We start from the raw sequence: 72,089 nt of genomic DNA, 5'->3' as shown, positions 1-72,089 counted from the left end.
ACTTATAGTGCCTTATTTTCTTTGTTCCTCCACACAGTCAGGGAGGCTCTGAGAGAAACTACGGCCCCTGTATACTGCTCCTCAGGGTGAGGCCAGAAAAGCTGTGGAGCTGCGGGAGGCAACTGTGAGCATTCAAGTCCGTGACTTATGAGAGCTTCTCCCGGGCTATCTCTGTGTTCTGGGCCCACTCAGCTAAAATCCAAACCAGGAGTGGTTAGAATCCACTTCCACAACCAACGTGCAAGTAGAAAGAAAGAGCAGTTCTACAGACTTGACTCTCTGTTTTTTATTTTTATTGTCAGGCATAGACAAACAACAGGAAAAACTTTGGGTGAAGATGAATAGTTACTCTGTTGTTCTCAGATAATTTCTTTGAAAGACTGTATATTTTAAATATTTTGATATAAATTCTTTATTTTGTTGATCTGTATGCTTAAGATTTGAAATTTTAGTAAAATTGTAAAAATTGAGTTCTAAAATGATGACATTCTGTCATCCAAAGGATCTGCATGATGAGTTGACAAGAAGTATGAGAAATAAATGGAGCATGTCACCTCAAACCCAGAAGGGACTCATTGCTTACTGAATACTGGAGTGGATGGAATCCACCCTAAAATTAGCAGCAGTAATGACAGGAGGAGGAAAAGGAAGAAGAAAACATGGTGGTTAACAAATGGAATTGGAGAGGTAGGGATTTAAGGTACTTAGTGGCAGATTGAGTAAGAGCAGAGCAACAGAACAAGGATGTGGCAGGTGGTGCAAGATGCTCTGATTTCAGAAAAAGAGTCTTTGAGAACACACTATGAAGTGCTTCTTATCTAGGGCTGTGGGCTAGAATGGCCAGAGAGAAGTAGGCAATGAGTAAAACAAGGTTGAAGCAGGACTTAAGGCCACAGACGAAGAGCCTGGGAGCTCGGAGCCCATGTGTGGAGGTAATTCTAGGAAGCAAAGGGAGATGTGAAGTGTTTGTTAGAAGTTCCTAGAATTGATATCAACTAAAATTAAATCTCACAATATTTAAATACGTTTATTTTCCATTTTCCACTAGAAAACCCAGACAATGTTGAGGCAATAAAAAGAGCTGGACAGTTTCATGTTTACCCCAATCCATCCAATCTGTAGCTAAACCCTGGTTCAAGTCAGAAGCCTCTAAAGATTTTATTTCTATACAAATGTGCTTGCATTCTTTTCCTCTACATTCATTAGAAAAAAATTTCTCTTGAAAATTACCAACTTTATCTCTGCTGTGTCTTGACAAGACAATAACCAAGAACCAGGAAAAGATCCAGGAAAAGTTGAACAGTAAAAGTGCACAAACCAGATGGGCTGGGTAGGGATCAGATGGTTGGGCATTCTGGTACAGAGGCATGCCTTACAGGTAGAATGCTACCTACTGGCCTTTGTTTAGATGGGTCTTACATGGACATTCAAGAAATTAGGGCCACAAAGCAGTAAATCAATATGTCTGGCAAGGAAACTTTACTTCATTAGTAAGGACTATTTCAGCATTTTAAAAGGAATTTCTTTCAGTCTTGAGCATTGGAGTTGTTCTTTTAAAATATTAAATGATTTGATAATAAAATGCACAAAGGCAAGGAGGTAAATCTAAGAAATCTTATGGGCAGTAAAAGGAGTGGGTAGAACTTAAGATGCCTTTGGAAGTACTGTCATATATGTATTATAGAGACAAAATGAAAATGGAATATGAGAATGATTAGGGAAGCCCCAAGTGACAACCTGCTTTGCATATTTCAGACGTGCCAATATTTATATTTTATAAATATTTATTTATATATTTATTAATATCTATTACATATATATTTAATAATTTAATCTATGTATTCAATACATATTTTATATATTTATATGTTATAGAGAGATTATAGATAACATATATTTCTATCAACCTATCTCTATCTATCTTTCAACACACACACATATACACACATTTTATTGATTTCTCTTGAGAACCCTGACCAGTACAGTGAGGAAGATGCTGTGGCAGCTTTGGTAAACCATAACTTACAGAAAGAAGGCATAAAAACAAGTTCTACATCTAAGTCTCTTTCCTTTTCAGAATAATGCAATGTGAGTTTTCAAACCTGAACATTTTTTAAAATAACTGTTTGGTAATGGCAGAATCCAGTAAGCAAATGAGTCCTTTCAGAAAGGGGAGGGAGGTGTTCTTATGGTGGATTAATAATAGGGTGTGGTATACAGTGGTTTCTGAACTTCTCAAGAATTTCAAAGAATTTCAGACATTTGAGGATCGTTACTGCATAACAACTGCAAAAGAAAGAGGGAGTTTCCTAAGTTGTAACTTATTCAAGACATTAATTAAAAAGCCCATTCGGCCCCACCTCCCCTCTGTGTGTGTATGCGTGTATGTGTTTCTAATTAAGGCCAACCCATGTAAACATTTTCCTAATTAAAATAAATGGATATTAGAGAGCCTATTTCCTGTTATCAGTTACTAATAGATACTATTTATGTTTCTTTTCCTAACTCTATGATATAATTATAGATGTCTATTACTGTTGACCCTGAAAAACCTACAATTTTTGTGTTGGCCGAGGGAAGACAAACATGTGTGCCTTGGTACTTGAGCACAGACAGTTCAGTGCAGCATATTCAGAAGGCACACATGCCAATTTTTCATTCTGCTAATAGCAGATGCCATGAATAAGAAGAACAAAATAAAATGAAAAAACAAATGACAGTCTAAATTAGTGCCTTAGTCCAACGAAGAAGAAGAATTTTATTTGGGGAGCTCAAATATTACTAATTTGTATCTATTGATACCAAGGTTTTATTTCAGTCTATGGTTCACTTGGTTACCATTAGCTAAGTAATTAATATAATAAATTTTTATTGAGCACTAGAAATTCTTCTAGGGACTGGAAATTAATCTGTGAACCAAATAGGGCTTCCTCTTAAAGGGCAGTATTTACCCATAAAGACAAAATGGCTGATATGAAGGAAATCATATACTATGAAACAAAAATTACAATGTTTCTAGGATTGCAAAAATAATGAAAAGAGTATCTGAGGTTATTTCAAACGTCGTTATAAGTTATTCATTATAATAGTAATTTATATAATTAGGCAGAAAAACTTGAGAACCTTCCTTTAAATTTAAGATAAACTTCCCTATAAAGTTTCTTCTGACTGTCCTCTTTCTTTTGTGCTCCCATGACACCCTGAGCTCCTGCTCACTATAGGGTACTGGGGCACAGTCGTCCAGGGACTAGCAAAGTGGCCACTGGAGCTGGGCTGCCTGGATCCAAGTCCCAGCTCTGCCACTTACCATCTGGGCAAAGTATGCAACTTCTCACCCGTAAAGTGAAGAATAAAATGGTACCTACCTCAGGATCATTGTGAGGAAGTAAATGACAGTGTAAGTAAAGTGCTTAGACCTGTTTGACAGAGTAAGCAAAACGCATGTTGAGTACTATGCGTAGGGCACACACTGTATTCATGACACTTATTTTTGTAGTTTTGTCTTCTCCTTCATTGGTTTCTGTGCCCTCTGAGAGTGTGGGCTGTGTCCTGTTTATCCCACATTCTTCTACCTTCCTTCAGTATCTAGAAGAATACCTACTATGAAGTGGAGTACATTAAACTTTTTGTAAGCATTTCTGAGTTGTTTTTTTTTTTTTAATAATGGTATGGGAAAACATATTTTTAGATGAACAGTCACTCTAAGACTACTTCATTCTGCATCCATGATTTTTTTTTTTTTTTTGAGATGGAATCTAGCTCTGTTGCCCAGGCTGCAGTGCAATGGCGCAACTTCGGCTCACAGTAACCTCCGCCTCCCGGGTTCGAGCAATTCTCCTGTCTCAGCCTCCTGAGTAGCTGGGATTACAGGCATGCACCATCACACCAGGCTAATTTTTCTATTTTTAGTAGAGACGGGGTTTCTCCATGTTGGTCAGGCTGGTCTTGAACTCCCGATCTCAGGTGATCCACCTACCTCGGCCTCCCAAAGTGCTAGGATTACAGGCATGAGCCATCGTGCCCGGCCTCTGTACCCATGATTTTAATTCAAGGACACAGAGTGATGGAATAAAAAATCTATCTTGACTTTAATTTGATTTATGTCAATTTGATTTATGTACATAAAAATGATGCCAATCAATTACTGTTCACTCAGTGGTTCTCACTGGTGATCTACAGAGGAGTAGAATCAGCATCATATAAAAATTTGTGAGAAATGTAAATTCTTGTACCCAACCCAGACCTACTGTATCAGAAATCTGAAGACAGATGGTAGCAGTCTGAATTTTAACATATCCTTCAAGCGACTCTGAAGCCTGCTAAAGTTTGAGAACCATGGCATTAAATAAAAGAAAGAATAAGGGCTTGGTTCTAATAATGAAACAAAAGTGGATAGACAAGAAAATTGGGGTTAACCTCACAGAGAGCTACATAAAACTGCAAAGTGTACAAAGTAGTGGACTTTCTCTCCGTTCTGTTCACAGTTTCTGTAAAAAACTTCCCTCTTCTGTCATGGTTTACATATTTTAAAATACGTTTTCAGTAGAGTAAATGGAAAATACTACAATAGAAGTGAAAATTATGTGTATTATATTTGCCCCATATCTTTATACATTTTATGAAGGTATGATTGACAAATAAAAATTGTATATATTCAGTGTGTACAACGTGATATTTTGATATATGTACACATTGTAAAATGATTACCACAATCAAGACAATTAACATACCCATCACCTCATACATTTATCATTTTCTGTTGTCTGTAGTGAGAACACTTGAGATCTACTCTTTTAGTACATTTCAAGATACAATATATTATTTTTAGCCACAGTCACCATGTTGGGCATTAGATCTCCTTATTCATCTTACAACTGAAGGTTTGTGTCCTTTGACCAATATCTCCTCTTTTCTCCCATCCCTGAAGCCCCTTAATACCACCATTCTACTCTCCGTAAGTTTGACTTTTCAAAGATTCTAATATAGATGACGTAATCATGTAGTATTTATTTCCTGTGTCTGACTTAACTCACGTAGCACACTGCCCTTACGGTCTGTCCATGTTGTTTCAAACGGCAGCATTTCCTTTTTTTAAAGGTGGGATAATATTCATTTGTAGATGTATACCACATTTTCTTTATTCATTCATCCATCAAAGGACAATCACATTGTTCCCATATTTTGGCTACTGTGAACAATGCTGCAATGAATATGGGGGTGCAGATATGTCTTCAAGGCAGTGATTTTATTTCCTTTGGGTATGTACCCAAAAGTTGCATTGATGGATCATATTACAGTTCTATTTTTATTTTTTATGATGGGCAAACATTGGAACATTTTTTAAATTAACTTTTTTTTTTTTTTTTTTTTTTTTGAGACGGAGTCTCGCTCTATCGCCCAGGCTGGAGTGCAGTGGCCGGATCTCAGCTCACTGCAAGCTCCGCCTCCCGGGTTTACGCCATTCTCCTGCCTCAGCCTCCCGAGTAGATGGGACTACAGGCACCCACCACCTCACCCGGCTAGTTTTTTGTATTTTTTAGTAGAGACGGGGTTTCACCGTGTTAGCCAGGATGGTCTCGATCTCCTGACCTCGTGATCCGCCCGTCTCGGCCTCCCAAAGTGCTGGGATTACAGGCTTGAGCCACCGCGCCCGGCCGTAAATTAACTTTTTATTTATAACTGACACATAATTATACATTTTTATAAGGTACAGTATATGTTTCAATGCACACATACATTGTATAATGGTAAAATCAGGATACTAGTTTCCATCACTTTTCATTTATCATTTCTTTGTGATGATATTCAAAATACTCTCTTATAGGTATCTGTAAATATACACTACATTGTTATTTGCCATAGCCACCCTACTGTGTAATTGAGCACCAAAACTTATTCTTCCTGTCTAACTGTAACTTTGTACCCATCAACCAATCACCCTTAATTTCCCTGCCCTCCCCCATCTGCAGCCCCTGGTAACCACTATCCTACTCTCTACCTCCATGAAATCAACTTTTTAAGGTTTCACGTATGAGTGAGATCATGCTGTGTTTGTCTTTCTGTGCCTGGATTATTCCACTTAAAATAATGTCCTTCAGATTCTTCTGTTTTTGCAAATGACAGGATGTTATTCTGTTTTATGCTTGAAGAGTATTCCATTGTGATATATAACACATTTTGTTTATCCATTCATTTGTAGTTGGGCATTTACGTTGATTCCACATCTTAGCTATTGTGAATAATACTGCAATAAACATGGAAGTATAGATATATTTTTAATATACTGATTTCATTTCCTTTGGATATATATCCAGTAATTCAATTGCTGGACTATATAGTAGTTTTATTTTAATTTTTTTGAGGAACTTCAAGACTCTTTTCCATAATGGCTGTACTAATTTATATTCTTATTCACAGTGCATCAGAGTTCCTCTTTTTCCACATTTGTCCCAGCATTTGTTATTTCTTATCTTTGTCATCATAGCTATTCTGATTGGAATGAGGTGGTATTTCATTGTGGTTTTGATTTGCATTTCTCTAATGATGAGTGATGTTGAGCATTTTTTCATATATCTGTTGGTGATATGTAATTGCCATTTCTTCTATTTCTTTTGAAAAATGTTACATTGTCTTTTGCCCATTTTTAACTGGATTAATTCACATATATGAGTAATAATTATAATTTTCAAGTATAAGTAAACTCAATGTTGTAGTTCAGGGACAAAGCTTAACAGTATGGGTAAAATAAAACACAGACATAAACAAATATATTAAACTATATCCTCTTTACAATGAGCATATTTTAAAACACGAGGAAAGTTTGAAAGTTAATGGAGAAAAAAAGACATAACCGCGCATTATAGTAGCTATATATCAAGAAAGCTGAGGTAGCTATAATAATATTTGACAAAAAAATTAAGGCAAAAACCATTACTAGAGTTAGAAGGTCATACTTTCATGATTTTTAAGAGGAAAACATAGTTAAACATTTTAGGTGTCTAAAAATGTAGGCTCAAAATATACAAAGCATAAAAAGGAAGTGAAGGAATATAAGGAGAAACAAAAGCATTATCTTAGGGGCTAATTTTAACATATTTCTCACTGTGGTAGAATAAGGAGATTCAAAATTAATAATGCCACAGAATATTTGAATAAAGCAAGTTTAATATAAAGAAATATGTAAAACATTGTACCTGACAACTGAAGAATGATATTTTTTAATGTACATAAGAAATATTTATTTGGAAGAACTGATCATATGTTGAACTTAAAGCAAAGCTCAATAAATTTCAAAGATGTAAAAAGGTATATAAATGGACAATTATAAAAGGTACCTTTAGAATAACAGCACAGACCTTTGTAAATATCAGATGAAAGTAAAAAGGGGATAAACATCAGTCAAATCAGTAACTATAGATTAAATCATCTACTTTAAAAATATTTTAAAATTGCAATCCCAATTAAAGCCCACATCATGCTAACTTCCAAATACCCTTTATACAAAACAAATTGAAAATCACATGCTAAACAATATTTATAATAATTTATTTCTTAGAGAAATATGCAATCAATAGCATTTTTAGAAAAACAGTATTGTTAGAATACTATTTCAACTAAATATTACCCATTATATTCCTACAAAAGTAATTTCCATTTGCATCTTGTAGATAATGATCACAAGCAATATAATTTCTTATAGTCAACCAGGTGTCATGGGTAGATAGAGGACATGCTTATTTTTCAGGTTTCCATCATTGTCAAAAGTTTGTCAAAAGTTTGTTCCGTGAGAATGTATGAATAATTCTCATCTTTCAAGGTCATTTTTTCAGCTTCCAAGATGACTCAAGTCAGAAACTGATACTTAGCTAGACAGGAATGGCGTAAAAGTGGCTGGAGATGGGCCGGGCACGGTGGCTCACGCCTGTAATCCCAGCACTTTGGGAGGCCGAGGCGGTCGGATCACGAGGTCAGAAGATCGAGACCAACCTAGCTAACACAGTGAAATCCCGTCTCTACTAAAAATAAAAATAAAAATTTAGCCGGGCATGGTCGCAGGTGTCTGTAGTCCCAGCTACTGGGAGGCTAAGGCAGGAGAATGGTGTAAACCTGGGAGGCGGAGCTTGCAGTGAGCCCAGATAGCGCCACTGCACTCCAGCCTGGGCAAGGGGGCAAGACTCTGTCTCAAAACAAAAAGTGACTGGAGATAATGCAGCCAACTACTTCAGCCTTCAAGCCTTGTCTGCTCTTTATCATCTGCATCTTGATGCTGGTGTTCTCCCACTTTTTGAGTTCTTTGCCTAATCTGTTACTTTTTTTGATGCATCTGCTATTCTGTCCTTTGTATTTCACATGGACTTGTTCACAATTTGTCCTATAGCTTCTAGTCATACCTTTCCCAATATTTACGCATCTTAACTGAGTCTTATTTATCTGATACAAACTCTGGAGATGCTTAAAATAAGGAAAGGGTATACAGCAAATGAAACTGAGGTTCACTATATTGGAAAATGAGCAAAAAAGCAGTCAATTTAAATTTTACATAGACCTGTTCTACGTTTTATCTGGATAGCTCTTTTTCCTCTCCACTCATTAACATTTTGCATTGTCTCAATCAGTCTGCATTCCCATCTGTTTGTAGATATTTTGTGGCTTGATATGTTTGGGGTACATAGTGAACCAGAATATTAATTCTTTATCTTCCCAGGCATTTGCTCTATAAATAATACCTATTGATACTGAGTTTCACTAGAAACCAATATATCTACATTATTTTCATGGCACAAAGAATTGGGAGTACCTAGATCCATGAGGGTACATTTCTAGCTTTAATGGATGGTGTTGTGTATATCACAAGTTATTTTGTGGCTTTTTTTCACTTCTCTCTGGAGTAGGACATGACATGGTTGATCATATTCTTCTCTGAGAAACATTATCTTCAGTTGGCTTTTAAGAGACCTTCAGTGACTGCTGCTTCTCAGTCTCTTTATGGAAATTTCTCTCCTAGTCCTCTAAATACAACAGTGCGTAGGACTCAGACGTTTGCCCTGCTCTGCACTCTCTGCAGAATAATCTCATTCAGGCTATGGCTGTGAATATCACATATGAGCGCCTTCATGGGTGTTTGATTTATATACTTAATACCAACCAATTTATTATATTTTAATTAACATAGCCAAACTAGAACTTTTGATCACACTGTCAAAACTATTCTTGCCATAGCACCTCTATTTCAGTTAACAGCATTGATATTTATTTTATTTATATTTTTATAAACATGTATTTAGTTACACACAGACCAATCCTGTCTTTCTTTCACCTACAATCTATCAGCACGTCCCACAATCCTTACTTTCAAATATCTACCAAGCTCAAGCAAGTCTCATCACCTCCACTGCTACCACCCAGGTGACAGCCACCTTCAAGCCTCTCCTGCCACTACTAGGACAGTCTCCTATCTGGTGTCCCTGTTTCCACTTTTACACACCATAATCTATTCTCTGCCTAACAGCAAGAGTAATATTTTGTCTTATATAATTAGATGGTATTAAGCGATATGTAAAATCCTTACATGGCTTTTCATCACTTACTAACTCTCTATCCTCTTACTTTATTTTTCTCATAACCCTTATCACTATTTGCAATGGTCTTATTTTGTTGCTACTGTTTTATTACTCTGTTACTCTCAATGACTTAAATAAAAGTTTCATGAAGAAGAACTTTCCTATGCAGGCTGCCTGTTCCTGGAGCACCTAGAAGAGTGGCACTTACTTTGCACTTGTTACATAAATGAATAAATAAGATCACTTAATAATCTTTCACATCAAGGTGCTTCTAATTGGGAGAAAATACTATGTCCACAGGCTTACCTTTTTCATCTATAATTACAGAGTCCTCTACTTTTTCAGCACATGTGTTGTTATGGTAATGGAAATGAGCTGAGAGGGGATTATAAAGGTCATTGAAAAGTGGAGAAGGGCTTATCATTCCTAAATGTTTGTTCCTTAAAGCTGGACTCAGGATAGCACATTGCCTGTGATCCGCAGTGTTAGGTTGCATCCTGAGGCCAGATTTACTTGACTCTGTAAGAATGTCCTGTATTCTCTCTCTATGCTCCTTGTATACTCAGGCCAGAGGTAATTCCTTGTCTACGGTGTGATTCCAGGATGAAGGCGGCCAAATTCTCATCCTGGTATCAACTTTGTTGTTTATTTTTTTTCCTTCTTTCTCTCCCTTCTTTTTTCCTTACTGTTTTGTACTCACAGACTCCAACCACAGTATGTTTGTAAGCATGCCTTTTCAAACTTCACATCGGGGGAAATATAGAATCTTTGAAGAAACACTGTAAATGTTAGTAACAATAGTATAATTTTGGAAAAATCTTTTTTTGGTTACTCAGGTAAAAAAAATTTGAAAGATTCAAGCTGGCTGTTTTATTTTACATTATTTGATTCAAACAGAAGCATCAGTTCATAAAATTAGCTTGAGAATATGCTAAAATTATTATTGACAAGAGGTGAAAATTTGTACTTGTGGGTTGTATTAGCAAAAAAGAAAAAAATGCAGTGGAAAAATCTATAATTCAATAGTCAATTTACATGCCAAATCTCCAATTTAATCACTAGAAGTTTTTATAATGTCTTATGTATACATCAATCCCTAATTTAGTGTATTTACTTAATGATGATGTGTTTGTGACTAATTTGAAAGGAATTTACATGACTACATTTTTCCCTACCATCTATTACTTTTCATCCCGGAAAAAATACTCTTGCCCATTTTTTTTTTCTTTTACATTGATTTCTTCACAGCTTCCGATTTTCTTCTCAGGTGGTTTAAAATGCAAACGGAACAGGTCACTAAAACTTCATGCTTTGCAAAATTCATACACTGGAAAAATATCTCAAAAAAGTTTCTTATAAATATCTCCTCAGTGTTGATTTTATCTTTTCCTAATTTCTTTTCAGAGAGTAGTAATTCCTCACTTGTTAAAAGTCTTCTTTCTCTGTAGAGCCATGATACATTATATAATATTTGGTTCCATCCCACAAATATCAAAGAAAGGGGCAGCCATCAATGATTTAAAAACATAATTTTTAAATAAGATTTTTGATGTTAACAAAACCCTAAGATAATTAGGAATAAATGTAACAAAGATTGTCAAAAGTTTTATAAAATACAATATTTTTTGAAAGCTGTAAACAGACCCAAATAAAGTATCATTTTTTTTTACCATATTAATCTACACTTTTATTCCAATTTTACAGAGTTTTTCATGGAAAACTGACATACTGATCTTAAATACTATAGGACACATAAAGGAAGTGGAACAAAAATCATTTAAAGAAAAAGCAGGGTCCAGCTCTAATACATACCAAGATTTATTATAAACTTTAATCATATGTTCACACAAAATACTGTATAAAAGACAAGCCACTAATTAAGTACACATTTGCAAATGTGAAAAACTGACAGTTACTATTTAAAATAGGTATACTGAAAAAGAAAAAAGCATTTTCAAACTTCAATAAGAAAAGAATAACAACTAATAGAAATAAATGAAGCCTATTAAATGGAAATTTACTGAAGAAAAATCAACTTAATAAACAGAAGATGCTCAACTATGTTTGTAATTAAAATATTATTTAAAGAGTGAGATTCTCAACAGCTGTCATATTGGCAAAAATAAATAGCTTTACAATTCTTAACATAAAAGAGATGTGGAGCAATGTCACAATACTGCTAGTGAAATTATTAATCAGTGCAAACATTTTTGATAGAAATTTGAAAATATCTAGCACTGTACATATGTACATATCTGCTTAAAACAGAAATTTCACTGATACATAGCTCCATCCCACAGGTATCAAGGAAAGGAGCAGCCACAAATAATTTAAAAATATATTTTTAAAATATGACTTTTGATGTTAACAAACTCATAAGATAAAGAGGAATAAGTCTAACCAGGGTTTTCAAGGTAATTGTATCACCTGATAAATTATTATATATATGCATAGGGTTTCATATGCAAGATTGTTCACTGTAGCATTACTTGCAATGATAAAAAATGTAAAAACAACACTAGTATTTATTAGTAGAACAGATACATATTATGCTGCAATCGACCGAAATAATCCTATAGAACATTTAAAATGATGACCTAGATCTACATATATACATGTATAGATAAAAAATTTATATGAATAAAAAATAATAAGTTGAAGGAAAAAGTATGATGTAATTTACATAAAATTTACAAAATTGTACAACAATATATGTTAATCATGAAAACAAATACACATAATGAAAGGACGAAGAACTGCACAGGAATGATTGTCAAGAAATTTAATTAAAATGATGTTTTTTTTTCGAGGTGTAGAATCACAGAGTGAAATAGAGAAATTCAACTAGATCCATAATGTTTTATTTGTTAAGAAAAAGATCTGAGGCCGGGCGCGGTGGCTCAAGCCTGTAATCCCAGCACTTTGGGAGGCCGAGACGGGCGGATCACGAGGTCAGGAGATCGAGACCATCCTGGCTAACACGGTGAAACCCCGTCTCTACTAAAAAAAAATACAAAAAACTAGCCGGGCGTGGTGGCGGGCGCCTGTAGTCCCAGTTACTCGGGAGGCTGAGGCAGGAGAATGGCGGAAACCCGGGAGGCGGAGCTTGCAGTGAGCTGAGATCCGGCCACTGCACTCCAGCCTGGGCGACAGAGCGAGACTCCGTCTCAAAAAAAAAAAAAAAAAAAAAAAAAAAAGAAAAAGATCTGAAGCAAAGCAAAGCGTTAAAATCTGACAAAGCTACAGGGTGTTCTTTACATTATTGTCTATATTTTTCTGCATGTTTAAATTATTTAATGATATAAAAAAGACAATCCAATGGACATTTAGTTCTCTTCCATTGAATTAGCAAATGATCTATTTTCTGTGAACCTAAAGATATTACTAGTCCCAGACAAGTCTTTGACCTACAGTTACCACCACATAATGTACTGAATATCCAGTTCATGCTCCATATTTCAAAGATATATTTGGAGATAATATTCTGAGTTAATACTTTCACAATTCTGGGTGATCATCTGCTGTCCTCTTTCAGATTAAAATATTGCTACCAATTATAAACGAATATATGCTTTGACATGCTTTTCTATAAATTGGCATGAGTTCTACTGAACCAGTTCTTTCTAAGTGAAGGTAGATATTCTAGGGAAAAAAACCTAGTTTAATTTTCCTAAATTAATTGCCACTTAAGATAACTGAACTGGGGACTGCAGCCCCTTTAAAAACAAGCATTTTTTTTTTTGGTATAAATTTGAGGTACAAATGCAATTTTGTTAAATGCGTAGATTGTAAAAAGTAAAAATAAAAACAAGCTAAACTATGTTTTTTTCCTGTCCATGACAGGAGATTCTCTGCATTATCCAGGCTTTGGAAGGGCTCTGAAAAGAGTTACGAAAATTCTTGGATCTGCTGCAGTGAGATTTATGAGACTCTGCAGCAGGCTTGAAACTCAGACTAGGTGAGAACTACAGAGGGGCTAAAGCAATTGTGTTTGTCTAAGTGTGCTGCTCCACTTCACCATCACACCACATCCTTTTTTTAATGAAAACTCACAGCATGTGTGTTCATATATAAATCTACCACTGAAACAGAAGTTGCTTAAAATAATACTCATACTTCAAGTGATGTACTCTGGTATTTTCTATTCAAGTACGGTATACATCAGCTCAAAATTGCCTATCACAATCTTTTATATTGACTTCACAGTTGCTGATGATTCACACACTAGAAAGTTGTTCATGAATTAGTTCTATGACTTGCGTGTTCAAAAGTCCTGTATTGCATTAATACATCAGGCTTATTTAGAAACCTGATAACATTCTACTCCTAGAGAGAACTTCTTTGTATGGAAAATTCTTGTCAATGGAAAGCACTAATTTTAAATCAATAATGAAGCATTACAAGGTAAGAGAACATTAAAGCAGAATGTTATTTGTTACATATTTTCCCTCTTATTTCCACCCACCCCTATAACGCAAGAAAACATGAGTGTATTGTGTAGAGAGGAATAAAAAATGACTAAGACATATTGACATGGAATGGTATTTTACTTATTATAAGTGAAGTGGCAGGAAACTAAACCCAGAATTTACGAAAATAACTTTAAAGAGAAGATGGGGCAATAATAAAATTTTTGGTTGACATAGCGTTTCACTCTAAACTTTTAAAGAACCATAGGTATCTGCAGGTAATTCCATGACAAATCCTTAGGGTAGGTCAATCTCAATGTATACTTTCTCAATTCTTTATGATTATGTTCTCTCAGAGTGATTCAATTTCTCAATTTCCCATAGCTAAGATATAGAGAAATAATAATAACTGTTTAATAAATAAAATAGTTCACCAAATAATTAGAGACCTGTCCTCAGGGATAGATACCTGGGGTTACACCTGATTCATGGTTTGCTGAATTTACCTCTCAGAATGCCTCTAGTAGGTTCTTCAACAACTCACCATTTCTCTCTCCAATTCCCTTGATTAATATATGTATAAAGGTAACTTAAACCTTATCAGCAGGAACATTATGAAACACAGGTGCAAAGTCTTAAAGACTAGATATTCTGAAGCTGACATTGATCTGAGACTACTGGGTCAAGGAGGCAAGCAAAACCCTAGCTCAGTCATATTCATGTCTTTATTGCATATTCTTATTACATATATTATGGTGTTTTGTATTTTCATTAGAAATTAGAGCTTAATGTTATGGAGATTCTTTGGCTCTGTTATATATAGGTTTTATAACATCTGTTATGCAATAATACCCAGCAATAATGCTTCTGAATGAGCTATCTGGATTTCAGTAAACTTTTCATTTTTAGCTTTAAAATTTTTTTAATTTTGTAATTTTTTTCAGATACAAAATTATCATTAAATTATAGTGATGGTTCAAAACTTTCATATACTATTATCTTTATAACCTTTGTAAAGAGAGGCTAATTTTTTTTCTGTGTCAAAATTCAATATAAGGAAGAATTATCTTGCTGGTCTGTAGTACATTGAAGCAATTAGGGGCTAGTAAATTTGATTGCCCATTAAAATCACCTGGGAAACTTTAAAAACTATTGATGGCTGGGACCTACTCCCAGATTAATAAATTGGTTTAGGGTATGGCTTGGGCATAGGAGGGTTTAAAAGCTACACAGGTGATTACAATATGCAGTGAAGTTTGCGAACAATTGCTCTAAAGTCTTGGTACCTAGTGAGAGGTCTGAGGTATAGCAGCATCAGCTTCACCTGGAAGCTTCTTAAAAGGCAAACACTTAGAATGTACCCCATCCCTGCTGAACCAGATTCACATTTTCAGGGGCTCTGATATAACCCATCCAGAGTTCTCCATCTATAAAAATAAGGGACCACAATTGTCTCAGCTTTTTTAGCTCTAAAATTCATATTCCACAACCTAAACAGTATACTGAGAGGCAGTTTTAATCTTATCTAGAATTCTTTATGTGTAAAACCAAGAGACCAAAACCATGCCATCTTCTCCATCTCCACAATTTCGATTCCAAAAGCCTAAGCAAATATAATGCTGAGGAAATTTGTAAAATTGTGTCATAATTCCATCTTCATACCGTTGTATGTACTTTCTCTTGCCTAGAATTCCTTTCTCCTTTCTCTGTCTTCATCAGTTCCCTAGCTTGAATGAAGGTTGTGATTAGGATCAAATTGCTCAGGATACAAACGATTATAGGAGATGAGGAGATGGATCAATTAATAAAGCCATGAGGTGAGGAGTGGTTTGTGGAACAAAAGTTCCTAATTAAGACTTTTGAGATAATTTCCAAATAGAACTAACCTGTTACCCAGCTTGCTTTTTATTCAATTAAGTATACTTTGGAACATCATTCAAGCCAGCAAATACATTTCCAATAACATTAATTTCTGATGGTTGTATTAATAGATGCACCAATATTTACATAATCAATTACCTATCTTTAGAAGATTATTTTCATTCTTTTGGCGACTATAATTATTTAAGACCTAGGTAAAATTCCACTTCCTTTTTGAAGCACACCCTGAAAAATAATGTACCATTTATCTAAAATAATGTACCATTTATCTAAAAATCTATTGTTAATATAATCACTACCACAAAGTTTATCTCATTGATTCTTTCTGTAAATACATGTATATTATTTGTTTCTCCAATTAAACTATGTGTTGTATGTAAAGAATCATATCATGTTCCTTTTCTATTCTCATCTAGTATTTAGTTTTGTAAGTGAATTACATATTGTTAAAATATATATTGGAAACAAAAATAAAATGTCACTAATTTCACAAGAGTACTTATTCACAGCTAGCATACCACTGGATTTTCTTCCTAATGTAACTTCACCATTATGCAGCTTCTTACATATCTAGGTGAATCACTAGACTCCTACTCTTTTCTTATTGCTGTATTTAAGCCTTCCAGGCTGATGACAAAACTGCTTTAAATAGCACAGAAACCCTACAGAAAATAAAACCTTGCTCATTAATTTTCAGTATGTCAATATTAGACTTATATTCTTTAGCTTCATGTCTGTCATATTCACCATTACATCTCTACTTTAGTGTTTCACACATAGCCGGCATATAAATGAATTATAAACTATGTCAACAAACTATGCAGGAACAAAAAAAAAGTTTTAAAATATACTACTGAGCTCAAGATGACATCTGGAAATATAATTTTTCATGTATGGCTCCTATATATACTTTTCTTGATATCTGTATATTTTTAACCACATATATAATACATAGTTGTTGTAGAAAATACAGATTCAATAAGATGAAACAAGATGTAATATTTGAAATTGCACAACCCAAACACAACTACTGTGACCACTAGCTGCACACCTGTCCAGAGCATATGCTGTTAAATGTACATGTACTTTTTTACACAGATGATCACACTCTCTGCTACATAGCCTGGCTTTTATTCATGTAAGTATACATCAAAACATCACCCCGGCAAGCAAATAAATTTATAATATTAATTTCTGGTGGTTGCATTAATAGATGTATGAAAATAGGTATAATCAATTACTTGTCTTTGTAAAGTATTTCCACTTTTTGGTTATTATAAACAATTATATGATGAATAATTTTTATCATAAATGAAGTTGCCCAAACATTTCCTTAGAGTAAAAGTCAAGAAGTAGGCTTGTTAATTGCAAGTTATGTGCATTTTTAAGGCCTGAGATTAAAAAAAAAATTACCAAACGAACATTCAGGAGTTTGTACTAATGTACCCTTTCACCAGGAGTCAGGAGTTGTCTAAATCATCTCATCGGCAGAGCAGCTACCTATATTTTTGGTTATAACATTTATTAAAAAGTTACATAGAATGGAATGTGATATAAAAAATAATTGATGCAGCTGGAAAATACTCACATTTGTTTTGAGAGCAAATTTCAGTTTGAAGAGATTGGAACTCATAATATGGTATCTCATGTTTGAATATGGATGTAAGGACACCATCAAGTTCTTCAATGCCATTCTGTTTTCAAGTGAAAAACAATTTTCACTAGGTTAATTATTTACGTAGAAACTCATTTGCGTGCAATTTAATGAAAATTTATTAACTGGGGTAAACAATGGCTAATCTTTAGTAATACTGATAACTTTTTAGAAAGAATAAATCAAAGCATAAGGGCCTTGCCTAAAAACCAATTATTCAGATAACAGAAAAATGGATTCAAGAAATAAAAGTCTCCGCTTTTGGATAAGAAACTATAACTTTGCTCAAATACAAATTTTAAAAGAGAATTGCAGTAGGTCAAGGATAACCATGAAATTTGTTTCAATAATAAATTTTGGTAAAATATATTTTGCAGTTTAATAAATGAAATAATAAAATGAGTCTTTTTCTTTAACTTAAGGATCAAAAGTCAGATGGTCTTAAATTACATTATTGCTGTGTCTAAGTGAGGGAAAATATTTATCTTGGCCTTTCTTTTCCCCTGCAGATACAGAGTAACTATATTCTACTCTATTTCCCTAAGCTAAGCATTTTGGGAGGAGCCATCCAATATTCAAGTGTTCTACTGCCCATGATATAACCTGTTACAAAGACCAGTATTCTTTTCAAGTTGTGTTTTGTCGTGCTATGACTGGGACCAAATTGCTCAAGACACAGATGTTTATAGCTAAGGAGGTGGGCTAATCAACAAAGTCATGGGATGAGGAGGCAACTGTGGAACAAAAGTTTCTAATTAAGACTTTTGAAAGAATTTCCAAAAATAAAACCAGAAATATTATCAAGATATAGTCACAAATTAAATAACTGGATTGAAAAAAAGACATTTTTGTTCCTTTATTTCTTAATTTTTCAGAATTCTAGGTGCAAGTAATAAAGTGGTTTAGGTCTCCCTGGATTTCTTGAAAGTTGTGCTAAGAAGTGTAAAGAAGGATTGAAAAATCCTTTTCTCCACTTGTAGCTATGTAACGCAGAACAAAACCCAGCATTCATAAGCATCTAATAAACACCACAGACTATGCAAAGCCCTCAGTTCTGGAATATATTTTCTAAAAAAAGAAAAAAGGAAAATGTGACAACAAACTCTGCCTTCCAAAAATTCAGTAATGTAATCCCATATGGGCAATGAAGAGTCCCTGGTACCATGTTGAAACTCACTATGAGTTAGGTATAGTGTGGGCAAAAGGAAACTGCCTCAGTTGCACAAAGAAAGAATTGGCCAAAAAGGCTTTATGGAAGACATGCTCCAAATGGAGATGACCACACACACAAGAAGCATTCTAGACTAAACAAACAAATTGCATATAGGCATGTAAGTGTCATATGCATGGCCTGGTTAAGGACTCTATGTTCCATAAGAATATAGAAGAATGAGAGATAAAAAGGAAGTGGGTATTTCAAATAGGGCCTTAAACACCTGATAAGTTTGCAATTCATTTTGTACACAATGAGTGATTGTTTCAGGTCTATAATGCTTAATGTGGAAACATTTGTTATGTGAAATAAATTAAACTTATTTAGGTTTCAGCATAATTATGATTGTTTATATGTTGCACATTTATATTCAGTAGAACCTATCCTATAAATGAAGATGACATAATTTTATATTAGTTCGTATTACTGTTTTAATCTCTTCAGGAAGCCTTTGAAAGAAGTGGGGCAAAAAATTATTGGTAACATGTTCACACTTTATACTAAAGCTTAAAAAATGTGTTTTAGTGATACAAACTGATGAGAGAAATTTTAAATATATGGAAATCATAACATTAGTTTGTAAACTTGCTTTAAAATTTGTGTCAATGGCCTTGACAGTTCTGCATAGCATATTATCTAGCCATTGACATTTTTACATGAGGAGATCCATTCACTATTTCTTCTTAAAAATATACAAAATCTAGTGGATAGAGATTGGTGTGGCATAAAGTTATTACACTCACGTATAAGTTAGGCATAAAATAGCTTCTGGGATTCCTTCCAGATCTGAGATTCTAAAACACAGATGAGAATTCAAAAGAGCAAGAGTTCCCACTAGGAATATGAAAACTACCATTTCTCATGGAGGGTACCACAGCACTTTAACATGAGAAATGCTATAGATAATATAATTAATTTTAAAAATAAAGTAGCAATGTATTCAGAATCAGAAAAAAAGGTCGCTACATAGACAAAGACAATTAATTAGGAAAGAATACAGATAACTCTTAATATTCTAGCCCCCCATAGTTAGTTGAATCTAATCACTTCTATTTTAATTTAATAATCATACTCCTAGTATTATGCTTGCATATAAATAAGTGGTATATAACACAAAACAAAGATGTGAAAAATCACAAAAATGGCTGTGAAAAATAATCCCAAGATTTCTCCCTAGAAGACAACCTAACCAAAAATATCTGACTTGAGTAGTTATGCTCCTTTTAAAACTGTGTTTCAAAGACACAATATGCAACATTTCTAAAACATTGGCATTGAAATTTTAAAATGACAAAAATTAGAATTTTTCTCTCCTTATAATAAATTGTGCAACCCAAAGAACATTTGATGAAGCTGAGACAATTGTACGAATCTTTCAAAAAGGAAGATTGAAATAAAATAGTATAAAGTTTGCTCATCAAAAATCACATTTATCCTAAGACTTTAGTTAATGAACTTGATGTTAAATGAAGAGTAGAATAGAATGATGAAATTATATTAGTGTTATTATTTTGTTATAGAACAAATTAAATACCTATCCATAATAAATACAAATAAACATACACATATACATGCATACATGCATCTGTATTTATTGAGAATAATGGAAAAAGAAAACAGAAAACAGACTGAGAAATGAAATAGCCAGAAGTCTGGTTAAAAAACAACGCTTTATGTGTATGAACAAAGTGTTAGACTACTCCCAAGAAAATTTTTTTAGTTCCAGATGAGGGAATAAGGGATTGATGAATGTAACTTAAAAATCATTTGCGGCCGGGCGCGGTGGCTCAAGCCTGTAATCCCAGCACTTTGGGAGGCCGAGACGGGCGGATCACGAGGTCAGGAGATCGAGACCATCCTGGCTAACACGGTGAAACCCCGTCTCTACTAAAAAAAAAATACAAAAAACTAGCCGGGCGAGGTGGCGGGCGCCTGTAGTCCCAGCTACTCAGGAGGCTGAGGCAGGAGAATGGCGTACACCCGGGAGGCGGAGCTTGCAGTGAGCTGAGATCCGGCCACTGCACTCCAGCCTGGGCGACAGGGCGAGACTCCGTCTCAAAAAAAAAAAAAAAAAAAAACATTTGCATATGTATTTATAAATCACAACTCTATTTGAATCTCAAAGTGTTACATAAATTTACACTTATTTCTGATAAACAACTTTGTTATAATTAGTACTTCTTCCTAACTAGAAAATATAAATATAATAAAGATATAAATTTTATTTTAAATAATATTCAGAATTACAGATTTGACTTCTGGAAATATGTAGTAGTCTTACTTTCCTTTTTCCTCTCCCTAAATGCAAACAAAATGTCCAACTTTCAGTAGAAAATCACTTTTTATACGACATATCTGGAAGACTGCAAATTGATTGTAAAGAAACAACCAATAAAAATGCCAACACCAAGAGGACAAAGACATTAGAATTATCTGTCAAAGGTTTGAAAACAGCTCTGGTAAAAAAAAAAATAGTTCAGCAAGCAATTACAATCATGCTTGAAACAAATAAAAAATAGAAAGCTTTATCAGGAAAACAGAAATTCTCAGCAAAAAAATAGAAGATACAAAGAAGAACCAACTAGAATTTTTAGAACTGAAAATACAAAAATCAAAATTATACCTCACTGGGTAGGCTTAACAGTGACATGAAGAGAACAGAGGAAACAATCAATGAACTTGAAGACAGAACAATAAAAATTACTTAATCTGAACAATAGGAAGAAAATACACTGAAAGAAATAAGCAGAATTTCAAGCACTTGTAAGACTATAAAGAAAGATTGAACATTCTTGTGATCAGAGTCCCAGGAAGAGATGAGAAACAAGGTGGGGATGAAAAAGTAGACAAGGAAATAATTCCTAGAAACTTTCTGAATTTGGCAAGAGGCATAAACCTATAGACAGAGCAAGCTGTGAAAAGCAAAATCAGGATAAACCCCCCAAATTCCAAGCCAAGACTAATCACAAAACTTCTGGAAACTAAATACAAAGAAAAGATTTTGAAAAAAGCGAAAAATAAATAACACTTTATCTATATGGCAAAAACAATTAGATTGCTAGAAGTAGCTATGAAGGGCAGAAAGAAGTGGCAAAATATTTGCCAAGTGTGAAAAGAAAGGAACTATCAACCCAGAATCTTATGTCCAGCAAAAATACCCTTCAGGACTGAAGAGAAAATCAAAGCATTTCTGCTTTGAAAAACTAAGGGAATCGGTTATCAGCAGATATGTCCTAAAATAATGGAGAAAGAAAAGTGCTCTAAACCATAAGGGTATAATGAAAGAAGACCTTTTGGAACATCAGAGAGCAAGAACACAGTAAGCGAAAGTATAGGTGAGTATGATAGGCTTTCCTTTTTCTCTGTTCTAACTCATACCTGACAGTTAAAGACAAGGTATAACACTGTCTTATGTGTTCTAAATGTATGTGGTCAAAATATCTAAGACATTTATATTATAAATAGGGGATGGGTAAAAAGAAGTCAAAGGAGGTGGTATTTTTATACTTCACTCAAACTGGTAAAATGAAGACAGTACTAGACTATAAGTTTTGTATACATAATATAATACCTACGTCAACAACTAAAAAAGTTGTGCAAATAGTTGCACTTAAAATACCAGAGATACATCAAAGTGAATTTCTTTAAAAAGTAAATACTGGGCGCGGTGGCTCAAGCCTGTAATCCCAGCACTTTGGGAGGCCTAGACGGGCGGATCACGAGGTCAGGAGATCGAGACCATCCTGGCTAACACGGTGAAACCCCGTCTTTACTAAAAAATACAAAAAACGAGCCGGGCGAGGTGGCGGGCGCTTGTAGTCCCAGCTACTCGGGAGGCTGAGGCAGGAGAATGGCGGGAACCCGGGAGGCGGAGCTTGCAGTGAGCTGAGATCCGGCCACTGCACTCCAGCCTGGGCGACAGAGCGAGACTTCGTCTCAAAAAAAAAAAAAAAAAAAAAAAAGTAAATACTACATAGGAAAGCAACAACAACAACAACAAAAAACAGAAATGAAAACAGAGAGAAAATTAAAAAAAAATAGAGTGCATTTAAAAATATGATTTAACTATATGTTCTCTTTATAGTAATAAATAAAATTTATTTATTTTTTATAATAAATAAAATAATAAATAAAATTATCAGGTTTTTATAATAAATAAAACTATAATAAATACTTTTATAATATTATAATAAGTAAAATTATCAGGTTGAAAGTAGAATAATAAAAAAGATATAGCATGCAAAGATTACAAAGGAAAGCAAAAATGGCTATATTAATATCAATAAAATAGACATCAGAGCAAAAAAAAATTTACAGGAGACAGAAAGGGACATTATATCATGATAGAATCAATCCATCAAGAGGACATAGTAATCCTGAATCTGTATGCACCAAAAAACAAAACTTCAAAAAAATGCGAAGGAAAGATTGACAGAACTGAAAGGAGAAACTGACAACTCCACAATGACAGTGGTGACTTACACATCTCTCTTTCTACAATTGGTAGACCGAAAATCAGGAAAAAATAAATTCAAACACAGTATCATCCAATGCTCTAACCAATCAGCATCAATCCACATACATAGACCACTCCATGCAGTAACAGCAGAATACATATTCTTTCCAAGGGTTTGAGAAACTTATACCAAGATAGATCATATCCTGAGACATAAGACAAATATTAACAAATTTAGAATAATTTAAATCATACAGTGTCGTTTCTGACCACATGGAATCAAACTAGAAATCCACAAGAGAAAGATAATAGGAAAGCGCCCAAACATTAAGAAACAAAACAACATACTACTTAGTAATCTATGAGTCAAAAAGAAACTGAACGGAATTTTAAAAATACATTAAACTGAATGAAAGTGAAATACAACATATCAAAATTTTTAGAACATAGCTAAAGAGGGGCTGAGAAAATTTTATAATACATTGGAAAAGAGAGAAAGTCTCACATCAGTTATCTAGGTTTCTACTTCAACAATGCATAAAAAGAACATAATAAACTCAAAGCAAGCAGAAGAGAATAAATATAACAGCAGAACTCAAAATTTAAAGTATGAAAACAATGAAGAAAAATTATAGTAACAAGTGATTCTTTTAAAAGATCAAGAAAATTGACAAACTTTTGGTAAGACTTACAAAGAAAAATAGGGATAAAATGCAGATTGCAAATATCACAAATGAAACAAAAGATATCAATACAAACCCTGCGGACATCAAAAGAATAAAAAGGAGTACTATGAACAATTCTACATACATAAGTTTGATGATTTAGATGAAATGAACCAAGTCCTTGAAAAACGCAAACTACCGTAACACACAGTCCCTTTCTATATAACCTACAACTATATATCAATGTACAATTATCTAAAAATTAAGTTTAATTAAATACTAACAATCATCCTAAATATTTATTACACAAAACCGAATTCCTTGAGATATATAGATATTTACATAAAAGTACCCCTACGAAGTTGGATTTCACTCCTCTCTTTGATGAGGGGTGTGAACACTGAGCATAATGGCATCTAGAGGCTTTCAAAGCATTTTAGGACAGTATTACATAATGTAAATAGTTGGAAAACAGTTCAGATCACTGGAGTGCTGTGAAAGGATATATGTTATAGGAATAAGCATGCAATGAACAGATTCAAACAGTTTAACTAATAGTAATAACTACCATATGTGGAGCACTGCTAATGTGCTAGGCTCTGTATAACCTATCTCTAACTTTTATAACATCCTGCAAGGTAGATTTTTCTAAATGTCTACTTTTATAGAGGTGATAATCATGGCACAAAAAACTCAGAAACACCCAAATTTGCAGAGCTAATAAGTGGTAAATAAAGATTCTAACTTAGATCTTTACATTCTAAAGACACTAAATTTAATCTTACATTCTAATCCTGGAGAGAAGAATAAAATCTGAAATAGTATTTAAGTAAAGAATAAATTATGCTCCCATGGCTTCAAGATGACCACTGCAGTTCCCAACATTATACTGATGTTTAGCCAGAAAGAGGGAGGAAAGTGATGTATGTGGGAAGTGGGGGTACTGGGAGAGGGGGTTACAGCCAACCATATCTATTCTTTTTCTTTGTTTAATCAGAAAAGTAAAAGTTCCAAAGACGTCCCCTTGTGTTTCATTGAAAACTCTCTCACGTGACATGTCTAACTGCAAGGTTAGTTAAAAATGTTGGAATCTGGTCTTTCTAGCTTCCATAAATGGAGGTAGGCCAAGAAGTATCTAAAAGGAAAGTCAACGGTTGAGCTGAAAACAGCCTTGTTCTTCTTATAACAAATTGTTGTACTTGTTTAAGTTTCACTAGCAAAAGAAAGGTCATCTCGTTTGTTCCTCTGTTCTTAAATGTGTGCCATGAAAGAGAGCCAAAACAGCCATTTAAAGTGAAATCTGATAAATAGTTTACATATCTTTAAAAATATCTTACTGTAGCTTGTAAAGAAAATGATAGAAAAAAGAGCAAAGCAAATATTTTCTAGGGTTATGCAAAGATTTTTTTAAAAACTTCATACATGCTCAGCTCAAAGCAGTCAATTTAAAATAATAATGTAAATGTATAAATCTAAAAGATATTTTCTTTTATCAACTTAATTTTCTGTTTTGAATGAATCATTTATTTGAATTGCAATATCTGTGACTATAAATACAAAAACAAACATATAAAACAATGCAAATTATTGTATATGTATTATTGATTAGGTCTTCATATAGTTGTAGAATCTCTTTAAATACTTGCAAGTGGTATTATAACATGAAGAAAATGTGTTTTGAGATTCAAGGAATCAGCATTTAAATGCCTGCTCCAGAACTCAGTAGCTATGAATCTCAATAATAATTAACCAACAGAATTTTTTAGAAGTTTAAATGTAAATATTAAATGTAATCTTGTAGAATGCAAAATTTCCAGTAAAAATTCTATTTTTCTCTAAATACTATTATGTGAACTCTTGGATACAAAAACTCATGAAATGTAATCATGATATAAGAAGAGCATGTAAGTCTAGCAATAAGGAGATGTGACCTCCCAAACTGGCTTTTCCACTGACAAAACATACAGTCTGTTTATTATTTCTAAATTCTTAAATTAAATAACACATAGCTTTTAAATTAGTTAGAATGCAGATTTCGCTATTGCAATAGAGAGACCCAAAGTGATAGTGGCCTAAACAAGAAAGAAACCCTGGATTTAGGCATCCAGGCCCTTTCTGTCTAGAGTTTCACTGTTATATGTCACCTTCATGGTACAAGAAGGTTCATCCATGACTTCCTTGTTTGAATTCAAACCAGTCAAAAGAAAAAGCCAGTGACGGAGAGAGCATGACTCCACCCGTCTTTTAAGGACATGCTCATAAATTTGCACGTATTGCTTCTACTGACATATCATGCGATTGAGCAACACCTAGTCATATGGCTACACCTAGCTTCAAGGGAGGACATGCAGTATTTCCATGTGCTCAGATGAACGTTATATTATGCTGTAAGAAAGGAAAAAAAAATACTGGGGAATGACTAGCATCCCCATCAATCATGAAAAACACATGAACATCATAATTTATGTAAAGACAATCTGATTAAAGTTTTCTTAATACACTTCTGAAGTATTGACTGAAACTTGATTGTGCTGAGTTTTTCAACATGCTTCCCACCCCAATATATTAATTCCTAATGTCAAAAGGTCTCAAAGTTTTAACTTGACCAAACTTGAACAGATTCTATCAATGGAGATACTTAATGACATTCATAATGTAAGAGACACACCAAAGTGTTTCTATTGTGGGCATTAAATAAAGCATAAGGACCATGCCCTTTCTTACCTTTGCCTCTTTTTAGTAACCATTTTGTAACAACATACTGTTACAGACAGAAGTTTTAAAACAAACATAGCAATAACACTCAAAACAATGTCTCTCAAAATTGCTTTCTATAAATGATGGCATGATTTATTGAAAATATTTTAGAAATTTCTTTTTTAGTGTGTTTTGGGAGATAGGTTCCAAGCTATGCAACAGAATCCATCTTGTTTATATTCATTTGATTCTTTCCTTTCTGGTCCTTCCCTTCTTTGCTTTGTTGTTTCTGCTTCAGCCAGTAGTCCCATTGCCTCCTCATAAAGGGGTTGTGCCTGTGCTAGTGGCAACTGGAACAAAGGGCTCTAAAAAGTGGATCACTTGAAACTGGGTGGGAAACTTAATGTATAAAATTATTTCACCTCCTATTTGCCCAACAAATTATTATTGAGCAGCCATGTGTCTTACAGTATCCTTGGTCCTGGAGATAAAACAGAGAACTAAATACAGCCATGTACTGCATAAGAATATTTTGGTCAATGACAGACTTCATATACAATAGCGGTTCCAAATTATAGTAGAGCTGCCTATGGATGCACCTTTTAAAAATAATTTATATTATATTTTTATTGTATTTTCTATGTTTAGATATGTTCAGATATACAACCACTTCCTATTGTGTTACAGTTGCCTACACTATTCAGTATAGTAATATTCTATACAGGTTTGTGGTCTAGGAGCAACAGGCTATACTAGGCCTAGGTGTGTAGTAGGCTATACTCCTAGCCTAGGTTTGGATAAGTACACTGAGTGATGTTTGCACGTAGTGATGTTTGCACAATGATGAAATTGCTTAACAATGCATTTCTCAGAACATGTTCCCATTGTTAGCCAACGCACAACTGTAGATAGTAACTTTGCCCTTATTGACCGTGGTAATGAAAGGCAGGCATTAATTTGAGAACTGTCACACACATAGATGTCAAATTAGAATGTGATCAGTTTTACAAAGAGATATACAAGGAGTTGTGTAAAATGGGGAAGGATCCACTGAGGAAGAGATACTAGAATAAAGAATTTAGAGGAGCAATTAGAATTAACTAGGTGAAAATAGTAAGAATAAAGAGGGAACTGGAAAAGTGCTTCAGTTAGATAGAGGAACACATGCAAAGTTCCCTGTCATAGACTGCGTGGCATGGTCCAGGAGCTAAGTAGACAGTGTGCCTGGAATGCACAAGGAGAGGTAGAAAAGTGAGATTAAACTGGAGAGAAGGAGAAGGGACAGTCTCTGCAGGGCTACATGGCTCATGTCAAATATTTTAATTCACCCCAAAATTGAAATCCATTGAAATGTTGGAGCAGAATTACATGCTGAGAACCTCCTTTTTAAAAGAACCTCCCAGGACGGGCGCGGTAGCTCACGCCTGTAATCATGGGAAGCCGAGGCCGGTGGATCACCTGAGATGAGGCGTTCCAGACCAGCCTGCCAACATGACGAAACCCTGTCTCGATTAAAAATACAAAAATTAGCTGGCCGTGGAGGCAGGCGCCTGTAATCCCAGCTACTCGGGAGGCTGAGGCAGGAGAATCGCTTGAACTGGAAGGGGAGAGGGTGCAGAGGTTGCAGTGAGCCCAGATCGCGCCACTGCACTCCAGCCTGAGCGACAAGAGCGAAACTCCGTCTCAGAAAACAAAACAAAACAAAACAAACAAACAAAACTCCCAGACTATGAATTTGAGATAGTAGGAGGTGTGCAAGAACTTATGGTGGAGGACCAATAAGGAGGCTATTATAATAGTTTAGGCAAAAGAAAAAGCGATGGACTAACGTGTTAGAACTGTCCAGATACAAAGCGAAGTGGCCAATATTTAGTAAGTAACATTGATACGTATTAGTGTGGACTGAATTTGTAGAGTAAGGATGTAAGAAGGTATTAAGGAGACTCTTATGTTTGCGGTTTTTAAACTGGATTGATGATGATGCATTTCCTGAGTTAGAGAGCACTGAAAAAATGGGGTTAAAGGGAAAACACATTTGAAATATATCTTAAGAATTAATGAGATAACATGCAGAGGGAATATTTATCAAGGAATAAAGAGAGTCGAAGAATCAAAACTTGACCAATTAGGAACTTTATTTTGTAGGTCACAGAATAAAGAAACTACAAAGACTACTGAGAAGGAAGCACCACGGAAGTGAAAGGAAAACCAGGAAAAATGGCTTATAGAAACGAAGAAAACAAAACAAAACAAAAATTGAATCAGGACAGTAACTTTGGTCAAAGGCGTTAATTGCTGCTGAAAACTCAAGTTAAATTGACATGAAAAACGTCCATTGCATTTGTTAGGAAAGACTTGAGCATAATAGATGCATACTTGTTTGTGTTTTGCTACCTAAGGTACCAAGGTTAACAAAATTAAATGGCTGACCTATAGGGAATTGGTGGGGAAGCATTCTTAGAAGTTACATTTTCCTTTTCAAACATTGCTTTTACTTATTTCCTATGTCTTGATTTGGTTTACTGTAAAAGCATAATTTAAGAATTTTAAAGAGAGTTTAGAGTTTCCAAATGATATATCTATTTATTTCTTTATCTTATTATTGATACTGTACTATAACTGTTATTAGTACAGAGGACCACAAGATTGCATGGTGACTTTTAGAAAATACAAGCAAGCATATTTTTGGCACAGGAATTTTTCAGCCTTCTAATTTCCAAAAAGTTATTGATGATTTGAGGTTTGTTACTATCAGGAGCAGATCCTCTAATTTTCTCTAATTATCTCATTATGAATAGTAGCCATAAAGAAACATTATTAACTGTGTGTGACTTGTGCTTTGTTTTTCTGGATTGTTTTAAAACGTTTCTTCTGGTTAAAGACATGAGCCCTCTAAAGAAGCAGATAGTAAAAGCAGAGTCTTCCCTTGAATGGAGTTGGTTACAGGCAGCACTCACATCAGCACACAGTCATCCTCTGCAGTGGTGAGCAAAGCCAACCTCAGCCAATGAGACAGGGCTATATAAGAAGCGTGAAGATGCTTTAGTTTGGGATAAATAGAAAGTGAAGAGAGTATTTATTGCCACTGAGTGAAAAGAAACTATAAATTAATAAGTCATTAGTGAAATATATTCTTAACAGTAGCTAAATATAAGTTAAAACATGGGGACAATAACTATGAAAACAGCCTGAGATGGCTTATAAGGTTTAAAAAATTGTAGAGAATCAATAGTAAGGGTACTAATGACTAAGTAATTGTACTCAGAACTACATATTGTCTTAACACAACAGCTAGTATATCTGCTGTTAAAGTTAACCAATTTATTATTTTTTAATAAATGTATAAGTGTGCTAAGTGGTATGCTCCTGTCTAGTTCAATGATTTGTAACTGAAGTGAATATAATTAAATCTGAACTACCCCAATTTGGAATTATTTTCCTTGAATATTATTACAGGTGGAAACGTAGCACAAAAGATATGTCACTTATGTTATCAGTAAAATACAAGTTTCAATAGATATGCCTTATTCTTATTGATCCATTCTAATAAGGGACACAAATAATATGAAAAAGTGAATCCAGAAGTAAATCTCCAAACTGCATTTTATTGACTGTTCTTTCTCCAGTCATCTCAAACCTTCCATCAGGAATATGGAACAAGTAATAAAAATGATGGACGATACATGGAACTCGAATGATTTGCTTCTTTTTTGGATGGAGAGCTAAGAAGAAATACAAATAAAAGTGAAATAAAGCATACACAGAGTGCCCACATATTTGCAAGTCAATCTTCCAGAATAGAGAGTGGTTGTAATTCCCAATCTAAGAATTTTCTTGGCATAGAATTATGGAATACTTGAGTTGAAAGTGATCTTGGTGATAATATAGTCTAGCGCCTTCATTGTACACATAAGGATATTCCCTTAGCCCTAAGGAAACAGAACTTCCATGAAGTAAGTGACTGCTGATTTTGTAAAATAATCTAATTCTTGCTCCTGCCTCATTCAGAACTAATGCATCTATGTCATGCAGCCACTTTCCATTAAAGGGAAAGGAAAAACAATATGTAGTCTTTTGAAAGAGTGGTACTATCTCAGGCCTTTTTGAATAGCAAATATTTCCTTACAGGTAGGACTGGAATTATATGCTGTTAAAAGTCAGTAAAGAAATGTATTAACATGGTGTATTACTGAGGTAGAAAATGAAGAAAAGCTTACAGAGTAAGTTCTTAATTTTTCTAGTATCTGACACTTCTTAGAGTTCAACACTTTCTTAAGCATCAGATCATTTATCCAATTTCATAAATAAAAACAGTATTTTAAGAGGGCAACTTTCATTTCACTTTCTATTTTTATTTTTTGTTTTTTAACTTTTAAATTTTGATTTCTGTGGGTACATAGTAGGTATATATATTTATGGGGTACATGAGATGTTTTGATATAGGTATACAATGTGTAATAATCACATCATGTAAAATGGGGTCTCCATCCCCTCAAGCATTTATCCTTTGTGTTACAAACAATCCAATGATACTTTTTTAGTTACTTTAAAATGTACAACAAAATTACGATTGACTATAATCACTCTGTTGTGTTATCAAATATTAGGTCTTATTCATTTTTCTTTTTTTTTCCTGGACCCATTAACCATCCCCACCTCCCGCACCCAAACCCCCACTAACCATTCCGGCCTCTGGTAACTATCCTGCTACTCTCTAGCTCCAAGAGTTCAATTGTTTTGAATATTAATCAACATATATAAATGAGAACATGTGATGTTTGTCTTTCTGTGCCTGATTTAATTCTCTAAGCATACTGTCCTCCAGTTCTATCCATGTTGTTGCAAATGAGAGGATCTCATTCTATTTTGTGGCTGAATAGTACTCCCTTGTGTATAAGTACAACATTTCTTTTTTTTTTTTTTTTTTTGAGGCGGAGTCTCGCTCTGTCGCCCAGGCTGGAGTGCAGTGGCCGGATCTCAGCTCACTGCAAGCTCCGCCTCCCGGGTTGACGCCATTCTCCTGCCTCAGCCTCCCAAGTAGCTGGGACTACAGGCGCCCGCCATCTCGCCCGGCTAGTTTTTGTATTTTTAGTAGAGACGGGGTTTCACCGTGTTAGCCAGGATGGTCTCGATCTCCTGACCTCGTGATCCGCCCATCTCGGCCTCCCAAAGTGCTGGGATTACAGGCTTGAGCCACCGCGCCCGGCCAAGTACAACATTTCTTTATCCATTCATTTGTTGATGGACACTTAGGTTGCTTCCAAATTTTGGCTATTTTGAACAGTGTTGCAACAAACATGGGAGTGCAGATATCTCTTTGATATACTGATTTCCTTTCTTTGGGGTATATACTCAGCAGTGTGATTACTGGGTCACATGATGACTTGACTTTTAGTTTCTTAAGGAACCTCCAAACTATTCTCCATAGTGATTGTACTAACCTCCCTTCCAACAAACAGGTTTCTTCACATCCTCACCAGCATTTGTTATTGCCTGTCTTTTGGATATAAGCTATTTTAACTGGGGTGAGATGATATTTGATTTGCACTTCTCTAATGATTAATGATGTTAAGCACCTTTTTGTATGCCTGTCTGCCATTTGTATGTCTTCTTTTGAGAAATGTCTATTTAGATTTTTTGCCCCTTTTTTTTAAAAAAAAAACTGGATTACTAGATTTTTTTCTATAGAGTTGTTTGAGCTTCTTATATATCCTGGTTATTAATCCCTTGTTAGATAGGTTGTTTGCAAATATTTTCTCCCATACTGTGAGTAGTCTCTTCACCTTGTTGATTGTTTCCTTTGCTGTGCAGAAACTTTTTAACTCAATATTATCGTATTTGTCCATTTTTGCTTTGGTTGCATGTGCTTGTCAGATATTTGTCAAGAAATTTTTGCTCAAACCAATGTCCTGGAGAGTTGTTCCAATGTTTTCTTTCAGTAGTTTCAGAGTATGAGGTCTTAGATTTAAGTCTCTAATCCATTTTGATTTGATTTTTTGTAAGCGGTGAGACATATGGGTCTAGTTTCACTCTTCCACAGATGAATATGCAATTTTCCCAGCACTATTCATTGAACAGAATGTCTTTTCCCCACTGTATGTTTTTGGCACCTTTGTCAAAAATGAGTTCACTGTAGGTGTTTGGATTTGTTTATGGGTTCTCTATTCTGTTGCTTTGGTCTATGTACCTGTTTTAATGCCAGTATCATGCTGTTTTTGTTACTATAGCTCTGTAGTATATGTGAATTCAGCAAATGTTATTTATCCAATTTCTTTTGCTTAGAGTTGCTTTGACTATTCTGAATCTTTCGTAGTTTCATATAAACTTTAGGATAGTTTTTTCCTATTTTAGTAAGGAATGTCATTAGTAGTTTGATAGAGGTTTCATTAAATCTGTAGATTGCTTTGTGTAGTATGGACATACCAATATAGATTCTTCCAATCCATGAGCATGAACTATCTTTTTATTTTTCATCTCTTCATTTTATTTCATTAGTGTTTTATAGTTTTAATTATAGATATCTTTCACTTTTTTGGTTAATTCCTAGGTAATTAATTTTATTTGTGCCTACAGTAAATGGGACTATTTTTTATTTCTTGTTCAGATTGTTCACTGTTGGCATACAGAAATGTCATTGTTTTCTGCGTGCTGATTTTGTATCCTGCAACTTTACTGAATTTGTTTATCAATTCTAATAGTTTTTGGTGAAGTCTTTAATTTTTTCAAATATAAGATTATTTCATCTGCAAACAAGGATAATTTGACTTCTTCCTCTCCAGTTTGGATGCCCTGTGTTTATTTCTTTTCTTTTATTGCTCTAGCTAGGACTTTCAGTACTATGTTGAATAACAATGGTGAAAGTGGGCATCTTTGTCATCGTCCAGATCTTAGAGAAAAGTATTTGAGTTTTTACCCATTCAGTATGATAGTAGCTGTAGGTTTGTCATATATGGCTTTTCTATGTCAAGGTATGGTGCTTCTATCCCCAGTTTTTGGAGGATCTTTACCATGAAAGGATGTTGAATTTTACCAATACTTTTTCAGCATCAAAGGAAAGGATCATATGGTTTCTGTCCTTCATTCTGTGGATATGGTGTATCACACTGGTTTATTAGCATATTTTGAACCATCCTTGCATCCACAGAATAAATCCCATTTAGTCATGATGAATGATCTTTATAATGTATTGCTGAATTCATTTGCATTATTTTGTTGAGGATTTTTGAATTAATATTCATCAAAGATATTGTCCTGTAGTTTTCTTTCTTTCTTTTTCTTTTTTTTTTTTTTTTGATGTGTGTTTGTCTGGATTAGGGTAATACAGGGCTTGTAGAATTAATTTGGAAGTGTTCCTTCCTCCTCTATTTTTCAAAATATTTCGATTAGGATTAGTATTCAACCTTCTTTAAGTGTCTGGTATGATTCAGCTATAATATAGCCATTGAGTAATAGGCTTTTCTGAGACTTTTTAGGCTTCAATTTAGTTACTTGTTATTGATCTGTTAAGGTTTTGGTTTTCTTCATGGTTCAATCTTGGTAGTTTGTATATATCTAGGACTTTGTGCATTTCTTCTAGATTTTCCACTTTATTGGTATATAGTTGCTCATAGTAGTCACTAATGATTCTTTGAATTTCTAGGTATTAGTTGTAATGTCTGATTTTTCACCCCCGATTTTATTTATTAGTATCTTTTCTCTTTACTCTTACCTAGTTTTGCTAAAGATTTCTCAATTTTGTTTAACTTCTCAAAAGAAAACTTTTTGTTTCATTGATCTCTTGTATTGGTTTCTTCATTTCAATTTTCATTTATTTCTGCTCTGATCTTTATTATTTATTTTCTTCTACTAATTTGGGGTTTGCTTTGCTCTTGCTTTTCTAGTTCTTTTTTTTATTATTATACTTTAGGTTCTAGGGTACATGTGCACAAAGTGCAGGTTTGTTACATACGTATACATGTGCCATGTTGGTGTGCTGCACCCATTAACTCGTCACTTACATTAGGTATATCTCCTAATGCTATCCCTCCCTCCTCGCCCCTACCCACAATAGGACCTGGTGTGTGATATTCCCCTTCCTGTGTCCAAGTGATTGTCATTGTTCAATTCCCACCTATGAGTGAGAATATGCGGCGTTTGGTTTTCTGTTGTTGCGATAGTTTGCTGAGAATGATGGTTCCAGCTGCATCCATGTCCCTACACAGGACATGAACTCATCCGGTTTAATGACTGCATAGTATTCCATGGTGGATATGTGCCACATTTTCTTAATCCAGTCTGTCACTGATGGAAATTTGGGTTGAATCCAAGTCTTTGCTATTGTGAATAGTGCCACAATAAACATATGGGTGCATGTGTCTTTATAGCAGCATGATTGATAATCCTTTGGCTATATACCCAGTAATGGGATGGCTGGGTCAAATGGTATTTCTAGTTCTAGAACCTTGAGGAATTGCCACACTATTTTTCACAATGGTTGAACTAGTTTACAGTCCCACCAATGGTGTAAAAGTGTTTCTATTTCTCCACATCCTCTCCAGCACCTGTTGTTTCCTGACTTTTTAATGATTGCCGTTCTAACTGGTGTGAGATGGTATCTCATTGTGGTTTTGATTTGCATTTCTCTGATGGTGAGTGATGATGAGCATTTTTTCATGTGTCTGTTGGCTGTATAATGTCTTCTTCAGAGAAGTGTCTGATCATATCCTTTGCCCCACTTTTTGATGGGATTTTTTTTTTTTCTTGTAAATTTGTCTGAGTTCTTTGTAGGTTCTGGATATTAGCCCTTTGTCAGATGAGTAGATTGCAAAAATTTTCTCTCATTCTGTTTTCTCCCATTACCTGTTCACTCTGATGGTAGTTTCTTTTGCTGTGCAGAAGCTCTTTAGTTTAATTAGATCCCATTTGTCAATTTTGGCTGTTGTTGTCATTTCTTTTGGTGTTTTAGACATGAAGTCTTTGCCCATGCCTATGTCCTCAATGGTATTACCTAGGTTTTCTTCTAGGAATTTTATGGTTTTAGATCTAACATTTAAGTTTCTAATCCACCTTGAATTAATTTTCGTATAAGGAGTAAGGAAAGGATCCAGTTTCAGTTTTCTACTTCTGGCTAGCCAATTTTCCCAGCATCATTTACTAAATAGGGAATCCTTTCCCCATTTCTTGTTTTTGTCAGCTGTGTCAAAGATCAGATGACTGTAGATGTGTGGTATTATTTCTGAGGACTCTGCTCTGTCCCCTTGGTCTATATCTCTGTTTGGTACCAGTACCATGCTGTTTTGGTTCCTGTAGCCTTGTAATATAGTTTGAAGTCAGGTAATGTGATGACTCCAGCTTTGTTCTTTTGGCTTAGGATTGTCTTGGCAAAGTGAGGGTACCATATGAACCTTAAAATAGTTTTTTCCAATTCTGTGAAGAATGTCATTGGTAGCTTAATGGGGATGGCATTGAATCTATAAATTACCTTGGGCAGTATGGCCATTTTCACAGTATTGATTCTTCCTATCCATGAGCATGGTATGTTCTTCCATTTGTTTGTGTCCTCTTTTATTTCACTGAGCAGTGGTTTGTAGTTCTCCTTGAAGAGATCCTTCGCATCCCTTGTAAGTTGGATTCCTAGGTATTTTTTTCTCTCTTTGAAGCAACTGTGAATGAGAGTTCATTCATGATTTGGCTCTCTGTTTGTCTGTTGTTGGTGTATAAGAATGCTTGTGATTTTTGCACATTGATTTTGTATCCTGAGACTTTGCTGAAGTTGCTTATCAGCTTAAGGAGATTTTGGGCTGAGATGATGGAGTTTCCTAACTATACAATCATGTCATCTGCAAACAGGACAATTTGACTTCTTCTTTTCCTAACTGAATACCCTTGATTTCTTTCTCTTGCCTGATTGCCCTAGCCAGAAATTCCAACATTATGTTGAATAGGAGTGGTGAGAGAGGGCATCCCTGTCTTGTGCCAGTTTTCAAAGGGAATGCTTCTAGTTGTTGCCCATTCAGTATGATATTGGCTGTGTGTTTGTCATAAATAGCTCTTATTATTTTGAGATACGTTCCATCAATACCGAATTTATTGAGCATTTTTAGCGTGAAGGGCTGTTGAATTTTGTCTCAAAGGACTTTTCTGCGTCTTTTGAGATAATCACATGGTTTTTGTCTTTGGTTCTGTTTATATGCTGGATTACGTTTATTGATTTGCATATGTTAAACCAGCCTTGCATCCCAGGCATGAAGCCCACTTGATCATGGTGGATAAGCTTTTTGATGTGCTGCTAGATTCAGTTGCCAGTATTTTATTGAGGATTTTTGCATCGATGTTCATCAGGGACATTGGTCTAAAATCCCTTTTTTTGTTGTGTCTCTGCCAGGCTTTGGTATCAGGATGATGCTGGCCTCATAAATGAGTTAGGGAGGATTCCCTCTTTTTCTACTGATTGGAATAGTTTCAGAAGGAATGGTACCAGCTCCTCCTTGTACCTCTGGTAGAATTCGACTGTGAATCCGTCTTGTCCTAGATTTTTTCTGGTTGGCAGGCCATTAATTATTGCCTCAATTTCAGAGCCTACTACTGGTCTATTCAGGGATTCAACTTCTTCCTGGTTTAGTCTTGGGAGAGTGTATGTGTCCTGGAATTTATTCATTTCTTCTAGGTTTTCTAGTTTATTTGCAAACAGGTGTTTATAGTATTCTCTGATGGTAGTTTCTATTTCTGTGGGGTCGGTGGTGATATCCCCTTTATCATTTTTTATTGCGTCTATTTGATTCTTCTCTCTTTTCTTCTTTATTAGTCATGCTAGCGGTCTATCAATTTTGTTGATCGTTTCAAAAAACCAGCTCCTGGATTCATTGATTTTTTGGAGAGTTTTTTTGTGTCTCTGTCTCCTTCAGTTCTGCTCTGATCTTAGTTATTTCTTGCCTTCTAGTTTTTGAATGTGTTTGCTCTTGCTTCTCTAGTTCTTTTAATTGTGATGTTAGGGTGTCAATTTTAGATCTTTCCTGCTTTCTTGTGGCATTTAGTGCCATAAATTTCCCTCTACACACTGCTTTAAATGTGTCCCAGAGATTCTGGTATGTTGTACCTTTGTTCTCATTGGTTTCAAAGAACATCTTTCTTTCTGCCTTCATTTCGTTATGTACCCAGTAGTCATTCAGGAGCAGGTTGTTTAGTTTCCATGTAGTTGAGTGGTTTTGATTGAATTTCTTAGTCCTGAGTTCTAGTTTAATTGCACTGTGGTCTGAGAGTGCAATCTGTTATAATTTCTGTTCTTGTACATTGCTGAGGAGGAGTGCTTTACTTCCAACTATGTGGTCAGTTTTGGAATAAGTGTGATGTGGTGCTGAGAAGAATGTATATTCTGTTGATTTGGGGTGGAGAGTTCTGTAGATGTCTATTAGGTCCTCTTGGTGTAGAGCTGAGTTCAATTCCTGGATATCCTTGCTAACTTTTTGTCTCGTTGATCTGTCTAATGTTGACAGTGGGGTGTCAAAGTCTCCCATTATTATTGTGTGGGAGTCTAAGTTTCTTTGTAAGTCTCTAAGGACTTGCTTTATGAATCTGGGACTTTGTTCATTTCTTTTTACTCTTTTTTCTCTACACTTCTCTTTTCACTTCATTTCATTCATTTGATCTTCAATCATTGATACTCTTTCTTCCAGTTGATCGAGTCAGTTACCGAAGCTTGTGCATTTGTCACATAGTTTTCATGTCATGGTTTTCATCTCTATCAGTTCGTTTATGGACTTCTCTGCATTGGTTTTTCTAGTAATCCATTCTTCCATTCTTGTTTCAAGGTTTTTATTTTCTTTGCGCTGGGTATGTAGTTCCTCCTTTAGCTCTGAGAAGTTTGATCAACTGAAGCCTTGTTCTGTCAACTCGTCAAAGTCATTCTCCATCCAGCTTTGTTCTGTTACTGGCAGAGAGCTGTGTTCCTTTGAAGGGGAAGATGCGCTCTGAATTTTTGAATTTCCATTTTTCCTGCACTGCTTTTTCCCCATCTTTGTGGTTTTATCTGCCTTTGGTCTTTTATGATGGTGATGTACTGATGGGGTTTTGTTGTGGGTGTCCTTTCTGTTTGTTAGTTTTCCTTCTAACAGTCAGGACCCTCAGCTACAGATCTGTTGGAGTTTGCTTGAGGTCCACTCCAGACCCTGTTTGCCTGGGTATCAGCAGCGGAGGCTGCAGAATATTGCTGAACAGCAAGTGTTGCTGTCTAATTCTTGCTCTGGAAGCTTCGTCTCTGAGGTGTACCCAGCCATGTGAGGTGTGAGGTGTCAGTTTGCACCTAGTGGGGGTGTCTCCCAGTTAGGCTACTCAGGGGTCAGGGACCCGCTTAGGAAGGCATTCTGTCCATTCTCAGATCTCAATCTCTGTGCTGCGAGAACCACTGCTCTCTTCAAAGTAGTCAGACAGGGACATTTACATCTGCAGAGGTTTCTGCTGCTCTTTGTTTAGCTATGCCCTGTCCCCAGAGATGGAGTCTACAGAGGAAGGCAGGCCTCCTTGAGCTGTGGTGGGCTCCACCCAGTTCAAGCTTCCAGGCGGCTTTGTTTACCTACTTAACTTCAGCAATGGTGGGTGCCCCTCCCCCAGTCTGGCTGCTGCCTTGCAGTTAGATCTCAGACTGCTGTGCTAGCAATGAGGGAGGCTCCATGGCCGTGGGACCCCCGGGCCAGGCGTGGGATATAATGTCCTGGTGTGTCATGTGCTAAGACCCTTGGTAAAGCACAATATTAGGGTGGGAGTTACCTGATTTTCCAGGCATTATGTGTCTCAGTTTCTCTTGCCTAGGAAAAGGAATTCCCTTTCCCCTTGCACTTCTCAGGTGTGGCATTGCCTCGCTCTGCTTCACTTCTCGCTGGTTGGGCTGCAGTCACTGACCAGCACCGACTGTCCGACACACTCCAGTGAGATGAACCCAGTACCTCAGTTGAAAATGCAGAAATCACCCGTCTTCTGTGTCACTCATGCTGGGAGCTGGAGGCTGGAGCTGTTCCTATTCAGCCATCTTCAGAATCACTTTTCTAGTTCTTTAAGATGTATTGCTACATTGTTTATTTAATGTGTTTCTTTTCTTTCTTTCTTTCTTTCTTTTTTTTTTTTTTTTTTTTGACGTAGGCACTTATAGATATAAACTTCCCTCTTAGTACTGCTTTTGCTGTATCCCATAGATTTTGGTATGTTGTACTGCCATATCATTTGTTTCAATGCATTTTTCAGTTTCCTTCTCATTGATCCACTGTTCATTCAAAAGCATATTGTTTAATTTCCAACTATTTGTATAGTTTTCAATTTCCTCATTATTGATTTCTAATTTTACTCCATTGTGGTCAGAGAAAATGCTTGATACTATGTCAAATTTTTGACTGCTCTAAGATTTCTTTTGTGACCTAACATATGGTCTATTTGTGAGAATGATCATGTGCTGAGGAAAATAATGTGTATTCTACAGCTCTTGAATGAAATGTTCTGTAAATATTTATTAAGTCCATTTGGTATTTTGCAGATTAAGTCCCATGTTTCTTTGTTCATTTTCTGTGTGGAATATCTGTCCAATGTTGAAATTGAGGTGTTGGAGTTTCAAGCTATTATTATATTGAGGCCTATTTCTTTCCTTAGTTCTAGTAATATTTGATTTTATATCTGGTTGCTCCAGTGTTGGGTAAATATATATTTAAAATTGTCATATACTGTTACTGAATTGAATCCTTTATCATTATACAGTGATCTTTTCTGTCTCTTTTCACAGTTTTTGTCTTGTAATCTGTTTTCTCTGTTATCTAGTGTAACCATCCCTGCTCTTTTTTGGTTTCCATTGGCATAGGATATCTTTTTTCAACCTTTTATTTTCAGTTTATCTGTGTCTTTATAGATTGAGTGCATTTCTTGTAGTCAACAGATCACTAGATCTTTTTTTTTGTTTGTTTTTAATCCATTCAGCCACTCTGTCTTTTGATTGGAGAGTTTAGTCCATTTACATTTAATGTTTTTACTGATAAGGACTTAATCCTGCTATTATGATATTTGTTTTTTTGTTGTCTTCTGGCCTTTTCTTTCCTTTTAGTGAAAGTAATTTCCTCTGTGATATAATTTAGTTTCTTGTTTTGTATTTGTTTTGTGTGCCTATTGTATTTATTTTGGTTTGAAGTAACCATGAGGATTGAAAGTACTATATTATCTATTTTTTTAGAGACAAAGTCTTGCTCAGTTACCCAGTCTGGAGTGCAGTGGTGCAATCTTGGCTCACTGCAACCTCTGCCTCCTGGGTTCAAGCAAGTCTCCTGCCTCAGTCTCCCAAGTAGCTGGGATTACAGGCACCCGCCACCATGCCCAGCTAATTTTTGTATTTTTAGTAGAGATGGAGTTTCACTATGATGGCCAGGCTGGACTCAAACTCCTGACCTATAGTGATCTTCCCGCCTCTGCCTCCCAAAGCAAATATTATTTTATACCCCATTATTTTAAGCTGATAATAATTTAACACTAACAAACATACAAGCAAAAATAAAACTAAAACAGAATCTATATCTTAAGTTCATCCCCTGCTTTTAAACTTTTTGTTGTTTCTATTTATATCTTATTAGATTATGTCTTAAAACATTGTAGTTACTATTTTTGATTGGTTCATTGTTTAGTCTTTCTAATTGAAATAAGAGTAGTTTACACACCACACTTACAGTGTTACCATACTGTGTTTTTCTGTGTACTTACTATTACTAGTAAGTTTTCTACCTTCAGATGCTTTTTTACTGCTCACTAATATCCCTTTCTTTCTGATTGAAGGACTCATCTTTAACCTTTGGGAGTTTGTGAATTAAATGCCTTGAGGTAGTCTTATTTGTGTTAAATCTGCTTGCTGTTGTGTAACTTTCTCATGTTTGAACATTGATATCTTTCTCTAGGTTGGGAAATTCTCTGTTATTACCCTTTTGAATAAACTTTCTACCCCTGTATCTTTCTCTACGTCCTCCTTAAGGCCACCAATGCTTAGATTTGCCCTTTTGGGACTATTTTCCAGATCCCGTATGTGTGCTTCATGGTTTCTTTTTGTTTGTTTGTTTTTCTCCTCTGACTGCATATTTTCAAATAGCATGTCTTCAAGCTCACTAGTTCTTTCTTCTGCATGACCAATTCTGTTATTAAAAGACTCTGATGCATTCTTCATTATGCCATCTTCATTTTTCAGCTCCAGAATTTCTTCTTACTCTTTTTCATTATTTGAATCTATTTATTAAATTTCTCTGACAGAATTCTTAACTCCCTCTCTGTGTTCCTTGAATTTCTTTGAGTTTCCTCAAAACAGCTATTTTGAGTTCTTTGAAAGGTCACATATCTATGTTTCTTCATGATTAGTCCCTGGTGCCTTATTTAGTTCATTTGGTGAGGTCATATTTTCCTAGAAGGTCCTGATATTTATAGATGTTTGTCTATGTCTGGGCATTGAATAGTTAGGTATTTATTGTAGCCTTCTCAATCTGGGCTTGTTTGTATCCATCCTTCTTGGGGGTTTCCAGATTTTAAAAAGGGTTTCCAGAGTTAAAAAAGACTTCTTTGTTGTGATCTAAGCTGTATCTGTTTTAGGGGGCACCCGAAGCCCAGTAACATTGTAGTTCTTCCAGAATCATAGAGATACTGCCTTGATGGTCTTGGACAAGAGCCGAAAGAATTATCTAGATTACCAGGCAGAGACTCTTATTCTCTTCCCTTACTTTGGCCCAAACAAAGCCTCCCTCTGTTCTGTGCCACTTGTACCTGGGGATAGACAAGGTTCCCTTTACTTTTCCCTCCACTTTTCTCAAGCATAGAAAGTCTTCCCCCTTAGCCACTACAGCTGGGAATGTCATGAGTCTCACCTGAAGCCAGCAAGTCTCAGAGGCTCACCCAAGGCCCTCGATGTAGTACCTGGATATTACTGTTGTTTATTCAGAGCCAAGGGCTCTTCAGTTAGCAGGTGATGAATGCTGCCAGGACTGGATCCTTTCCTTAAGGCAGTGGGTTCCCTTTTCTGACCACCGTCCTATCCTGTTGTGGCTGAGCTGGTATTCCACACGCCACACAAAGCCCTCCCCACTCTTCTGTTCCTCTCCTAAAGCAGAGGGAAGGGGTCTCTTTTGGAACCATGAGCTGTTCAGTCTGGGTTTAGGGGAGAGGTGATACCACCACTCCTTTAGCCACTCCAGCTTGTGTTTCAGTGGGTTGTGTGCCACCAAGTCCACTGAATCTGGGCACAGTTGAGCACTAGGACTTGCCTAGGAGTCAAGTCTTTTGGCCTAGACTGCCTTTCAAGTTTATTTTGTTCCACACACCACTTTGGCCAGAAGTGGCAAGGCTTGCAGGAATTCAACTTCAGAATGATAGAATCAATAATTGTCTGGCTAGGGCTGGTTTACATGCTCTCTCCACAAGTGGGTTATACAGTTTAGCTCTGTGTCTCCACCCAAATCTTATCTTGAATTGTAATCCCCATGTATCTAGGGAAGGACCCTGGTGGGAGGTGATTAGATCATGGGGGTGGTTTCTTCTACATGCTGTTCCCATGATAGTGAGTGAGTTCTAATGAGATCTGATGGTTTAAAAATGTGTGGTAGTCCCCCCAACCATCTCCTGCCAACAGGTAAAATGTACCTTGCTTCCCCTTCATCTCCCACCATGATTGTAAGTTTCCTGAGGCCTCTCCAGCCACAAGAAAATGTGAGTCAATTAAACCTCTTTTCTTTATAAATTACCCTGTACCAAGTAGTTCTTTATAGCAGTGTGAGAATGGATTAATACTGTGAGTGTCAGCTGAGTTTGTTCCTGTTTTATTTTCTGTTATAATAGGGCAGCTCAGAGTTCAATGCCTCACAATTGCTGTGCTCTCCCTCTTCCTAACACACAGAAACAGTCTCTGCACCACACCTGCTCCCAGAGGATCAGGGAAGGTTGGCATTGTTGACTCAAGATTGTTTTTTTTCCTACCTCTTCAGTGCCTCTTTCAGTGATAGAACGTTAAACTAGATTCTTTAAGTGCTAACCTGATTTTTTGTTCTTATGAAGGTGTTTTTCTTGTATAGATAGTTGATAAATTTTTATCCTTGCAGGAGGGACCATTGGTAAAGCCTTCTATTCTGCCAATTTGCTCCACTCCTTCCGCTCATTTCTATCTCTATTTAAATGCCCATTCTATAAGTTTTCACTTATCCAATCAATTAGCACTGTAAAAAGCAACTGCTTGTGTTTTCCCCACTTTTTAAGCAACAAATATTAGTTGCCCCCTTGTATCAGGAACTAGTTGTGTGAAAGATACTAGGCATGCAAACATGAAAAACACAGTGCTCATGCATTAAAGAAGGGAGAGGGCTGAAGAAAACAGCACAATATGCTCTAAAAAGGTGGCTAGAACATAGCAATCACAGAGTTAAGAAGACATGGAAAAAATGCTCCTGTGAAAGGAGTTGATCTTGGAAAATACTTGGGAACCTGCAGTCTATGTGACATTCAAAGAAGTTTGAACCTTCTTATCCAGTAAGCCACTGAAAGTTTGTAGCAAGGTATCTTAGATAACACTGATGTATGGTAAAGCTTAGAGACTAGATGCATTTGTACCTCTTATCAATAGGAGCTGGTGAAGAGGAAGGAAGGTTTTCATAACCTTTTGAGAAAGACAGGGACCTAAAAGCATTTCTGAAAGGCAGGAGACTTCCAGTATCTCTCAGTGGGAAGAATCTCCTGAAGAATTCCTTAAGGGAGACAACTGGTAACATCTAAGCATTAATTCAATGAAGAAATTAACCTTTCAGGAAACTATTAACAGAGAAGACCAGGGAGAAATTCCTCACGATGAGAGTTCCGTAAGTCTGTACCTTTCCTCATTTGAAACCCTTCTGGCTTTACATTGTATCAAATATTTGCAGGCAGCAAATCAATGATTGAATAATACATGCAATTAATAAAAACAGAAGTGTACCTGACATGAAGATGAAAATAATATTTCAATGTGTAAAGTAAAATATGCAAAAGGATAAATACATGCAAAACAAAGATACCTTTTTACTAATAAGCAATATAACCAATAATTATTTGGTATCATTTCAAAAATCTTTTACTGAGGGGTGCACCCAAGATGGCTGAATAGGAACAGCTCCAGCCTCCAGCTACCAGCGTGAGTGACACAGAAGACGGGTGATTTCTGCATTTTCAACTGAGGTACTGGGTTCATCTCACTGGAGTGTGTCGGACAGTCGGTGCTGGTCAGTGACTGCAGCCCAACCAGCGAGAAGTGAAGCAGAGCGAGGCAACGCCTCACCTGAGAAGTGCAAGGGGAAAGGGAATTCCTTTTCCTAGGCAAGGGAAACTGAGACACATAATGCCTGGAAAATCAGGTAACTCCCACCCTAATATTGTGCTTTACCAAGGGTCTTAGCAAACGACACACCAGGACATTATATCCCACGCCTGGTCCAGGGGGTGCCACGGCCATGGAGCCTCCCTCATTGCTAGCACAGCAGTCTGAGATCTAACTGCAAGGCAGCAGCCAGACTGGGGGAGGGGTCCCACCATTGCTGAGGCTTAAGTAGCTAAACAAAGGCACCAGGAAGCTCAAATTGGGTGGAGCCCACCACAACTCAAGGAGGCCTGCCTTCCTCTGTAGACTCCATCTCTGGGGACAGGGCATAGCTAAACAAAAAGCAGTAGAAACCTCTGCAGATGTAAATGTCCCTGTCTGACAGCTTTGAAGACAGCAGTGGATCTCCCAGCACGGAGGCTGAGATCTGAGAATGGACAGACTGCCTGCTCAAGTGGGTCCCTGACCCCTGAGTAGCCTAACTGGGAGACACCCCCACTAGGTGCAAACCGACACCTCACACCTCACAGGACTGGGTACTCCCCTGAGACAAAGTTTCCAGAGCAAGAATTAAACAGCAACACTTGCTGTTCAGCAATATTCTATCTTCTGTGGCCTCCACTGCTGATACCCAGGGAAACAGGGTCTGGAATGGACCTCAAGCCAACTCCAACAGACCTGCAGCTGAGGGTCCTGTTAGACCTCAGAAGGTTAGTTTTCCTCAGAAGGAAAACTAACAAACAGAAAGGACACCCATACAAAAACCCCATCAGTTCATCACCATCATCAAAGACCAAAGGCAGATAAAACCACAAAGATGGGGAAAAAGCAGTGCAGAAAAGCTGGAAATTCAAAAAATCAGAGTGCATCTCCCCATCCAAAGGAATGCAGCTCATCGCCAGCAACGGAGCAAAGCTGGACGGAGAACGACTTTGACAAGTTGACAGAACAAGGCTTCAGTTGATCAAACACCTCAGAGCTAAAGGAGGAACTATGTACCCAGTGTAAACAAACTAAAAACTTTGAAAAAAGATTTGGCAAATGGCTAACTAGAATACCCAATGTAGAGAAGTCCTTAAAAGAACTGATAGAGATGAAAACCATAATATGAGAACTATGTGACAAAGGCACAAGCTTCAGTAACCAACTCGATCAACTGGAAGAAAGAGTATCAGCAATGAAGATCAAATGAATGAAATGAAGTGAGAAGAGTAGAGAAAAAAGAGTAAAAAGAAATGAACAAGCCTCCAAGAAATATGGGATTATGTGAAAAGATCAAATCTACATCCGATTGGTGTGCCTGAAAGTGATGGCGAAAATGGAACCAAGATGGAAAACACTCTGCAGGATATCATCCAGGAGAACTTCCCCAACCTAGTAGGGCAGGCCAACATTCAAATTCAGGATATACAGAGAACACCACAAAGATACTCCTCAAGAAGAGCAACTCCAAGACACATAATTGTCAGATTCACCAAAGCTGAAATGAAGGAAAAAGTCTTAAGGGCAGCCAGAGAAAAAGGTCGGGTTACCCACAAAGGGAAGCCCATCAGACTAACAGCAGATCTCTCGGCAGAAACTCTTCAAGCCAGAAGAGAGTGGCGGCCAATATTCAACATTCTTGAAGAAAAGAATTTTCAACCCAGAATTTCATATCCAGCCAAACTAAGTTTCATAAGTGAAGGAGAAATAAAATCATTTACAGATAAGCAAATGCTTAGAGATTTTGTTACCACCAGGCCTGCCCTACAAGGGATGCTGAAGGAAGCACTAAACATTGAAAGGAACAACCGGTACCAGCCATTGCAAAAACATGCCAACATGTAAAGTCCATCGACGCTAGGAATAAACTGCATCAACTAACGAGCAAAAGAACCAGCTAATATCACAATGACAGGATCAAGATCACACATAACAATATTAACCTTAAATGTAAATGGACTAAATGGTCCAATTAAAAGACACAGACTGACAAATTGGATAAAGAGTCAAGACCCATCAGTTTGCTGTATTCAGGAGACCCATCTCACATGCAGACACATTTGTAGGCTCAAAATAAAGGGATGGAGGAAGATCTACCAAGGAAATGGAAAAAAAAAAGAAAAAGCAAGCATTGCAATCCTAGTCTCTGATAAAACAGACTTTAAACCATCAAAGATCAAAAGAGACAAAGAAGGCCATTACATAATGGTAAAGGGATCAATTCAACAGGAAGAGCTAACTATCCTAAATATATATGCACCCAATACAGGAGCACTCAGATTCATAAAGCAAGTCCTTAGAGACTTACAAAGAGACTTAGACTCCCCCCACACAATAATAATGGGAGACTTTGACACCCCACTGTCAACATTAGACAGATCAACGAGACAAAAAGTTAGCAAGGATATCCAGGAATTGAACTCAGCTCTACACCAAGAGGACCTAATAGACATCTACAGAACTCTGCACCCCAAATCAACAGGATATACATTCTTCTCAGCACCACATCACACTTATTCCAAAACTGACCACATAGTTGGAAGTAAAGCACTCCTCAGCAAATGTACAAGAACAGAAATTATAACAGATTGCACTCTCAGACCACAGTGCAATTAAACTAGAACTCAGGACTAAGAAATTCAATCAAAACCACTCAACTACATGGAAACTAAACAACCTGCTCCTGAATGACTACTGGGTACATAATGAAATGAAGGCAGAAAGAAAGATGTTCTTTGAAACCAATGAGAACAAAGGTACAACATACCAGAATCTCTGGGACACATTTAAAGCAGTGTGTAGAGGGAAATTTATGGCACTAAATGCCCACAAGAGAAAGCAGGAAAGATCTAAAATTGACACCCTAACATCACAATTAAAAGAACTAGAGAAGCAAGAGCAAACACATTCAAAAACTAGCAGAAGGCAAGAAATAACTAAGATCAGAGCAGAACTGAAGGAGACAGAGACACAAAAAAACTCTCCAAAAAAATCAATGAATCCAGGAGCTGGTTTTTTGAAACGATCAACAAAATTGATAGACCGCTAGCATGACTAATAAAGAAGAAAAGAGAGAAGAATCAAATAGACGCAATAAAAAATGATAAAGGGGATATCACCACCGACCCCACAGAAATAGAAACTACCATCAGAGAATACTATAAACACCTGTTTGCAAATAAACTAGAAAACCTAGAAGAAATGAATAAATTCCAGGACACATACACTCTCCCAAGACTAAACCAGGAAGAAGTTGAATCCCTGAATAGACCAGTAGTAGGCTCTGAAATTGAGGCAATAATTAATGGCCTGCCAACCAGAAAAAATCTAGGACAAGACGGATTCACAGTCGAATTCTACCAGAGGTACAAGGAGGAGCTGGTACCATTCCTTCTGAAACTATTCCAATCAGTAGAAAAAGAGGGAATCCTCCCTAACTCATTTATGAGGCCAGCATCATCCTGATACCAAAGCCTGGCAGAGACACAACAAAAAAAGGGATTTTAGACCAATGTCTCTGACGAACATCGATGCAAAAATCCTCAATAAAATACTGGCAAACTGAATCTAGCAGCACATCAAAAAGCTTATCCACCATGATCAAGTGGGCTTCATGCCTGGGATGCAAGGCTGGTTTAACATATGCAAATCAATAAACGTAATCCAGCATATAAACAGAACCAAAGACAAAAACCATGTGATTATCTCAATAGACGCAGAAAAGTCCTTTGACAAAATTCAACAGCCCTTCACGCTAAAAACGCTCAATAAATTCGGTATTGATGGAAAGTATTTCAAAATAATAAGAGCTATTTATGACAAACACACAGCCAATATCATACTGAATGGGCAACAACTAGAAGCATTCCCTTTGAAAACTGGCACAAGACAGGGATGCCCTCTCTCACCACTCCTATTCAACATAATGTTGGAATTTCTGGCTAGGGCAATCAGGCAAGAGAAAGAAATCAAGGGTATTCAGTTAGGAAAAGAAGAAGTCAAATTGTCCCTGTTTGCAGATGACATGATTGTATAGTTAGGAAACTCCATCATCTCAGCCCAAAATCTCCTTAAGCTGATAAGCAACTTCAGCAAAGTCTCAGGATACAAAATTAATGTGCAAAAATCACAAGCATTCTTATACACCAGTAACAGACAAACAGAGAGACAAATCATGAATGAACTACCATTCTCAGTTGCTTCAAAGATAATAAAATACCTAGGAATCCAACTTACAAGGGATGTAAAGAACTTCTTCAAGGAGAACTACAAACCACTGCTCAGTGAAATAAAAGAGGACACAAACAAATGGAAAAACATACCATGCTCATGGATAAGAAGAATCAATATTGTAAAAATGACCATATTGCCCAAGGTAATTTATAGATTCAATGCCATCCCCATTAAGCTACCAATGACATTCTTCACAGAATTGGAAAAAACTACTTTAAGGTTCATATGGAACCAAAAAAGAGCCCGCTTTGCCAAGACAATCCTAAGCCAAAAGAACAAAGCTGGAGGCATCACACTACCTGACGTCAAACTATACTACAAAGCTACAGGAACCGAAACAGCATGGTACTGGTACCACAACAGAGATATAGACCAATGGCACAGAACAGAGCCCTCAGAAATAATACCACACATCTACAGCCATCTGATCTTTGACAAACCTGACAAAAACAATAAATGGTGAAAGGATTCCCTACTTAATAAATGGTGCTGGAAAAATTGGCTAGCCATAAGTAGAAAACTGAAACTGGATCCTTTCCTTACTCCTTTTACAAAAATTAATTCAAGGTGGATTAGAGACTTAAATGTTAGATCTAAAACCATAAAATCCCTAGAAGATAACCTAGGTAATACCATTTAGGACATAGGCATGGGCAAGGACTTCATGTCTAAAACAGCAAAAGCAATGGCAACAAAAGCCAAAATTGACAAATGGTATCTATTAAACTAAAGAGCTTCTGCACAGCCAAAGAATTACCATCAGAGTGAACAGGCAACCTACAGAATGGGAGAAAATTTTTGCAGTCTACTCACCTGACAAAGGGCTAATATCCAGAACCTAGAAATACCTCAAACAAATTTACAAGAAAAAAACGAACAACCCCATGAAAAAGTGGGCAAAGGATATGAACAGACACTTCTGAAACGAAGACATTCATACAACCAACAGACACATCAAAAAATGCTCATCATCACTGGCCATCAGATGAATGCAAATCAAAACCACAATGAGTTACCATCTCACACCAGTTAGAATGGCAATCATTAAAAAAATCAGGAAACAACAGGTGCTGGAGAGGATGTGGAGAAACAGGAACACTTTTACACTGTTGGTGGGACTGTAAACTAGTTTAACCATTGTGGAAAATGGATCCAATGTGAAAAATTTCTAGTTCAAGGATCTAGAACTAGAAATACCATTTTACCCAGCCATCCCATTAGTGGGGATATACCCAAAGGATTGTAAGTCATACTACTATAAAGACGCGTGCACACACATATTTATTGCGGCACTATTCACAATAGCAAAGACTTTGAATCAACCCAAATGTCCATCAGTGACAGACTGCATTAAGAAAATGTGGCACATATACACCATGGAATATGATGCAGCCATAAAAAAGGATGAGTTCGTGTCTTTTGTAGGGACATGGATGCAGCTGGAAACCATCATTCTCAGCAAACTATCGCAAGAACAGAAAACCAAACACCGCATGTTCTCACTCATATGTGGGAATTGAATAATGAGATCACTTGGACACAGAAAGGGGAACATCACACATCAGGTCCTATTGTGGGGAGGGGGTGGGAGGAGGGATAGCATTAGGAGATAGGCTTAATATAAATGACGAGTTAAGGGGTGCAGCACACCAACATGGCACATGTATACATATGTAACAATCCCGCACGTTGTGCACATGTACCCTAAAACTTAAAGTATAATAAAAAAAAAATCTTTTACTATAAAGAATCCTACTACTTAAACTAATAATTACTGTGTTCTTTTAGGCTTTCGATGTTATTTTGCTTTTATGTTGTTACCTAGTTACAAAGTTAACTTTATTATTTCCCCAAGACATTTTTGTAAATAGGATGAAAGTCTCCAAGGTTTTAATTACCTTAGTTCAATAGGAGTTACTAGTATTTCTAACATTAGCACTTCAATTCTAATTATCATCCCAAACTGGGCTTTGGATTTCTTTCATTTGAATCTCTCTTATATTTACTATTTTAAGTGATGCTCTGGAAATTTCACCTTTATGAGGTTATGTTCTGGGATTTAGTATTTATCCAACAAAGATGAAATGATTAAAGAAGCAGATAAATAATCAAACTATTCAGGTTAGGTGTTCTAAAACCTAATAGACGTCATTAAAAATTAAATTAGAAAGCCAGATTTCTCATTATTATTTTCTCAAATTCACAGAATGCTCATTTTGCTATATGCATGGTTTCTTTAAATGATAATACAAAGTCTCTTATTACAAACTCAACAATTGCTAAAACATAAACCCTGCAGTATTCTCATTAGTAATTCTTTCCTCAAATTCACACAATGTTCATGTTGTTACATGCCCAATAGCTTTTAAATGTTCATGAGAAAGATCTTATTGCTAAGTTTTAGGATTACTGAAATCACATCTGCCATTAAAACTTACTAGAAAACTCAGGAAAGTTCTTACAATATACCATTTCAGCTAAGTAGGTAGGTTATTTTAAAATTCAAATCTTCTGGCATATATTCCGACTTATAAAGAGTAACTATGCTAAATAAAATTACAATGTACATTGTGTTTCCAATGCAGGTGTTCAAAGTGAACCATGGGCAAAATATTCACATTTCTTAATAAAATGGCAGAGTAGCCCATGAAAGAAACAATTACTGAAATGTTCTAATCTGGAAAAGAAATGTACAGCTTCCACAGAATGCTGTTTTTTTTTTTTTTCTTTTTCTTTTTAGTTTCCTTTTTTTTTTGTTTTTATTTTTTGAGAGAGAGACTTATTGTGTCACCCTGTCACCCAGGCTGGAATGCTGTGGTGTCATCTCAGCTCTGCCTCCTGGGTTCAAGCGATTATTTTGCCTCAGTCACCTGAGTAGATGGGATTACAGGCATGCATCACCATGCTTGTCTAATTTCTGTATTTTTAGTAGGGATGGAGTTTTGCCATTGTCAGTCATGCTGGTCTTGAACTTCTGGCCTCAAGTGATCTACCTGCCTCAAACTCCCAAAGTACTGAGATTACAGGCGTGAGTTACCATGCCCGACCACAAAATTCGTTAAAAACACAATCTATGTGGGAGCAAAGGCAAATATAGAAAGGAAAACCAAATGCCCTGAAGGAGAAGCACAGTGTGGGCTGGGACACCTCCTTCGAGGTCAAACAAATCTAAAATACACTGCGGCCATGCCTCTGCAGTTGCTTCTTCAAGGGTAGAAAGTGCTTTTCACCTCCTCAGTGAGTTCACAGATACCCTGTGTGGTCCAGATACCAGAAGATTTAGACAAATCCCATGTCATACTTAGTCCAAGATGCTTGGGAGACTCACTGAAGTGCAGCCTTTCCTTCTATCCAGCCTGTTACAGTCTGATCTGGTCTGAGATGCCAGTCTCAGATTTTGTTTTATCTAATCCCACAATACTTCTAGGTGCCCTCATGACAGTTGCAAAACCTCTAAACCTCCCTTAAATTACATAAATTAAACAGTCTCTTAATGTCTCTCCTTGCCATGCCATGGTTTGCTACCACCAGGTTAGAGTAATTCTGTCTGTCATTACTCAGACCTCTGACTTAAAATGGCTCTCTCCTGATGGTAAAATCTGAATCATCCTGTGCCTGCCCAGCATCCTCCCTTCTATAGGCCACCAGAGCTTGGTGGTAGAGAAAAATCATTGAGAAAAGCCGTGACTCTTTCTTTCCCCTCATTCCAATACAGAGGGTAAAAAAGAAACAGCATTTTCCAACTTATCTAAAAACTAGCAAACTCACTTTTTTTTCCACTTCAAGCTGTAAAAGAAATCATGAGTTGCATATTCATAGCATCCTGAAAAATTGTCCAGGCGTCATAAATTACATTTATTTTTTACTATATTCAAAGATCCCCACCCACAACAGAAAGACCAACAGAAAATATGTTTGGGGACTACTTTACTTCTACACTGACTGAATAGTCACAGTGCAATATATTGCCTTTATTAATCTTTTTTGTTATGAATATAATTTTTAAGTAGAGGATAAGGTGGACTTGTCACAAGAAAATGAAACAGTCTGTTTTTCAAGCTATTACTTTTGTACTTGCTTTGGAATTACAATATAGATATTTTGTCAAATGTCCTCAGACTCTCCAGTTTGACAAATGTTATTTCACTCCCTGTCCTTTTCTAAGACATGTTTACCTTTTCCATTGTTCTAAAGTATGTCGTTCATATAATATAAAAATAAAACTCTAATAGAAAAATGTGTCACACGAAATAATAACAAATCCTCCAATTCTATTCTAGTTTAAACACATAAAGTTTCATGACAACTTGTCAGCTACATTATCATTGATAGTTTTGTTAAAAACCTTATAAGTTTTTACTGTAAATTTGAAGATAGGTTTTTATGGTAAATTTTATGGTAAATTTGAGGATACTTAGACTTCCTTTCTCTACCCCCTTCTACCTCTGACTCACATGAAAAACTGAGGCAATTAAGCAAAGATATAATTCTAATTATCAAGTCATTAGAAATGGCCTTTATTTCACTCTGAAAATTTGATGGAATAAGCACATATTCCTAATAAATATCACAAACAAAAAATAATTTTCACAATCAGATAATAATAATAAATGAAACTAAGGAAAACATACACTGAGCTTAGAAGTGTCCACATGAAAGTAACAATTTCTAGATTGACACCACGTTTCCTTTTTGGTGATATTTTGGTTTGTCTAACTCCTTAATCTCAAAGCATGAGACAGGTGATTTGACTTTCGTTTTACTTTGTGTTATGCAGGTCTGAATAAAGAAGGAATTCATTTCTTAGGAGTTCTTTCTAATTGCTCTCTCTACCTGCTTGTAACAGCTTTAAAATGAGCCCATCAAAATGTCTACCTTGTAATGAATAAGCTATTTTCCATTGACATTATCTGGATTTTTTTGACCTAGGCAAAGTAATTTGTCCACTTTTTGGCACAACAGAGGTTGCTTCTTTCCTTCCTATTGACCCGTAGTAATTTACTCTTATTCAATCAACATTCAAACTTATACCAAAGCATGAATCCTCTTATCCTTCATTAGCTCTTCAGCTTACATTATGATTAACTTCATGGAAAGATCAATTTACCTGGCACAATCTCTCTCCTGAATCTGCCATTCTGAATAGGCATTCCTTTGCCTTTGCTGTTGGGTAGTACTTAATCTTGGTTGTGGCTTTAATGATTCCATCACAGTAGACATTGACATGGACTGAACCAGCAGGAAACTCTTATGAAAATAATAAACAAGAGTTAGGGGCAGAGTATTTAATGCATATTCATACTATTACATCTTTTAGAGAATATAAAAGAAGTCTTTAAAAATTTATAACACTTTTACTAATCTCTAGCACTTAAAATCATTTTTAAAATTCTTGGTAGTTGGAAACCACAAAATGAAATGTACAATTTTAGACTTAATTGCTTTAAAAAAACTTAAAATACAAAATGTATGCTAAAATAACAATAACAGTAAAGCACTAAATTATTTGTCCCAACTTACTTACTAATATAAGTTTTCTTTGTAACATTCTATAATCTTGACATAATTCTTTAGAATTTGGAAAAGTATAGCCATTTATCAAAAGTTAGGTATTTATTATTTATCTTATGAAAACAATTTAACTAATTACAGGCAAGTTTCTCAAAATTGTAATTTGAAGAGTACATTGTAATTTGAAATGATTTAAATTATACAACTTGTGTTCAGTTGACTACAATGAAAAACCCTGGGAAAGGCAAGGTTTAATGCCCAGATACTAAAGTAGTATTTACATCATACATTCATCTAAAGCCTTTTTGAGAACAAATTGTTCAAAATGAATGATACACTACATTGTGAACTGTGCTGTAATATATGAGCAGCATTAAAGTTATATAAGAATTTAGGACTATGAAAGAATACCAAAAAACAATCAATTAAAAAGTTATTATGTTTTAGTGTAAGAAAAGAAAACAAAATGTAATTCTTTAAATTCATTATGAAACAAATTTTAAGAGCTTTTAATCTGTCATTGAGATACTTCCCATGTTCTCCCAGAAAACTGTCACTCAAATATCTAGGGTTAGGAATAAGTCATTAAATATAAGAGCTTTGAATATTTAAAAGTTTTTAAGGTTTAAGTATTAATTTCACTTTATCTCATGAAGCTGTTAAAGGACTTCTTATAATATTGCTGAAGAAAATTTAAATGCAACGAAAGCAATCTTAAGCTTAACTAGGTCGAGGAGCTGAAATTTATTCCTCTCATATTTCTTGACTAGATGCCTTGCCTGTATTATAATGATGTATGTAGAAAAATAGGAGCTCTCTCTCCCCAAAGAAGCATTCATCCAATAGAGAATGTAAGGGAAACTACAACAAACAAAAATGAAAGTTTTAAACCACATCTCATCAGCTAAAGCAGTATGCATATGGTAAAGGTGGTTCTAGAGTTATTGGAGTCAAATGAAATCAATTTCAGTAGATTTAATAAAGATAAATTTCAATGTAAATGTTATGATAAGTTATAAAAATTATTTTGAAAGAAGATATTAATTTTGTTTATCACAAAAGAGGTTTGGAGTTTTACCATGTAGAGTTAACCTTTTGAAAGAAAATCAGGTAATGAATCATGAGAGGTATATGGTGAGATTTGCTTGGTAGTTTTTTGATACACAGTAGATAAATATTCTATATTTTTTTAATCTAACATGAAACTGAACTGATTTATTCTTATACATTGAGTCCTTAGTTAACTCAAAATTTTACCAGTGCATCTACTGATAATGATGTCGATTTTAGAGTAATCCTCCAAGGAGATGCCTTTTAAAGTGTTGTGTTTGATGTATACATTCTCATATTTGTTAAATGGCAGTTATTAAATCAATACCTAATTACTGGTCCCCACTACATGTCACAGAGAATGCCTTATAGATTCATATGGTTGGGAGGCCTCCTCAGTAATACATTATTGAACTGACCTTTACATGAGCAGTACCCTCTACTGCTTGAACATTATTTTACTTTAATTTTGGTTCACTATGATGACTGTATTTTATAGCTTCTCAATAAAAATAAAAACCAATTAATGTAAGGACTCAAATAGAAGAGAGTAAAATTAAATGTTGTTTACCATCTGGATGAAAGTATTCAAGCAACACCTAACCCTGTAAGTACACACAAACACAGGTCAAGATCTCCAAACCAAGCAAGGATATTACTGAGTCAGCCATGAAGAGGAAAACAGGCACAGAATGGAAGGGAAAAATGGAACTCCTTGCTCCCATCATTTCAAATCTCAAATTCTGTTACATTCAAATGTCTTTGTCAACCTTCCCTATCTCTATACTTAAGTGGTCTGTCCTTGATGAGGTACAAATTGAAGTAATTTATGAGAAATATAATCCAAAGGTATTTCTTAATAGTTAAAATATTTCACTAATTCTATAAAAGTGGATATTTCACAAATCTATTAATTTCAGAGCTCTTTTGTCTGCGTATGTCTATTGTCTGAGAAGCTGTTTTCCTTTATTATCCCATTTTAGACTTTTCCCATATGGTAAACATTAAATGAAGCCACACTGTTTCCATGAAAATGAAATAAACATGGCTCTATTTGGATTCGAATATTATCATTAAATAAATATAGGTGGCTTCAAAACATGGGTCATGCCTAAAAATTAATATCAATTTAAAATATGTTAAAATTGTTTTCCTGAATTACGATATTATAAAAATATATTATCAATTGTTATTTTCTTAAGAAGGTTGAGCATAATATTTGGCATATCCTGAAGTATTTTTCATGCTCTTCTAATGAAATGTAAAGTTATAATTTACATTATCCAGAGCACAGTTTCTTAATAAAGAGATTCTAAATCTTTGTGGATACATTATGCATTCCTTTCAACTTTTAATTGGTTATCTTCCTGCTGCATTAAATTTTTTTCTCACAGTACTATAAGTACCAGAGGAATGCTCTCTACGTTCTATGTAAAAATTAGTTAGTATTTACAGTTTAATGGTTTCACATATATTTATTATAAGTTTTGACATAAGCTGAGATTTTAGTAACTCAAATTGCTTTAGTACAAAACAGTCCCTGTCAGTGACAAACCTATGGTTACCATTAGGAGGGTGTGGTTTCTAGAAAATAACTTAATTATAGGTGTGGCAAGTTATTGAGCTGAAAGGAAAGGGGAGATGGCAAAATTAGAAGATATTTTCTCAAATAAAAATGTCAGGTTAAGATGTTTCCATGTATCAAAAGGGAAAGATGCTACTTAGTAAAAGAGCATCTTAAGATTTCACCACCTATCAGCATAATTGTACTTTAAAATAATTTTTGTTTATCTCTACATTGTTACTGACTGAAAATATCTGGCACTGCTGCTGTTCTTTATGGAAGACCAATAATTAATGATTCAATTTTTTAGAGACATAGACCTCTTCAGATTATCCATTTCTCCTTGTGTGACTTTTGGTGGTTTATGTCTTTCAAGGAATTTGTCCATTTGTCTAAGTTATCAAATTTGTATCCATACTCACTATTATCCTTTTAATGTTCCTGGGTCAGTAGTAATTACTCCTATCTTATTCTTGATATTGGTAATTTGTATCTTCTCTCTTTCTTTTTTGGTTAGCCAGGCTAAAAGTGTATCAATTTGGTTGATCCTTTCAAAGAACCAGCTTTGGATTTTGTTGAATTTCTCTCTTATTTTCCATTTCATTGTTTTCTGCTCTAATTTTTATGATTTATGTTATTCTGCTTGCTTTACACTTAAATTGCTCATCTTTCTATAGTTTCTTAAGTGGAAGCATAGGTTATTAATTGCATATGTTTCTTCTTTTCTATTACAAGTTTTTAATGATAAAAATTTCCCTGTCCACACTTTTTATCTACATTCCACAAACTTTGTTAAGTTGCATTTTAATTTATTTCAAATTATTTTAATTTCACCTTAGAAGTGTGTTACTTAATCTCTGAATTAGGGGGATTTTCCAACTATCTTTGTGTTGCTGATTTCTATTTCAATTCTATTGTGGTCCGATAACACACTTTGCATGATTTCTATTCTTTTATATTGAATAGAGTTTATTTTTTAAAGATGCAGCAGATGGCTTATCTTGGTGAATGTTCCAAATGAGTTTCAGAAAAACGTGCATTCTACTGTTGTTTGATGGAGTATTCTATAAATGTTAATTAAACCAAGTTGATTAATAATAGTGTTCAGTTCATTTATATACTTATTGATATTCTGTCTGCTGAGTCTATTAATTACGGAAAGACAGTGTTCAAATCTTACATAATAGTGGACTTGTCTATTGCTCTTTTCAATTCTAGCAGCTTTTGCTTTACATATTTTGACACTCTGTTGTTAAGTGCATACATGTTTAAGAGTTTTCTATTTTCTTGGAGAATATATCTTTATCATTATATAATGCTTCTGTTTATTCATGATAATTTTTCTTTTTCTAAAATCTTCTTTGTCTGAAATTAGAACAACTTTCCAGCTCTACTTTGATTAGTGTTATCATGGTATTAGGTTGGTGTATCTGTGTTTTGATCTCTGCTTCATTTTCTCATTCTTCTTGCATTCCAATTTCATTACATTACTTTCAATGCCATTTGTAAAACTGCAATTACTTTTGCACCAACCTCCAACCTACCTTGCTCCAACCCTTTCACTTTTCACTTTTCATTTACCCATGTCTTAATATTTAAACTGAGTTTCTTACAGACAACATATTATTGGGTCTTGCTTGTTATCCATTCTGGCAATCTTTGTCTTTTAACTGACATTCTTAGACTATTCACTAAACTTAAGTAGTGATTACTTGGCTTCAGTAACATGGTTGGGTTATATCTACCATACTTGTAATTTTTTTTTCCCTACATTTTTCTTTGTTACCCCTCTCTACCCAACCTTTTCTGCTCTCTCTCAAAATTATTTGATAATTTTGTAGGATTCCATTTTCTCTCTTCTTAGCCTACCATTTATAGCTTTAAAAAAATTTTTAGTAACTGTCCTAGAGTCTGAAATATACATTTTTAATAAACCTAAGTCCCTCCTGTCCCTTATATTGCTGTCATTACTTTCACTTATCCATATGCTGTAATCACTCAACACATTGATAGTGTTTACTTCAGACACACATTTATCTTTTAGATCAATTAAAAATAAGGAAAATGAAGGATTTTGTTTTTACCTTCATTCATTTATTCTCTGATGCTCTTTCTTCATGCAGATCTAAGTTTCTCACCTATATTATTTCCTTTCTTTCCCAAATAACTTCTTTTAAAATTTCTTGCAGGGCAGGTCTGCTGGTAATGAACTCCTTCATTTTTCTGTCTGAAAAAGTCCTTATTTCTCCTTCATTCTATATTCAGGATAATTTCACTGAATATAGAATTTTAGATTGGTGGGTTCCTTTTTTTCGCAATACTTAAAATATTTTACTTCACTATTTTCTTGCTTGCGTGGTTTCTGAAGAGAAATTCAACATAATTCTTATACTCGTTTCTCTACAGGTAAGTTATTTGTTTTCTCTGGCTTCTGACAAGATTTTCTCTTTTGTTTTCAGTTTTCTACAGATCAAATGTAATATGAATAGGTGTCAATATTTTATATTTATCTTTCTTTGTGTTATTTGAGCTTTCTATATCTGTGTTTTGATCGCTGCCATTAATACGTAAACATTTATTGTTCTTCATTTTCTCATTCTTCTTGTATTCCAATTACATGTATGTTAGAAATTGTCTCACATTTCTTAGATGTTTTGTCCTTTCTTTAAAAAACAAACAAACAAAAAAAAACCTTCTTTTTCTTTACCGTTTATGTTTGGGAAGTTTTCATTGACCTATCTTCAAGTTCAATGATTCTTTTCTGACCTTTGTCAAGTCTACTAATGAACCTATTACTTTTTAATTTCTGATACAGTGGTTCTGATTTCTAGCATTTCCTGTTGATTCTCAAAATTTAGCTCTGTTTACATAATCAATATGTTCTTTCATGTTGTCTACATTTTCCGTAAGATCCCTTTATATCTTAATCACTTTTAAAATCCCTCTCTGAAAATTTCATCACCTGTGTCGTATCTAATACTAGTCTAATGCATGCTTTGTCTCTTTAAATTGTGTTTATCTTGCTTTAGGAATGCCTTGCAATGTTTGGTTTTGGTTTATGACTAGATATAAGGTAAATAGTCTTGTAGTGAAAGAATTTATGGGAATCTCTCTAGGAGTTGGACTGTATTTAATGTTTGTTGTAGCTATCGGTGCTAGCGGCTTTAAATTCCTCTACCATTTTTGTTTCTGTCTCTCTTTTGATTATGTACTTTTCTAAGTACTTTACCTAGAGAGAGTCTGGATCTTGCTGGGTTTTTTCGGCTGGTTGGTTGCGTTTTTTAAACAGTAATCCACTGTCATTATGCTGGAATCCTGCTGTGGTAACCACAAGGTTGTAGGGAAGGAAAGCATTCTATATTCTTATGATTAAGTCTTAGTCTTTTAGTGACTCTTCGCTATGACTTTACAAGTGTTTTTGCTGTGGCATAGCTTCCCCTAATCCCCCTTAAGTGAGACAGGAAGGCCAGAGGGAGCCACAGTGAAATGATATCCTTTCCCAGCTGGAATGAGGCTCTGGTAAAGTGTTTTCTTCTGGAGAGTAGGCCTGTGCTATGGAGAACATGCTGGAAGTATTTCACCATGATTATTCTTCCTCTGACCCCACCAGGGTTCCATGGGATTTTTCTCAGATCTGCATTGTACAAACCTGGTGGGATTCATGGAGGTAAATCCTACAAAAGTGTGGGAACCTCCTAAAACTACTGCCTCCAGGAGTTTCTCACTCTCAAACTAATCCATTCTCAGCTTTCAGACTTCCATCAAAATTAACACTTATGTGCTCCTACTACTTTGTGGCTCCAGTGGCTTCTGCTCTAGGTAAGTAGATTTCAAATGACACTCTCTTAATTCATTGTTTTCTCCAGCTTTTGAAATAGTGGATTGCCCTTGTCAGAGCTCAGAAGACAATACCCCAAAGTATGACGTCTTGGTGTGCCGCATACTTTGAACTAAAGAAGACAAAAGAGCCTCAGAAGCAAGGTCTTTCTGACATTCCATCCTCATGTCTCCCACCCTTCTTCCTGCCCTTGATCTAGTCATAGAAGCAAGAATTCCTCTTCCCCAAGGCAGATCATAGAAACTGGAACTCCTCTTTCCCAAAGAAAACCACAAAACCAAAAAAGGTCTCCCTTCTCTCTTCTCCCTTAAAGATCCTCATTTCAGAGAAAGCCTGCTCCATACATGGGAGGAAAGAATGTCACATAGAGAAGCCAACAAAAGTCGGAACAGCCAGGCCTTACTGGGTCCTCCTCCCCTCAAGCTTGTTGCCACTAGTTCATACTCTTTTGTTCAATCACTGTTCTACACGGCTGTTTATTCTTCATTGAACCTAAGCATAAAAATAGACAGTTTCCCTGGGTCCTTAGGTCTCCATTTCTGAAGGCTCCTATAAATCTTTGATTAAATAAATTTGTTACGCTTTTCTCTTGTTAATCTGTCTTTTATTATAGGAATGACAGCTGTTAACCTTATGATGGTGAGAAAAGGTATCACACCTGCAACTAACACCTTCCAACTTTAATTTTCTAATGGGTTCAAGAAACGTGGTCGATTTGTAGTTGTTCAGCTTTTTCTTGTAAAAATGGGCTCTTTACTGTGGGGCTAAAATGATTAGTCTAAATATTACTTGTAAAACGTTTGTTTTCCTTATATATCTGTGCACATGTACTGGGTCATGATGTAAAATGTAGTTCTTACTAGTTGTTCTTAGTAGGGTTCAAAACATTTCAAAACACAGTGACATGAAGCAGAGAAAATAAGGCTCTGGGCCTATTTCTGCTGAGGCATTTTCCATCCATACTCCCAAACAGGTTCAAGTAACCATCTTGAATATTGATACAAAGCAGTCAACATTTTGGGAGAAAATTTCTCATCAATTTACAGAATACAACAGTTGAAACAAATACTTAAATAAGTTTAATTATGATAGTTGGTAAATAGTGGTTTATTTATCTATTTATTACAGATTTGTTGTTTAACCATGGAGATAATATTATGTCTTGGTATATCTTGGAAAGCATGACATATTCATTTTCTGCTTTTCTTATAATTAATTTGAACTTTGACATGTTTTATTCTTTATTCTGTCCTAGCCAGCAGGTATACTGAGCAAAAATTTTTAAGTAATGTGAATAATTACATTTGACATCTTGATCTGCTTTGGGGAAATATTATTTAAGTGCTTCTGAATCTGCAATATTGATGTTTCTACAGTGACTTTATTCTAACTAAATTTAAATTCTGAAACTAATTAGTTAGAAAATTTTATTCATTAAACCACTTAAGAATGTGACATAATGAAGTAGAGGGCATTGAGACAAGAAAGAAAGAAAAGGAAAGAGATGGAGTTTTTCTCATTTCACTTCTACATATGCTTATCCATGACAGAAAGCAGTGTCTGAAATGTTTATAAATGTTTAGTATGGAGTTTTTCCTTCTTATAATCCAACTTCAGTCTAAGCTGTGCAAGGAAATCCATACACACGCTTTCCACACAAACAGAAGTCTGTAAATACCTTGTAAATAGACTGCATAATCACTATATTTTAAAAGGAATAAATGTTCAAAATGTGTTTAACATGATCTTTAATTTAAAATATTTTTGCCACATTTCCAAATTCATGACAAGATTGAGCATCTTTTTATTTCTAAATATTTTACAAAGTTCACATTTATGAGGTTTTGTAAGATGATTTTATTCTCTGATCATGAAAAGACATCATAAATGTAAAAACCAAGTAGTCTTACATTTATATTAAGATATCTGGAAATTAGTATTAGATTAATATTAGAGTTTGATTTTAGCACAATTATTGTTGCAAGTATGGTTATTCCATCTGGAATTTTAAATCTGATACAATTTATCATGCTATAAGCAAAGCTGAATAATCAAATGATTAGCTTTGTAAGTGAGATAAGGAAAAGATGAGAAGATTATGTGTACAAATTGCACCATACTGATAAAATAATGGAGAAAACATGCTTTTCAGAGCCACAAAAATATACCAGACACTTGGGGGGAAAAAGACAGAAAGGGAAGAAAATAGAGTTTATTAATAAAACTCAAAATAAATTGCTAATCCAAATATCACAACAAAGCACACAATTTTAGTTATATGTTTAGTAATTGCCATAATCTGCTGACATGTTTAAAAATGTATGATGTTACTGGATGTCATTTCATTACACAGTATACAAGCTAATTTCTCATAATTTGCATGTTCTTACTTTTGCAAATCCAGATTAATAATAACAACCTTGGGTATGTGAAAACTAAACACAGGAAACACCTGCAGAACAATATTAGTTTTTGAAGGGAAGTGAAACCATTTATCATAAATTTATTGGAAGGAACTAAGGATGATGTTTTATACTTATTAAATCATAAACATTCTTACCTAAAGCTTTCATGCACCAGACTTTCTTACTCCAAAGGGCTGGCCGTGTTCTAATGCGCTTATTATTTGATGTAAATTCAACCTCCACACTATCACCAATTACTTCATCTCTCAAAATTATGAATATTTCACCAGGATTCTGTAAGATTAAAATGTAACCCATTTAAGCATTTGAAAAAGTTTACATTAGCCAAAGAACCCACTACATTTCTTTATAATTAAGGTAATACACTATCATTGAATAAGTCTTCTATGGTGTTTGTATTTTCAACTGTATCCAGAAATAAAATACATAAATGTGATTCTCACTACATTTTAAATATTATCAAATTTATTGTTATTAGATGTTCTTTTTTTCCCTCTAATGCCATGCTTTGCAACTTAAAGAAACAGTGTGAATATGGCCTCTTCCTTTTCCTCTTGCCTCTTCCTAAATATGGCTCTCTGTACCAGGGTATACGCATCATTTCACAGACCAGCAGAAGACTATAATTCAGTTGTTAACCAAATCATTTTTCCAAATCCCTTTTTTACTCCTTTGTATAACTTGGTTTCTTTATCTATAAATGATAGAATTGAAAAAGTTTAAGATCTCTTACAATTTAAATATAATGACTTTTCTTTTAAGAAGTCCAATAGTTTTATGTTTTGTGTAGTAGAAGTTCAGTGGCTACTCTTTATTTATGATTAAGTGTCTGCGATGGTTTTTGAGTTGACTAAAGGTTATAAATCTAAAGTTTCTAGATTTAATTAAGATGGAAGAGCCACATCTATAAGGTGAAAAAGGTTATTGAATAACTATTTGTGAAAAAATATTGAGAAACAATACTAGGAATGAAAGATTGGGGTTAATACAGAGTAAAGAAAGGCATAAACATTTATTATCTATTTTATACTAGAAATTATACTCAGCACTTTTTATATACATATATTTCCTCTAATCCTAACTGAAACAGATAAACACAAAGGCATACATATAGAAAGACAAACACAAACACACACACACACACACACACACACACCCCAAAATAAATAGATAAGGCTATTTCTTTTTCTCTTTTAAGAAAAGGACAACTAATATATAGAATTGCATTCTGAAGTCTAATCAGAAATATTTAATTTCCAAATCCACACTACTCCTTATATCATGCTGTCAAACCCCATGAAAAAGCTAAAATAAAACATTCTTTTTATGATTATCTTAGATATCAACTTTCAAAAGCTTTCTTCAAGTCATACTAACTTTCAATTCCATGCTAAAAAAAAAACAGGGATCATACTTATATGGTTTTATAAAATCACGTTTATCAAAAAGTTACTAATTTCAAGATTCTCTTAAATGCCCCTAAGTATAAATTACTGACCAATAAAACTTACATCTTTATGCTTTATCCCAAAGAGCTTCTAACTATGTTGATGTTACAGAATCATTTCAGCTCACACAAAAATCTACTTCAGGCATTTTCCACCAGAGTCTAATACTCCCAAATATTTGTCCATAGGGTATTTTGAACTAAATTTCTCCTCAGAATTTACAGTGCTCATCGGGAAAGGATCCTATTTCAAAGGAACTCCCACTATTCCACCTGTTGCTCTTGCCCCACACATGCAACATGCCAGAAAAGCAGGAGGGTAAACCCTTCCCTTCCTCACATCTGCAACCTCCTCCTCACAGGGCCTCGCTTCTGGCAGTTCTTTTGTTCCTTTCGTTTCTCATATCTGCCCCTTTACCTGAAATCTTTAAGAGCCAAATAATGTCTTTCCATTTCACTTGGGCTCAGTTACTCAAGATCCTCTGCTTTAAAGTTCAGAGATATTTCCTGTGTGTGCATCATTCCTTGTTTAACTTTGACTTATACCTTTCCACATTTGGCCAGTGCACATGCACTCTCCCAGTGTTTTATCCACCCAACCGACTCCCTACTCATGACTGCTTCTGACACATCAGATTCCCCCTTCAGGGTCAGGCGCAGTGGCTCACGCCTGTAATCCCAGTACTTTGGGAGGCTGAGGCAGGTGGATCACCTGAGGTCAGGAGTTCAAGACCAGCTTGGCCAACATGGTGAAACCCCGTTTCTACTAAACATATGAAAATTACCTGGGCATGGTGATGCATGCCTGTAATCCCAGCTACTCAGGAGGCTGAGGCAAGAAAATGCTTGAGTCCGAGAGGCAGACGTTGCAGTGAGACGAGATCACACTACGGCACTCCAGCCTGGGCGACAGAGCAAGACTCTGTCTCAAAAAAAAAAAAAAAAAAAAGGCAGGACTCCACCTTTCAACCATTTCCACAGAAAAGCTCTAAACAAAAGACAAGCACACTGACCACCCCAAATGAGGCACTCATATCTTCATTTGTACCCATGGCCAGCTTCACGGGCCCATGACCTTACAGTCACACAGGACCCCACACTTAGAAGGCCCTGTTTCTGGTTTAATATTCTGCTGTAATTACTTTGACATTATAATAATTTGAACATGGTACTTTGTACTTTCATTTTGCACTGTAAACTAGGCAGCTGGGCCTGCTTGAACATAATGTTGGCATGATATTTAATTCCTTTTCTCCTTCTATATCCTCATATTTATCCTCTCCAACAATGTCCAACTCAGATCTCACCAGCTTCACAAAATCCTCCTGCAACTTCAGCTCAAAAGTTTTAGAACTTTCAAAGGAACACTAGAGCACAGCATATCCATAACCATCATTTGACTATTACTAAGAGTCATGCTCTCTACTACTGATTAGTTTTTCATGTCTGTGTCTTGCCTTTCTAGCTAGATTTTAAACATCCTAAGGGTGTTTTTGTTTTCTTATATTATTGTAGCACCTTTCAAAAATGATTCACATAAAAACATTCTGTATATAAATTTTTAAATTAAGATGGAGTAAGTCTGTAAAAAGATGACATTTTGAAATTGAGTATGCTCATCTCTGTTCCATACTTCTCTCAGTACTCAAAGCTTCCTCTACCCCTGGGAGTAAGCACTGGCTCTTAATTATATGAGTAAATTTAATTCAGTGGAGAAAATATTAGGAACCCCAAATGGTCATAAACTGGTTTTACCACTTATGAAGCTATTGTTTTGCTCCCAATCTTTCTGACTCCTCTGTGAATCTCTTATTTGGGTCAGAGCATTCAGGGAAACAAGGGGTTATGACAATTATCACTTCCAAACTTTAAAGCTTGGCTACATTGGTCATAAGCCTTGAGACCTAACAAAAGAGGTAAAATTTCATCGGCAATGTTGCATTTATATCCGAATCTCTGAGGTAGGACACAGGCATTATTTTTTGTGTGTGAAAACTCCCCTAGTAGTCCCTGTATGTAGTTTAGTTTTTGATAACCACTTACTTAAAAGAAAGAGACATCTTTTGGTCACTGTAAAACTTCACCTCTGAGAAGGCATCACTTCACAATACAGACATTTCAGGCATTAATGCATACAATCATCTTTTGCTGCTTTTACTGTATTTTTCAATTAAATCACAGGATTGGGCTTTAAGTTAAGGTTGGTTACCAAGGACTAGTTTGTGATTTGGTATCAGAAGTAAGTGGGTAGTGCTATTAACTTTTGTACACTGTTTTAAATTGTATTCAGAGTCAACAGATGAACTGGTAAAAAGGTTATCTCTGAGATTCTTCTAGCCCTTAAGACTCACATTCTTTCATGGCATCTCAATTTATCTCTATATTTGTTTATTACATAATCCATGGTCTGTCCTATGGGCTTGAAGACTCATATTAGGGTTTTAGCCTTAAGAGTGTGTCAATGAACAGGTCATATAAAATAAAGACCTTTATTAGGGAATATGGTGTGTGGTAGGATTCTGATTTTAAAAACATTCAATAAAATTAATATAGATCCAAATGCTGATAAAGCCACTTTAAAGATCTTTTGCGGTTGCACGATGACTTTCAGAATTAAATTTTCTCAAGAAATCAATAAGTGACTCAACTGGTTTTTTAAATGTCTCTATCTTAACATCAGAATAGCAGCAGTGGGAAAATAAAATAAAAATAAAAGAATTACGGTTGATTATACTAAAGGAAGTAAGAGATTTGGGGAGAAGGAAAGTTGAGATTACAGCGGGCAGATTCTACCAAAAGGAAGGGAAAATGATACATTTAAAGATCTGGGTTTAAAGAAAAAAAGAGATAAAGAAAATAAGCTCACTCTTAATTGTTCTTTAGGATGGAGCTACTGCTGAGAAAATATAGAAGTCATTTCTGAATCTGTGGCTAGGGATCACAAAAATAAGATTTAACCTTGACACTGTTGATATTTTTTGACCAAATGTGTAATTGTTGTGGCAGCTGTTGTGTGCATTATGGGAAGTTGAGCAGCTTTCAGAGTTCTATCCACTAAATGCTAGTAGCAATCCCCCAGTTATGACCATCAAAAATGTCTGCAAGCTTTGCCAAATATCTCCTTGGTAGAGAGGGTCAAAATCACCTGCATTGGAGAGTCACTGCTTTGGGGGTGTTTGCCGGAGTAAAAGACTGCAGAGGGAAGAGAAGTTACTAAAAAACAGACCAGGTCTAGTTCTGGTTTTGCTGTAATTTCAATGGGAGAGTACCTCACATGTATATTTTTCATCAGGGAGATAAAATTGGGTGAGATTCATTTGAACAGTGGATGCATTTGGGAGACCTAGAACTCACATCTCTCATGGTCAATTAACCCACACAAAAAAATCAAGAGGCATATGCCAGACAAACAAATGTCTTGGCCCATAAACAAAGAAAAGTTCAAAAAAATATACTAAAACAAGAAGAGTGTGCCAGTCATACAGAAAGTAAAAGAAGAGGTCAAATTAAGAAGCAGATTGGAACTGCTAAAACTCACCTAGGTATTTCTCAAAGATACAGATAATTAACTTATATAAATAGGACAATGGAGGGATATCTTCATTAGTGCATGGGGAGAAAAAAGTTAAAGAAATAAAGTAAAATATTTTTCTGCTGTTTGAGAAGTGGTACAAAATCTTCAAGGTCTAGGAAATCCAAATTTGTGAAAAAGAGCAGTGCTAGGAAGAGTGACAAGGCAGAGGAATCAATATACTCAAGCTCCAAGGGTCACAGGCAATAGCAACAGCACCCACTACCTTAATTAACGATAGACTAAAGTTAATGCTCCAGAGCAGATGAGGGCACAGAGAAGAGAATTTCTCTAGGAGGAAGGTCCATAGACCTCAGCAATTCTACAGCAAGAACCAGCAGCAGGAATAATTTAACTCCCTTTTCATGAGGGAGAATGAAAATTATGCAACTATAAAGAACTCACAGTCAACCCAGTGTTAGCATGCTGGAAACACAAAACTAAAAAGAGAAATTAACAGAGTTTGAAGATACTGGGTGTAAATCAGGTACATCTTAAAGAAGACCTGGTGACTGACTGAGTTAGTATTGTAAAATTTCTAGATTTTTTAGGATGATAGGGAAACCGCAACTATCATTTCCTTAAGGCAGTAGTCTTAAGTGGTCTCTATTCACAGATTACTTGGAATACTTCTCAGAAATGAATTGGAGTTCAAAAGTTGTGCTGTCAGACAGTTGCCATAGGCTGAAAGTTGTCGTGGCAAGTCTGAAACATGATTTTCACTCAGTGGGTAAAAGTGATCTTTTCTATGGTGGTTGGCAATAGTCTTATAGATTCAGACTATACTAAAATCTAGGTTCTGAAAACAACAAAATCTTGTCTGGGATAACTATTTTTGGTCCAATGATTAGCTTACTTTGATGAGAATGTGGGGCTGGTAGTAAAATAACTTTGTATAGCCTTTTAAATGTTTAGGATTCTTTAAAAAGTGGGGAACCTAAAAGAAATTTTATATTGAAATAATTAAAATCCAAGAGTCTGAAAGAATTATATCAATGTCAATAAAAAACAGTCCATGATTCTCCTACTGAAAAAAACCCTTATCTAACTAGCTATCTACATAATACATCTTTGCTTGAATAGCAGCGAGGTTTGATTTTGCGACTGATTTCTTTGAAAATTTAGTAAGAGAAGGGTCTTGTAGTGCTCGAATTTTACTGTTGCAGATATTTTTAAAAGCAGCTACTTAGACTCGTTGTATAACTCCTGTTGAGCTACTTTTAGTTTCAGAGGGTTTTCTTTTTTCTGCTTTGATTTTTATCTACTTGAGAGTAGTTGCCATTTTTTTTTATTACACGTCTTTTCTGTCTTTTCCATTGTTTCTGACTCAGTAGGAGCCACGAGTTCTGACTGTTTAGCCTGATCTCCTTCCTTTAAGTTCTGAGTCCTTGTAATTTTACTTTGCCTAATCATCTGTGTCAGTTTCCTCACACCTGTATAGTTCAGTCTCCTGGGGTCTCTAAGGTAGTGTCAAAGCATTTTTTTGTTCCTCTGGAACTGAGAACAAATAGCTTAAAACAGCAATTCTTCTGCTCAGGCATGGGGTAAGGGTCTAGAGAGTGAGGGTGAGGAAACTAAACTTTACCCCTCTACACAGGATATTCCACTTCCATCAGAACCACTGATACCAGTAGGATCAGGAGACCCACCCAAAGGTCAGTGAGCCCCTGTCACTGGCTTCTATCAGAAAGACTCCTTCAGGCAACTCCCATAAGACTCTCCTGTATATCTGCCTCTTTATACTCAAGGATGCCACAAACTGAGGCCCAGCATCTTTTCCTTGTCCTAAGTTTATGTAGTCAGAGATTTGGAAAGGCTTATTTTAGTGGTTCATTCCAAGCAAGATTTAGGAGGAAGACATGCTGGGAACATACATTCCCACAGTCATTTGCCCAGAAATCATCCCCCCACATTATACTCTTACTTCCTGAAGGACCATCTCATCTAACTTTTATGGTATTTCTACTTAATATCAGCCTTTAATACATGTTTCATCATTGAAAAATTGGTGTTTTAAAATTCTATCCAAGGGTATGTTTCCCTTTAGGAAAATAGATCTTTAACCTATTTAATGTGAATCTAAATTTATTTTAATTAGCTTGATAGCTATGGCAATTGTACATCTATTTGCAAAATGTGAAGTAACAGTTGATAAAATTAAGCTTCCATATAACCTTCACTATTTAATTTTTCAACAATTATGTAACAAATGCCTATTCAATTATCATCCAGTGTGCATCAAATGCCTACTACTAATTGCCTAAGTTCAGAGGATAGCCATGAACAAAGTAGACAAAAATGACAGCTATGTTGGAGTTTGCATTCTTGTGAAATACAATATCTATTAAAAAATAACAGGTGGGCTGGATGCGGTGGCTCATGACTTGTAATCTCAACATTTTGGGAGGCTGAGGCAGGAGGATCGCTCGAGGCCAGGAGTTAAAGACCAGCCTGGGCAACATAATGAGATCCTGTCTCTACAAACAACAACAACAACAACAACAACAACAACAACAACAACAATAACACAGTGGGGTCACTTAAATAACAAGGTATCTTTACTGACCTCACATGGAATTTCAGCGGGAAGCACCACTGCTAGTGGTATGGTGTTTCTTGAAGCTTCTGGCAGTTCTTCAATTTCCTTTCTCTCACCTATTTCCCTAGAATGTTTTACTCGTAGGTCTGTTGGAATGTTGACCTCAAGGTAGTCTTCAGAATCTAGAGAAAATTTTATGAATGTAGATTATCATATAACTAAAGCCACAATATTTCCTCCATTGTTATAAAGACTAATTGCTGAACAACCAATTTAATATATGGGAAAACCGAACTGAGTTTAAGATAGCTGAAATAATTGAACCAATGTTAATAATTAAAATAATGCTTCACAATTTAACTAGTTTTATAATCATTATGACTAAACTAAATCAAATATGTAATACTATGTTCATCTACTAGTTAAGTGTTTTCCAAAAAATAGAATCCAGTCACCATTTATATTTTCTCTTAATATTAAAACAGTAGATCTGTAAAACATAAAACCATTTGTTTTCCATGATGGTTATTAAGGACATTTAAGTCGGAACAATTTAAATCAGAATAGTTATTTGCCCTTTACATATTTCTAATTTTAAAAAACAGAAAGCACAATTATGGGACAATCACTAAATAAATTAAACCAGTATTTATTTCTAGGATATACTAGTTTAATAGTGAAATACTAGTACTCATCAAAATGTTAATGCATTCTATGGAAATAAGTGTCTATATCAAATAAATTGGGTTTACTTATATCAGTATTACTAAGAACACTGAAATATGCTAATGTAAATTTCCAATCTCAAAGAAGGAGCATAGTATCTGATTTTAAAAATCTTAACAGCAATTTAACATTTAGTCTTAATCATTAAAACATTGTTCTCTATTTGGAAAAAAATGTGTTAAGAGAAATAGATAATGTTTTATTATTATTCAGTGTCTCAAAGCCCAAAATATTTCACTAGGGCACAGAACCAATGCAGCTAAAATTAAGACTCTTGAAATGAGAAGGTCACATCTATAAACTTATGTCCACCCAAAAGCAGCCCTCAAACCCTCCAAGAAGGGAACTGGA

At 35.4% G+C, this 72,089-nt stretch overlaps 1 protein-coding gene across 1 annotated transcript; it reads right to left on the bottom strand.

The window, feature by feature from the left end:
* Positions 1-17,306: 17,306 nt before the first annotated feature.
* LOC117087248 (B-cell scaffold protein with ankyrin repeats-like) lies at positions 17,307-71,194 on the bottom strand (the record flags this gene model as incomplete). The annotated part of the gene is made up of 5 exons (XM_033217226.1): positions 17,307-17,350; positions 17,439-17,544; positions 54,174-54,313; positions 63,590-63,728; positions 71,040-71,194. Coding segments are annotated over 5 exons (569 nt in total), but the record flags the coding sequence as incomplete, so codon positions are not given.
* Positions 71,195-72,089: the final 895 nt, after the last annotated feature.

This window comes from Trachypithecus francoisi, unplaced genomic scaffold (assembly GCF_009764315.1).
Source record: "Trachypithecus francoisi isolate TF-2019V2 unplaced genomic scaffold, Tfra_2.0 Contig00632, whole genome shotgun sequence".
Classification (NCBI taxonomy): Eukaryota; Metazoa; Chordata; class Mammalia; order Primates; family Cercopithecidae; genus Trachypithecus; species Trachypithecus francoisi.
The sequence above is the reverse complement of the archived record's forward strand: the minus strand, read 5'-3'. Positions and strand labels throughout refer to the sequence as shown.